Source organism: Glycine soja, chromosome 17 (assembly GCF_004193775.1).
Source record: "Glycine soja cultivar W05 chromosome 17, ASM419377v2, whole genome shotgun sequence".
NCBI classification, from domain to species: Eukaryota; Viridiplantae; Streptophyta; class Magnoliopsida; order Fabales; family Fabaceae; genus Glycine; species Glycine soja.
In genome coordinates this window covers 32628281-32700369 of record NC_041018.1, presented here as the reverse complement: position 1 = coordinate 32700369, position 72089 = coordinate 32628281, and the positions used below count along the sequence as shown (strand labels likewise).

The following is a 72089-nucleotide window of genomic DNA, read 5'->3' as shown; positions in this document are numbered from 1 at the left end:
AAGGTCTTAAGAATCGTCGTAAAAAGTCATTTTTTAGTAGTGTGTAGTCTTAGTTACTCTTGGTCCACAACATGCAAGATTATTACCATATACTAGCTTCAAAGAAATTGCCATCCTTACAAAATAAAAATCATAAATGAGACATAAAATTATTAATGATGCAACCTAGCATTGCTTTTTGGTTTATAATAGAAGTCGGAAGCTTGAAAATCCTGTGCTTTTTCCCTCTACCAAGAAAAATCGAATTCCCTATGACCTTGTGAAATGCTTATTCTTTATATTCTCAACTAAAGATATGAATATATTTCAGTTTACAACTTATTCATGTAACTTTTCTTTGATTCAGAATGCATCCAATGAGTGGTATGTCAAACCATCCTATAGACCAAGATGGATGACCTATATTTTTGGCATTGGTAAACTCCTTACATAGTCAACCTTTTACTAGTTGTATTAATCTCAAATGACCTTATATCCACTATTTATGCTTTATGTTTCTACAGGTGGATTGACTTTGCTTGTGTTTGAGGCCTTCAACTTTTTGAACCAACTTCAGTGTGCTCATGAAGATAGAGCAGGAGTTAGATTTGAGGGAACAACTCCTCAGAGAACCAATTTGCTTTCTCTCACAAAGATGATGATCTTTCAAGCTGGGGTTCATCATATGAGTCCTTGCCACAAGATGAGGAGGATCTTGACTTTTTTTCAAGATGCCCCATTGATGGGAAGATTTTAGGTGATGGTGAAACCAGTAATAATACACGGTGTCTTTGTGCTATTTGCTTTGATGCTCCAAGGGACAGCTTCTTCCTTCCAGGTGGACACTGTGTGGCTTGTGGAACTAGGTAATTCATTCTTATAACAATTAACAATCAACACTACTAAATTCCTAGAGCTACTTTGTTTACTAATAGATTCACATATAGCATAAGAGATGAATTGGGGACTCAAGTTATTTCCCCCTAATTTTTCTTATAGTATTTCACAACTATAAACAAGTAACACATTCCCAAGAATTCCCATGCAAATAATAATTATTAATCTTTTATTTATTTATTTATTTATTATTATCAATAGAAAAATAATGAAAATTTAGTTCCAAGTAAAATAATTTGGGGAGGGGAGGATATGTTTAGTGACAGACTAATCACAAGAGTGAGTTTATTTTGATTTGATTTGAAGATTACTTGCTTCACAGGTGTTGTATGCTAGATTGTAGTGTACTATTATTGTGGCTTGATTTTGTTAATAAATTTAAATTACTAATACTAATATAAATTTGTGTTTGTATAAATGTATGTATTGACATTTTCATTCTTTTCGTAACTACTAATATTGAAAAAGATTCATTCATGTATTTTGGTCCTTGATCTAACCATACATATAATTTTATTATAAAACAATTGTTTTCATCTGTGATCAATTTTGCAGCACCCAAACATTTCTAAACACGCTTCACAAAAGTTTATACTTATTTTCTTTTCTTGCATATAACACTTAATGTCCTGTTATTGTAGGGGCATCAGTATTGCTAATCATGATATGGTCAAGGCAAAGTAGGAGAACTCATCTCTTTCAATACACTATTACAAAAAACAGTTTTTAACATCGGCTTATTAACATCGGTTTTGTACACAACCGATGTTAAGTTAAACGCGGTGGCATATTTGTAAATAAAGTATCATTCTTAACATCGTTTTTCCAAAAAACCGATGTTAATGCATACACGTTAACATCGGTTTTTTAAAAACCGATGTTAACATATGATGTTAACATCGGTTTTTAAAAAACCGATGTTAACGTGTATGCATTAACATCGGTTTTTTAGAAAATCGATGTTAACATATCATACGTTAACATCAGTTTTTCAAAAACTGATGTTAACATCATTAGTTAACATCGGTTATTAAAAAATCGATGTTAACGTGTATGCATTAACATCGGTTTTTTGGAAAACCGATGTTAACATATTATACGTTAACATCGGTTTTTAAAAAACCGATGTTAACGTGTATGCATTAACATCGGTTAAAATCGATGTTAATGCAAACTTTTTTTTTAATTATTTATATATTTTTAAAAAAATCATATATTGCGTTATTAATTATATTTTAATTAAAAAAATATAATAATTAAGAAACAATTATAAATTCAAAAGTTAAACATTTAAAAATTAAACTAAATTTTTAAAATGAATTTCATAATTTTAATTTTATTATTATTTAATCAACCAAATTTGACCAGACTTCGCCATATTTTTTGTCATTTGATTAAGCAAAATTTTTTCTTCACTGCTTAAATGACCAACATACAAATGGAGGTGAAATTTAATATTTTGGTTATTACCAAATGCATTAATTGTGTTAAGAGTAAACAGTGGATGCTACTAAAAAAAAGAGTAAATAGTGTATGTTAATAATTTAATTTTTTACACTAATATTTAATAATAAATTATCATGTACAATTTTTTCTCATGTTAGTTATCCTAAAAATTGTAGTAATAATAAATTTTAACTAATGAATGATATAAAAAAATTATATGGTTTCTTTATAGAAATTTAAATCTTGCGTAACTTTTTTTTGTCAAAGATCGGTCTACCGCAAATTTCCAAATGTAGTGTGTGACTACTACCCAAGTAAGTGTAGGGTCGGATTGATTAATTTTTTTTATTCGTAAAAATTAAACATCAAAATATATAATAACTGTTCAACCAAGAAAAGACAAAAAAAATAATTCTTTAGTCAGATCTCTTTGACCGATAAAATAATTTATTTCAATGGACATATTTCAGAATAAATATAAAATCATTGTTATTTATAAAAAATTCTAAAAATTAATTTAAGATATGATTCTTGCATAATACTAAATACATGCCGTTAAAAAGATACATATTTTAAAAAATGTGATTATATCCCATGAAAATTAATCAACATTATAATGATTTACTCAATATTATTTTGTATTTTCAAAAAATATTTTGCAAAATAATAGTCTCAATAAATATCTTAATTTTTAAAATTTAATTAATTTATAAATAAAATAATTATAAATATAATTGGAGTGGGTCAGAGAGATTAAACGCTTATACTAAAAAAAGTAAAAATAAGTAATGGATATTATCAGGATCGCTTAAACAATAAAAAAAGTTGATACATTTGAAGATGTTTTCAGCTGTATCACACTTTCCAAAGCAATTATTATAACTTTCATTTTTGTTGGATTTAACTCTAAACACGCACTCTATGGCATTGAGAATAGAATTCAGCGGTCTCGAAAGTTCAAACTGGCACAGGCGCCAAAGACAGAGGCCACTACGTTTTTTTATTTTCTCATCCACGTCATCGATCCGCATGCAACTTTATCTCACATCTGAACCGTTCATTCACAATCCATCAATGCTCCAAAACGCTTCACCGAAATCCCTCTCACGGATCCACGCACTAGTCCCCCAACCCCAACACCACGTATATATAAATACAAACAAAATCTCCCTCTCATTCCACCAGTACAGAAAACGTAGTTCTCACCATTTCCCTCTCGGTAATTTCCAATTACTACTAATTTTGCCATGCTTTCTTCATCTTACTCTTAATCCTCTTTGGTTTAGTTTAATTGTTGTGTGTTTGAATTTACGGTGTAGATTGTGAGACTTGTTGTTGTTAGCTGAACTTTTCTGAGCAAGAATGTCTGGGCGTGGAAAGGGAGGCAAGGGTTTGGGAAAGGGAGGAGCGAAACGACACCGTAAGGTGTTGCGCGATAACATTCAGGGAATCACTAAGCCCGCGATTCGGCGTTTGGCTCGTAGGGGTGGTGTGAAGCGTATCAGTGGTCTCATCTACGAAGAGACACGTGGCGTGCTCATGATCTTTTTGGAGAACGTGATTTGTGACGTCGTTACCTACACTGAGCATGCTAGGAGAAAGACCGTTACGGCAATGGACGTGGTTTATGCTCTCAAGAGACAGGGAAGGACCCTCTACGGATTTGGGGGCTAGGTTTTTTATTTTATTGTTAGGTTCTTTTGTTTTGGAGGCTAATGTGGATATGAGAAACCCTTGTTGTTAGGGATATAGTATAAAGAAATGGCAAGGATTGGGTGTGGGAAGTTGCCAGTGATGTTGCAGTAACTTGTAATGCAGTCTTTAGCTGTTATTGCTAGCAAGTTTGCAATTGAATCACTATATGTTGCTAATGTTAGAATCTTGGTATTAGTCTTATTTTCGCGTTTGGTTATTCGTTACCTGAAATTGTGTTGTGGACTTGTGGGTAATGAGCTAGTGGATTGTTGTTTAGCGATTTAGCGTTTTCGAAATGGATTTAGTTGACATCGGTTCACATCGGTTAACGTGGGTTAACATCGGTTTTTTGAAAAAATCGATGTTAACTGTCAATAGTAACACATTCGTTAACATCGGTTTTTTATAAAAACCGATGTTAACGTGGATTAAAATCGGTTTTTTGAAAAAACCGATGTTAACTGTCAACATTAACAAATTCGTTAACATCGGTTTTTTAAAAAACCGATGTTAACTATCAATAGTAACACATTCTTTAACATCGGTTTTTTACAAACAACCGATGTTAACCCACGTTAACATCGGTTTTCTGAAAAAACCGATGTTAACTGTCAACATTAACACATTCGTTAACATCGACTTTTTGTAAAAACCGATGTTAACTTTCAACATTAATATACATTTTCTGGGTGTAATTCATATTAGCAACATCGGTTATTTATATAACCGATGTTGGTAATTTTACGTTAACATCGGTTTTTAAAAAACCGATGTTAACGATAATACTATCAACGTCGGTACTTTCAACATCGGTTCAAAAACCAATGTTGAAAGTCATAAATAACCGATGTAGAAAGCATATTTTCTAATAGTGATACCTTAGAGCTTTGCAAACAGACTCAATTGAATTCAGGTTATGTGATGTTCCATTAACTTCATGTTCCATGCCTAGTTTCCGTCACTTTTCTCCTCATGCATTCAAAGAACAGAAATCATGAAAGATTCTTTATACTTGGATTGGGCATGCATTTTGGCTTTTTGTTAAATTTGAATATTTCATAAGGGCTAATAGACATTGAAAATCTTCAAAGCATGATTATATAGCTGATATCAGTTTGTTTGGTATATGCAGATTGTATTTGCTATGCATTCACAGATTATTAATTTTGTCTGCAGTGTACAATTTTGAAGCTTACTTGTCTCCTAAAGAATGTGTTGCAGTATGTCAATTATCCTAGAACATGAGGTTTAGAGTTGAAAATTTGGGGTAATTTCTAACTGCCAAGTATATTAGCTCATATAAAATTGCATATGCAATTTTCCTTTACATTGTGTAAGAATTAATTTATATTTTTACTAATATGTGTTTTTATTGAGTTTTACATATTGTTTTCTTGGTAATGAACCTATGTTTTTATTAATTTACATTTCAAATTTTACTTTTTCTTTTTTCCTTTACTTTTTTAAAAAATAAAAACAAATCTGTTTTTTTTTTTTTGCACCCTAATGTTTGTTTGTCTAGTTCTTTTTTCCCCCTTTCCTTTTTGCATGTCTAGTTGAATTGGTTTCTATGTGGTTCCTCCAGATGTTGAAAAGTTCTACCAACAGTGTGATCTCGATAACATTTTTGTTTTGTAGAAAAGAAAAAGATTGTATTTTTATTATTTGTATTCGTTTATGTTTATATTTTATTTTTCCCCTATCTAGAACATTGAATTGAACTAATTTATGCAGCGGAGGGTTGAAATTGTGTTTTTCCATTTCAATTTGAAGGTTGGTCCTTTACCACCTTGCAGTTGCAGGACTTTACCAAATATTTCATGTAATTATTGCTCTGCAATGCAACTTATTTGTTTGCCCTCAAATTGTCCTTATTTGCGTCATAAACTAAGGATCTGTGTGTTTTCTTTTGTCTCCCCAATTTATTTTATTTTCTTCTTCTTTAAGTGTTTATTGAAAATTTTATTAAATGAACTCAATTTCTTGACATGAATCTCAACCATCATACCACAATAGTTGTATATTTCATGATTAAATGTATGATGTAATACAATCTAAGTTCATATTAGCAAAGAAAGGGAAAATAAGTTACTAATAATTCATTATTTTAAATTTTTATTTTATTATTATAATATATGGATACAATAGAATATGTTTATTTAAATGTACATCATACATCACTACTATAAAAGTGACAATTTTGTAAATATGAAGTTTTTGACCACGACGGTTTTGTGAAATCCGTCTTAGAAGGTTAATTCTAAGACAGTTTTCTAAACATCGTCTTAGAATTGAGTGTGTTTTTAATACTCTTTTCCAAAAACCCTAATTTGCCCACTCTTTTCTTCTCCCTCCTGTTTCTTTGTTTCACTTTCCCAGTGTTCCCAATCCCTCGTCATTAGGGTTCACGCCACCCGCACCATATAATGGGATTTGGAGCTCGTTTTGCTCTCTGTCTTCGTTCCAATTCGCATTTCAATAATTCAATTTCCTTCTTCTCCTTCTTCTGCTCCCAATCACTCACACTCTATGAATCTGATCCCCAATACCAGAATCACCTTCAAAAGGTTCAAAAACTCGAAATCTTACTAAACCACGGTCGCACGATCATAGCAAAGAAGGTTCCTCAGATCCCTTCTCACCAAAACTGCATTCTTTTCTATCTCTGAACTCCACGTGCACGTCTCCAAACCTCACTTTTTGGACACCCTCTTATGGCTCTATTTCGTCTCGAAAATGCTTGACAAAGCCACTGACTTTTACTCTTCCATGTAAAAAGAGGATTTTATCCCTTCCACGCGTTCCGTCAAATGCTTGCTCTGAACCCTGGTGGATTCTCGACACTTCAAGAAAACCCTCATTGTGTTTGTCGACGTTGTCGATTTTGGTATTCTACTCGATACTGTCACTTACGGAAAGGTTGTTCTGGCGGCAGTGATGTTGAAGGACCTCAACAAGGGTTTTGAGTTGACGAAATTCATGGAAAAGGATGGAATGGGACCTTCTGTATTAGCACTCACAAAGTCTACTAAAGGAGAACGAGTAAGTTTGTTGTGTTACAAGTTGAAAATATTTTTGGTGATTGTTTTGGTATGGTTGTGTTCTGGCTTAGTTGGGCTCCTTCATTAGATGAATTTTAAGAGCTTTACAAATTGACTACTTCCTATGTCTTTTGCAGGAAAGCCTCAAGTATAGATTATTGGTTCCGAGGGTGACATTGGTTCCTAGGGCCACGAGTATGCTAGGTGAGAATAATATGTTTTTGGGGCATCTTTTGTTGTTTTTTAATTGTTATAGAAGGTAATTGCTAGGAAAATTAGAATTTTGATGAAGTCTGATTGAGGAGTTATTCATCAATCTTAATCTTATTAGTTATGCTTTCATTTTTTTTGTTAGGAATCTAGCTGGCGAAATTGCTTAGGAATACACAAAATGATAGGTTGGTCATTGGCTAATTTAAATGTCAATATTGACCACTTCAAAGTGCTTAATTTTGTGTTCTATTTGCCCAATGAATAATAAAAAAATGGTTTATTCTTTGCTTTTGTTTAGTTTCCCAGTCTGTAGTAGTGTAATGTCTTACTTTATCTTCATTTGTGGCAAATTTTTTTGCAAGGAAAAGGATGTTCTTTCTGGATAATCTATGTTGTTCATTTATTCCTTTGAGTGCAGCACTCATGATTGCTAAACAGCCAATAACTGCTAAGTTTGGTTTAGCTTTATGAGAACTTCCATCAATGTGATCTAATTGGGATAAAGTGGATGGATGTATGTGAGTCAGAGCAAGCATTAAGGAAACACAAAACTAGAAGACAACCCTTGGTTCCTACTAAAAAAAACAATGCAATTACCACCACTAGACAACCAGAATGTCAAACTCTTCTGTTCTGGGAACTGATGTGTGTCCACTGTGAAGTTTGTCTTTACCGGGTAAAGCGAGGAGGCCCTTGTAGAAAGCTTCTAGTGATGGTGCAAGGCTAATGTTGCTTGTTGAAAGTGGTAGAATAGTATGTGAGGCAAAACTGGTTGATGACATTTTTCAAGTACTAAGACCTTATAAAGTTGTTCCAGCAATTGCATTGGATAAAACAGGATTAGCAGCTGTTGGAGTTAGATTTCAGTCCTTGTCAAATCTAGGATCACGGCTACCATCACCTAGTAAGACCTCAGTGATGTCCTCTTGTAGTTCAAGAGGTGTTAGTCCATCGCAGTCAAGGCCTTCAATTCCTCCTAGAAGGGCTAGTCCATCTCGAATGAGGCCATCCAATTCATCCAACCAATCTAACAATGCATTTTCAGTACTCAACAAGATGTTGGCCCTACATATTGAGAAGTTATGTTTAATTGTTTACGCTACTCTATCATGACATGTTATTCATAACTCATATTAATGATGGATATGATTATAAGTCATGTGATGCTATTTTCTTATTTAAATGATTAAACTTTCTTTTGATATTTAGTGATACTTCTTTTTTAAATTGTGGTACTTTTACAATTAATGACACAGATGGCCTACCTTAATGAATGGGTTGTACTTGAAAGTGATCATATTGATGGCTTATCCGGGGTTGTAGAAGACTTGGAGGCAAGTACTCTTCGTCATCCTCTAATTGGAGGGGCAAAGGTATGTGTGGTGGTTTTTGTGTCTTTTTGGCTTAATGCTTGCAAAGAGACACTAACATCATTACTATGTTTACACATTTACAGCCAGATATTGAACATTTGAAGCATGTTATCTATTCAGCTGCTGATGCCATACAAACAATGGGATCTGCTATCTACCCTTTTGTTGTCACAGGTGTGTTACTTATTTAGGAGTTCTAGTGGTTTGGGTTGACTCACATTAATTATCACACTGTATTTGCTATTTTATAGGCCAACACATTTAGTATCAAACTTTTTTTCTTCTATTGACTGTATGTTTTTTTTGTGTTTGAATAGGTGGAGGGCATGAATAAATTAATTTATGAAGTTGTTGTTGTATCATCTCGGGAAAAAGCCATGCTTGATGAATGGAAAGCGCTAATTGAATTTTGTGATAGATATGTAGGTAAGAGCCATGATATATGGCTTAAGAACTTGAATGGATCATCCAAGAAATTGGACAAAGATGCAACAACATTTCCAAGATATACAGGTGATTCCTCATTCTTGTGCAGTGTTTCTTACTCTTTTATATAACTCAAAATTATGCCACAACAAATGACATTAGATCTTAATGCTCATCAATACTTATATGTTGGAATTTTTTATTCCAATAATTAATGCGGGTTAATATTATAAGACAATTATATTACCTATTTATCATTAGTGAGTTTTATTTTATGTGATCAAATTAAGTGAGTCCGTTAGACTATCAAATCAGATGATATGGACTTAAATGAGCAGCTGTCAGTGTTGGCACATTAAGGGATAATGAGAATGTTATTATGTTAACACACTATAAAAAGACTATGGTCCCTAATATACCAAGTCGTCACATATAGTTTCTATTCTCCCCATCGAAGAGTTACGAATGCCGGTTATTCGTTCCGTAACAGATCCTAAGAAGAGTACATAGATCAAAAATCACCGACGGATTCAAATTCTGCTGTGTTTGTTTGATCAATCATTATGGATCCAGGTATTCCTAAAACTCTTCTTGATAATCTAATGTAATGTGTTCTTGGTGGTTATTGGTTTTTCATAAGGATCCCCTAAAATTCTAACAAGTGGTATTAGAGCCGTCATTACTATTATATTATTGGGATTTAAAGTTATTTGATTCCAATTATACCTGGATTGCTTTGGTTACATGAACCCAATTTTTTTTAACAACACATTAATTATTGGTAAATTGGATATTTGATTTAAATTCGGGTGTATTTTGTTTTTGGGCATCATTATTTGGATTTGTGAACGACTTTTCTTCATAGCTATTGTTCATAATATATATAAGGAAGTTTTTTTGCGCTTGCAGTTTTTGTTATTTTTTTTGTTGTAAAAAAAAAGGGAGAGGGGGAAAGTTATATAAGGGGGTACATAATGAAATGTCTAATTTGGTATCAAAACTAAAAGCACTTAAGCTAGAGCTTAGTGAAGACCTGCTCGTGCATTTAGTTTTTATCTCACTCCCTACACACTTTGGGCAATTGAAAGTGAGTTATAACACTCATACGGACAAATGGTTCATTAATGAGCTTATATCTCATTGCGTGCAAGAGGAAGAGAGGTTGCAGAAAGATAGATCTAAAAGTACTCATTTAAGTTTGACCTCTTATAATAATAAAAAAAAAGAAAACTAAAGATGCAATATTTACTTGGGGGTATTTTAAGTATAAATCAATGATATCATTTAATATAATTTAAGGATATTATATTTACTTGCCGTAATTAATGTTTTATATTATTTTTTACTATCATGATTGAAGTTAATGTAGCAGTAACAAATCCTTCTCATTTATTTGCATATTTAGTGATTTTTTTTAATTAAATTGATTGACACGAAATATTGTCAAAGCAATCCCTATTGTGAAAATTAATTTGATTAAAATTACAGATTTTTGTATAAAATTATTTATGCGAATCATGTTCCGCCCAAAGGAAGACACAATTTGGCCAAATAATATTTTGTACGTGTGATGATAAATGTGTAACAATTATAAGATGTTTTCATGTGAATAATAGTCGGTCCAAAGAAAAACTATTATTTGACAAAATTTATTGTCAATATTTGATCATTGTGTTAAAAGTACCAATTACAAATTAATTTCTCTAGGAATTAAATTTGTGCTAGGTATCTTGTGATGGGTCTGTTCCGCAAAATATTTGCATGTTCTGTTGTGTACATTTTTATATAACTAAATTATATGTGAAAGTTGTATAATTTTAAGACCTCCCATTTATTATATTAAATTGTCGTGTATTTTTTTGGTTAAATTAATTGAAACAACATGTTGCTAAACTAACCTTTGTTGTGTAAGTTGATTTGATTGAACTTACATGGATGTTGCATGGAATTATTCATGCGAATTGGGCTCGGCCCAAAGAAAGACACAATTTGTCAGAATAATTACATGTTTGCGATGGTAAACATGCGGTGATTATAAATAGTGATTTTCCATGTGAATAATGAAATGTTCAAAGACAATCATTATTTGACCAGAGTAATCATCATATAAGTTTTCTATGTGAGCAATTGAGTGTCCAAAGACAACCTTTGTTTGACAGGACTTATCACCAATGTTTGATCAATGCGTTGAAAGTACCACTTGTAGTTAGTCTTTTTCAATCTAAAGATTGAGGATTAATGGTGTGCTAGGTATCTTGTTTGAGTCTTGAAATTTACCATAAAGATTTTTTTTGCATTGTATGTTTATTTTTTCTTCTTTAATTGTTGTTGTTGGTACTACTATGGTTTAAATTACTCATATTATTTAAATCCCAAATATGCATGTATAAAATAATTTTTTGTGGGAGTCCTAAGGTGATATATGAGTAATCTTGGTATGCAACACTAGAAAGTAATAAAGCGCATTATGCGTTAATCGAAGAGAACAAGAAACTACATGTTTTCATATCGAAAGTCTAGAATTTTAGCGATCATTGGGTATTTTGACTTTGATTTTTTTGGAATGCCTTAATAGCAATCACTCCACATAAGGATCCACATTTAACCATGTTGGTGGAGTTAATATTTTGCTATGAGACATCATACTAGAATTTATTATTGCTAAATTGTAACATCCCATTTTTTTTCGTATATAAAATTTTAGAGAATAATGATGTTTTATAATTAAATAAATAAAGAAAATAGTTATAATCAAACAATGGTTTGAGAGAAAATAAGAAGAGTATTTTATTATTCATTTGATGGAGAATAAAATAGAGTTTTTTTTTTTTTTTATAAAATAATAAAAATAAATAAAGTAAATAATAGGTCGTGAATACCCCTAGTTATAAATAGCGACATGCTATGTCAGTTTTCAGACTGACTTCTCAGCCTCCTCTGCCTACCAATTTCGTTTTTTCTCTCTTCCTCTCCCAAAACCCTCTCTTCTTCCCGTATGCCATCAAACCTGTCTCAGAAAAATGACGATCTTGGACTCATTCACCGTTGGATCTTCGTGAAATTTAAACTGCATGTTCACAACCCATTTCCGAGTATTCTCACCATTGGGAATTTCGATATTCCGTCTAAGATAAGAGAAATACCCCTCGCATTGTAACATTTTAATTTCCCACAGAAACCCAAAACTGTCTTGATAAAACTACGATTCCGGTTTCATTAACAATTGGATTTTCATGAAATTTGGATATGTTGTTCGAAATTCAATTGCGCACACTTCCACCGTTGGGATTTTCGATATAACATTCGTGGAGGGAGAAAAAGGGATCGCATGAAGACAGTACAAGTGGAGGTTTCAATCCCTTCTCCGTCTCTCTGACGTTTGAGAATTCTATCGGATCAGTCGGAGGAATAACGGAAGGAATCTCAGGGAACCGCTAGAGATGTTACTATCGCTGGCTGAAGACACGTGAGTCCCCTCAGAGGTAAGGGATGAGTTTATCGCAATTGGGGGTTAGAATGAACATGTGTAGGGATCCTTAGAGAACTAAATTTGGGTTTATTTTTGGATGTTTATTGAATTATAATTTTTCCTTTATGATTATAAATACAATATTATTGTGTTCTATGTACCAATTGATGTCCTAGTGAGAATTGATTGATAAACTTGAGTGCTCTTGATGTCTTTGTGTTTAACCCATGATTTTGATTAATTGATTTTGATACAATTGTGAAAAACTATTTCAGAGGTTTTACACCCCATGTTGTGATAAAATCTTTTGTATAAATTGTTATGTTTAGGTTATGAAATGATGATTCAAACTGTGCGTATGTGATAAATTGAACATGTGACGGATAATGAAATACATGTGTATTGAGATGAGATGTATGTATTGAGTTGTGAATTATGAACAGTGCAATCACACAATTGTAAGACCTTTTAAGGGTGACGAGTATTGTGATGGGATCCACTGTGGGAACCCGACGAGTTAAAATAATTTTGAAAACAATTGAGTAAATGTGTGTATTGCATAGTTCATTAGTAAAGTGTATATGATTCATGAGATGTGATAACATGTTAAATTGAGATTATACCATGGTGATTGGGATTAAGTGTATGTGATAAATTGAGTATGTATATCATTGAGATATATATGTGCATTGAGGTGTTGTGTGCATTTAGTTGTGAACTATGAATTGTATAATCACATGACCATAAGTCCCTTTTAGGGCGATGAGTTAATGTTAAGTCCCTTTTAGGGCGACGAGTTAATGCTAAGTCCCTTTTAGGGCGACGAGTTGATGCTAAGTCCCTTTTTGGGCGACGAGTTGATGCTAAGTCCCTTTTTGGGCGACGGGTTAATGATAAGACCCTTAAAGGGCGACAAGTTAAAATTATTTTGAGAACAATTGAGGAGTTGTGTGTTTTGTACAGTTCATAGATAGAGTCTGTGTACTAAAATGTTTTCTGGGTTGGACCTGAATCAGGAGGGAGAGGCCCTGACGGACTCTTCGGAGTGTAGGCCTTGGGGGTCACACAGTTTGAGTGCTCCTTTAAGCCTATGTTGATCCCATATGGTTGGAGCATTCTCGCAAAACACTGTGACCCTGACTGGTCTCCCTATGATATTACCTAGTGAGACTGACTTGAATTACTATTGTGTGGTTTGTCTTGTCATGTACTCCTAGGCGCCCGACGAGATTTTTCACTGACATGGTACCACATTGCATATAGGCTTGAGTCTTAGCATAACTGTTGCATACGCTTGCTAATTGTTTATTATGAAATTGATGTGTTATTATGTCTTGATCGGAGTGTGTGATTCCTGTGTATTGTGATTGATGATTGAAAGGTGTGATTGATGGATGAAAAATGTGATTGATGAATGACAAAGTGATGAAATAATGTGAGATATGCTAAGTAAATTGTATTTGGCTACTATATGTTGTGTTGTTTCTCTCTAGTAGTTAGAAATGTGATAACTCACTCCCGGTCTGTTGTTTGTGTTTGGATCCTGTGATGATCTTGAACTTTGTGTTTGGGGGAGCAGATGAATAGGTGGATGACTATGAAGAACCTCATGCTAGAGGACACGAGAACACCACGTTCTGATAGGATGTGACATTAGGATATAAGTTCTATATTAATTGCATGAAACTTAGATGGCCTTCTTTGAACGAGATGACTTTATTATTTATTTGGACAAATTTGAATATGATGTAGAAGAAAGTGAATGTGAGCCTTTTACCCATTTGAAAGGCTTGTATTTAAAAATATTTTAAAAATACTTTTAATTAATATTTGAATTTTTATTCCTTTATTAATATATATGTGAGGGGTAGATGGTGTCACATAAATTATTGTAACTGGCTTGCCTGTTGTCACCAACATTAAGTAGCCATCGGGTATTTATTGGGACAATATCTTAGTGGTCTTATTAAGGATTCAACCAAGTATAAGTTTGTTGACAAAAAGTATTTGGTTGTTAAATAAAGAATCCAGAAAATATAGATTTGTATAGAACATATAGAGACTCATTCTATGCTAACTGATCCACTTACTAAAGGTATGACGCTTAAAGTTTTTCATGAGCACACTGCTCATATGGATGTAATTCCTGATAGTACCTTAGTTTAGTGGGAGTCTTACTTATGTTCTATATCTTATGGTTTACAAACATTTTGTTGTTTGGATTTTCTACAGAAATAAAGTTGAAGTTTATCATTTCATTATCAGCTTGTTTTGTTTGCAATATTTATGTTGTGTTTGGATAGATCTCCATAAAGAATAAAGTTTGGACCAGTTGGAAATAGGCATGACTCAGATCACATTGCATGTAATTTCCATGTTGCTTATCCATATTGATCTATGTCATTGAGTATATTGATGTGGTGGTCATTGTGGTCTAGTTACATTTGTTGTAGTGACGAAAGACGTAGTGATTCCATTATTGATACATGAGATGGACCAGGTTGTTAAGTTGGAAGTCTAAAGGTAAATAAAATATTGATGCGCGCTTAAAGATATTTTTTATATAATTGTTATAATATGTAGCCCAAGTGGGAGATTGTTGAAATTTTCTATTCCAATAATTAATGTGGGTTAATATTACAAGACAATTATATTAGCTATTTATCATTAGTGATTTTTATTTTATGTGATCAAATTAAGTGAGTCCACTAGACTACCAAATCAGATGATATGGACTTAAATAAATACATGTCAGTGTTGGACCATTAGGGGATAATGGGAACCCTATTATGTTAACACATTATAAGAAGGCTATGATCCCCAATATACTGAGCCGTCACATGTAATTTCTCTTCTACCCATCTGAAGAGTTACGAAGATCTTATTAAGGAATAAAGAGGTTCTAATTGAGGAACAATCATGAAGCCACCGGTCACGCTGTTAGCCGGTTATCCGTTCCATAACAGATCTTAAGAAGAGTACATAGATTAGAAATCATCAATGAATTTAGATTCCGCTGCGTTTGTTTGATCAATCATTATGGATCCAGGTATTCCTAAAACTCTTGTTGATAATCTAACATAATGTGTTCTTAGTGGTTATTGGTATTTTATAAGGATCCCCTAAAATTTCAACATTATGATCTTTAAATGCAGTTCTTATGTTTTTTATATATGTCCAGTTGTCCACAACTAGAGGGCAAAGGCTCTTGAGTGCTCAATTTTGTGTTCTTTTTCTTCTTGTTGTAATTAAGTAAAATTGGATTGGTTGTAATGTTAATTATTTGTAATATTTCATATGCAATTTATGTGATGCCTCCATCAACTTGTCTCCTGTGGTTGAGAAAATTTTATGTCAGAACTTAAATGCAATTTATTGATAAAGCAATGAGTTCCTACTCAATTCATGGGTAAACATTTTAGTGATCTTACTTTGTTTTTGTAACGTCCCATTCCCTTTGGTCTTTTTTTTAAAAAAAAGAATAAAAGTAAATAAATAAATAAATAAAATAAGAATAAGAATTAGGTCATCAGTCTTCTCACTATATAAAGGAACTTTTAACCCCAAAACAGTTTTACAAAACATTTCTATTCATTTTTCCTCTTACGCTCAAGAACCTAATAGAGCAACTGAGGAGGAGCTCTAGAGAGTACTAGAAATGACATCATTGCTAACGGAGAACACTTAAGCAACTACATCAAGGTAAGCGATGAGTTACTTACACTTGGGGATTATAATTAACATGTGTAGGGATCCATAGATGACCAATTTTGGGGTTATTTTATGAAATTCAATTGTTTTTATGCTTTTATTCAAGAATAGACTGTGTTTGACGGATCAATTGATGTCCCTATGTGAAATCATTTGCAATTTGATTTCAGGAGTATTTGGTTGTGATTTTGTGTTTTTACTTCTGTGTCATTTAAGGGTTTTGATTGATTTTAAAGGGTTGAATTATTTTATTTTTGTTGTTGCCTCTTGACCTTTTCTAATTTTTGTGATGGTGATTGCAAATTCTGTGTACGAAGCAATTGTGGTTTTGCAGATTGAGATTTCTTTCCGCAATAATGGATAAAGAAAGTCAAATAGATTTCTATGGTATTTTTGTTAGAAACGTGATGTTGTACATAGGAATTGCTGGCATATTCAGATACGAAAGCTTCTCTAATTGCACATGGTCCTTTCTACACGCGTATGAATGATTAATTATATATATGTATATTAGAGTTTAAAAGTTGATTCCCTGTATGTACATGCTTGTGAATTACAAAGGAAAAGTGACATTCCAATTTAATTGATTCACTGTATGTGGTTGTGGTCCTAGTTCTTTCCTTTCAGTTATACATATATACATATATATATATATATATATATATATATATATATATATATATATATATATATATATATATATATATATATATATATATAAGAAAATAATAATAATGATAAATTAAATACTGTTGTGAAATTATTTTTTAATATATATAGGTTTTGTGTCATGTAAATATTACTGTTGTGTGATGTGTATATGATTCATGAGGCATGATAAATTGTGTAAATGTATGAATACAAGTTTTGATGATGCCAAAGTATATTCAAACAAGATTGCTTCAAGAAACATTTAAGGTTAAGTAAATAGAGATAGCTTCAAGATTAATTCAAGGTCAAGCAAACAAGATCAAGAAAAAGATAAGGTCTTAGTTTATTTGTTAAAAGAATCTCAAAGGTTGATCAGTTTTGGCCTCAAACAAAACAACTCAAGGCACTAGTAATTGATTATCAAGTATTGTAATCGATTACCAGAGACAAGATTGCAAATGGGCTTTTCAAAAGGGTTTTGAAATTTGAATTTTAAATCTTGTAATCAATTACCAAATGTCAGTAATTGACTACCAGTAATGACACTTCAAAAAATACTTTGAAAAGTCATGACCCTTTAGAAATATAACTGTGTAATCGATTACCAAAATCCTGTAATCGATTACCAGTGAGAAAGCTTCAGAAAAACTTTTTGAAAAGACACATCTCTTTAAACCATTTTGAAAAGGTACAATGAGCCTATATATATGTGTGTCTAACTTTGAAAAGTACATAGAGAGATGTTCTAAGAGAACTTAATTGTCAAATGCTCTCTAAACAACTATTGGTCAAACACTTGCAAATCTATTGAGAATTCTTCTAGGATTTTCAATTTGTATCATCTACTCTAAAGGAGAGAAATCTTTCTGTTCATCTCATAAACTCAGTTGTAATCAAGAGACTGTTTGTCTCTTGGATTTTGAGAATATTGAACACAAGGGTGAAGAATCCCAAGGTGTGCCCAAAGTCTATAAAGGATTTACAGAGATAGTGGAAAATCTCAAGTGGGTTGCTTGAGGACTGGACGTAGGCATTGGAAGTGGCCGAACCAATATAAATTAAGTTTGCATTTATCTCTTCCCTTATCTCAGTTATTTTATTGCAGTTTACTTTGTCTTGCGCATTTACAAGAACATTGTTAAATTGATTGCTTCTTCTTCTTCTTCTGCATTTTGAGCCTATCATATATCATTTAAAATGGGGTTAAAATTTGTTAGTGGGAAATTTGTAAGACTTAATTCACCCCCCTCTTAAGTTATTGAGGTCACTTGTCCAACAAATTGTTGTATTAAGATTATCACATGGTGATTGAGATTGTGTGTAAGTGATAAGTTGAGTATGTAATGAATTGTGAGATACATGTGTAGTGAGATATTGTATGTATTGAGTTGTGAGCCATGAACTCTGCAATCACACAATTGTAAGACCCCTTAAGGGCGACGAGTTAATGTGCAACGACTTTGTGATGGGCTCCACTGTGGGAACCTGACGAGTTTAATCACTAGAGGCATGATGAGTTAAAACAATTTTGAAAATAGTTGAGATTTTGAAAACAATTGAGTAGTTGTATGTATTGCATAGTTTATAGGTAGAGTCTCTGTGTGCAAATATTTTTTGGATTGGACCTGAATCAAGAGGGAGAGATCTTGACGGACTTCTCGGAGTCTAGGTCTTGGGTGTAAATACACTCGGTTTGAATGCTCCTTTAAGTCTATGTTGATCTCACATGGTTGGAGCATTCTTGCAAAACAGAGTGACCTTGACTGGTCTTCCTATGATTTCACTTAGTAAGAGTGACCTGACTTACCCATTGTGAGACATGTCTTGTCATGTACTCTTAAGCGTCCGACGAGATTTTTCACTAAAAATGGTACTATATTGCATGTAGGCTTGAGTCTAGTATATCTGTTGCATAACGCTTATGCTTGACTTTCATTGAGTTAATGATTGAGGTTCTGGTGTTATTTTCTAGAGTGTGTGAACTTGAATAAGTGTGAATAATGTGCGGATTCTGTGAAATGATGTTGTTTATGTAAATTCAGCTCTAAGTATTATATATGAATGTGATAATAACTCATTCCCGGTGTGTGTTTGTGTTTGAGCTGAATGCCATTTTGTTTTAGGTGAGCCAGCTTATGATGAGTCTCATACTGGAGATGGAGAGGCTTAGCTTTTGCTAGGAAAATGCTCTGATAAATATGACATCGGGACATATGATTTTATTTCATATGTTACAATTTCGTGAATAATATATTTATTTTATGTTTTTCGCTATTAGTTTGACTTTTTTCATTCAGAATGAATGACCTTCTTTTAAGTCGAGATGATATTATAATTTATTTGGACAAATTATATTATGATGTTAGAAAAGTGAATGTGAACCTTTTACCATTTTGAAATGTTTTTATTTAAATGTGTTTTAAAACTTTTAATTAATTCTACATTCATATTCCTTTTATTATTAGTACATATACGTGGGATAGAAGGCGTTACAGTTTTTATCCAAAAAAGAACAAATAATTAAAAAATGGTTGGCTATGAAAATTTTACGTGTTTTCTCAACTTTTGCCATTGCTATAATTGCAGGAACCAGCGCTTCTTTATGTTTAATTATATTTTGCCCTTTCAGGCATTTCACCATAATACATCTATCTTAATTGATGCGGAAAGACCTATGGAAGGATTGAATGACTTCCTGAGTTTGGCTGATTATGTTGTATGTTCAGAAAAATTTCCACAGGCAAGTAACTCATACTATATCACAAAGTAAACTACTAAAATATCATAAGCACTTGGGACCTGTGAGTCCCCTATCAGGTTGCAGTTATATTGTGTTATTCTTAGATTCCAAGTTTCCACCATTTCATCAGTGAAATATGAAATGTACTTGGCAAATTCAAAATTGTAGCTTTGTCTTGTAGCCAGAAGAATGATCTGGGAAAACTATTTGCATCTTATAATAAAAATGAAAATATGTAATAATGAATTTGTGCTATCTAACATGTGAAAGGACCTCCTTCTAGAGTGGAGGGAGGGGACTTGCTTTAGGACACATCATACATGCATTGCATCATAAAGAATAAAAACAGGAGGATTCTGTCATATGCATGGTGTATGAATCTCATCACTTTTCCAGAGAGGACTACCCCTAAAGAAACCCACGCCTAGCTACTACTTCCCCAATCCACCCCACACATAAATTCTATGTTATACACATACATATTTTGAAGTTGTTTGGCACAATTTATAAAAATCAAGTTATTAATGAGATTTACGTTTGTTAGTAACTTAAATAATTTACATCATATTTATGAATCCAAAATTTCTAAAATGTACAAACATCATTTCATAAGCACCTAATTTCTCTAATAAAGCAATCCACATCGTGAGATTAAAGGATACTCATTAGTCATTGGGTCCATGTATGGCGAAAGTTGGCTATATACGTTGAAGCCTCGGCAATTGCTTGTGATTTGTGTCTTATGTCCTATATGTTATTTTGTCACTAATATATTATTAACTACCTTCAATTCCTTGGATTCTTAAAGGTGGAAAACATTGATGAGAAAGCTGGTTGCCGAAGAACATAAACACATCAAAAACAAAAATCATTCATACCTATTTTCGTGGAACTGTAGGTTCAAATCAGCTCTAAACCTTATTAAATTATTAAAGGTTAAAGTAATAGTTATAGTTTCTATAAAAAAAATTATATACATTACTTTTTATATTTATTAAAAGCGATGTAATTTCAATATTTATTATAGACTAAAAATGCATATTCTCGTAAAAATGTAAGGACTAAAAAGTGTATAAATTTTAATAAAAAAATTAAAAATCATTTCAAAATATTTTGAAAAAATAAAAACATATTTTATCCATTTTCCATTTCGACGTTAGTTAAAATAAAAAGAGGCGGTGGTGCGATGATTTGGAAAGAGATTTTAAAGCAATGAATAAGACTCTAAATTTTCTAGTCAGCTACAGTATATAAAACTTGCTAGCTTCTTATATTGACTATATTGGGATACTTTGATGCCTTTCTGTTTGGTGTGGCACATATGAACTTAGGAATTGTATGGAGTTATTTTAATGCTCATTTCTTTCGAAACTCACTGAATATAAGGTGTCCCACGTACTCTTCTGTCTGACCTGTGCAGTTATTATTATGCTATCCTTTTGGTGGTTGATTTAACTTATTTTTTATGTTGCTATCAGGTACCGTGCCACAGATGATTTTTCTTAACAGTCTATCTGGGTATCTTTCCCTTCTCATTGTTATTGTTGAAATGCTATAAATTTTTAGAATATTTTTAAATATAATATGTATGAAAATAGTAGAATATCCTAGAACTATAGAATATGGTAGAACAATCTAGAACTATAATTGTATGTATAAAATAGAAGAATCTAGAACTATCATGATACTAATCTATCATGAAAACTCTAGAAAGACCTAAAGTAATGTAGAAACATTCACCACCATTGAGAGGTTGGTGACTTAAGCCTATAAATAGGCAATTGGTATGTTGTAATTGATCAATCCAAGAAATCAATGACATAGTCTTCTTTCTAAAACAATTCTCTAAAACTATCAACTATCAACTATCATCTAACCAACTACCAACAGTGGCATCAAAGCTACGTTCGGTCATACATTGGGCGTAGTTATATTACCTACCTACCATTCCAAAATCCTCCCAACTACTTCAAAAATTTCCTTTGTACTATTAACCCACTCTAATAATATTTTTTCTAAGCTATGGATAACACTACTCAATCATCAACTATTTATGTCCCTATCTTCAATGGTGAAAATTATGATTTCTGGGGTGTTAAAATGGAAACATATTTTTCATCTCAAGATTTATGGGACATAGTAGAAGAAGGCTTCACCATTCCCGCGGATACTTCAGCTCTTAATGCATCTCAAGAGTTGAAGAAAAATAAATAGAAAAATTCAAAAGCGTTGTTCACCTTGCAACAAGCGGTGACTAATCCAATTTTCCCAAGAATTATGGGAACTAAGACTGCCAAAGAAGCGTGGAACACATTGCAGGAGGAGTTTCAAGGAAGTGTTAAGGTACGTGCTGTTAAACTTCAATATCTAAGAAGAGATTTTGAACTATTGAAGATGAAGGAGTTTGAGACAGTTAAAGATTACTATTTTAAAGTTAAAGGAATAGTTAATCAAATGAGAGCTTTTGGGGAAAATATTCTTGACAAGAAAATTGTTGAGAAAATTCTAATTACTATGCGTCCAAAAGTTTGACCCAATCGTGACAACGATTGAGGAAACCAAAGATCTGTCCACTCTATCAAAGACAAAACTTGTGGGCTCACTTGAAGCATATGAGCAAAGACTGTATAAGCATAAAGAAGATACAATTGAAAATGCCTTCCAGTCAAAGTTTAAATTTCAGCCCCAAAACAAAGAAAATGGAGGAAAGAAAAATTATGGAGAAACTTCCAGAAGAAGAGAAGGTTCTAGGAATTTCCTTAAGAACAAAACAGATAAAAATCCTCCATGCAATATATGCAAAAGGCAAGGCCACGCAGAGAAAAAATGTTGGTTCCGTAATATGCCACAATGCAACCATTGCAAGAAGTTTGGGCACGTAGAGAAAAATTGTCGCAACAAAAATAGGCATCAAGCCAATATCGCAGAGGAGCATGATCAAGAACAATGTACGTTCTACGTCACTCAAGACTCAATAAAAGAAAAGGAAGGAAACTGGTACTTGGATAGTGGATGTAGCAATCACATGGCCAAGGATGAGACTATTTTCAAAAGTATTGATGAGTATGTCAAAGTCAAAGTTCGACTGGGAAATGGAAGTGTAGTTGAATCAAAAAGCAAAGGCACTGTCATGGTGGAGACAGATAAAGGTACGCGACTCATCCATGTTGTCTTACTAGTTCCCAGCCTAAAAGAAAATCTTCTAAGCATTGGCCAAATGATGGAGAGAGGCTACACACTTCACTTTGAAGGAGGTGTATGCAAAATCTTAGACAACAAAGATAAAAGGTCTGAGATAGCCCAAGTAAAGATGAATAAGAGCAATAGAAGCTTCCCTCTAAATTTAAAATATGCAACAAACATTGCCATGAAGGTACAAGTTGATGATTCATGGCTATGGCATCGAAGATTTGGCCACTTCAACTCACATGCCTTGAAGTTGTTACATGAGAAGAACATGATGAGAGATCTTCCAAGCATAAAGGAGAACAATGAAGTGTGTGAAGGATGTCTTCTTGGTAAGCAACACCGATTTCCTTTCTCAACAAGCGGAGCATGGAGAGCGAAAGATCTATTGGAGCTGATACATAGGGACATTTGTGGACCAATGAGGACGCCATCACATGGGAACAACAGGTACTTCATACTCTTCATTGACGACTTCTCTAGAATGACATGGGTATATTTTCTAAAAGAAAAATCAGAAGTCTTTGGAGTATTCAAAAAGTTCAAGGCCCTTGCTGAAAATCAAAGTGGAAAACGGATAAAAGTTCTATGAAGTGATCGCGGCAAAGAGTACACCTTTCACGAGTTTGAAAGATTTTGTTAGGATGAAGGCGTTGAGAGACAACTTACAGTCGCATATTCTCCTCAACAAAATGGAGTGTCCGAGAGAAAGAATCGCACAGTTATGGAGATGGCTAGATCGATGCTCAAGGAGAAGGGACTACCTAACACATTATGGGCTGAAGCAGTCTACACTGCTGTTTACATACTCAACAGATGTCCAACTAAGTCTGTAAAAGACAAGACTCCAATTGAAGCTTGGAACGGGAAGAAGCCATCAGCAAAGCACCTAAGGGTCTTTGGATCTATATGCTGCATTCATATTCCAGACGTGAAGAGGCACAAGCTTGAAGACAAGACTATACGAGGTATCTTCCTTGGGTATAGCAATATCTCTAAGGGCTACCGTGTCTACAACTTGCAAACTAAGAAACTCGTCATCAGTCGAGATGTTGAAGTTGATGAATATGCTTCTTGGAATTGGGATGAAGAAAAAGTGGAGAAGAACGTTCTTATACCCGCTCAACTATCTCAAGAAGAAGCTGAAGAAGAAGACCCAGGTGAACCACCTTCACCTCCACCACAACAACAAGATAAAAAATTATCATCACCTCTACTCCAAGACGAGTAAGATCTTTGGTGGACATATATGAAACCTGTAACTTGGTCATACTTGAACCTGGAAGCTTTGAAGAAGCGTCAAAGCAGGAAGTATGGGTCAAGGCAATGGAAGAAGAGATATAGATGATCGAGAAAAACAACACATGGGAGTTAGTAAATCGTCCCCATGGAAAATATATCATTGGGGTTAAGTGGGTCTATAAGACAAAGCTCAACCCTGATGGCACCATACAGAAACACAAGGCGAGGCTAGTAGCTAAGGGTTACTCACAACAACCCGGAATTGACTACAATGAGACATTTGCACTAGTAGCTTGTCTTGATACCATAAGAGCTCTAATAGCTCTTGCGTCACAAAAAGGATGGAGTATCCATCAACTAGATGTCAAATTCACCTTCCTTAACGGCGTACTTGAAGAAGAGATCTATGTGGAGCAGCCACAAGGATTCGTGTCTGAAGGCAAAGAAAACAAAGTGTTAAGACTAAGAAAAGCACTCTACGGTTTTAAGCAAGCACCTCGAGCATAGTATAACAGAATCGATCAGTATTTCATGGATCGAGGATTCAAGAGGAGTAAGAGTGAGCCTACACTTTACATCAAGTCTCAAGGGCAATACACTCTCTTACTCTCTCTATATGTAGATGATCTTATCTACCCGGGAAACAATACTAAGATGATGATGGAGTTTAAAGAAGACATGATGAAGACCTTTGAGATGACCGACCTTGGATTGATGAGTTACTTCCTCGGCATAGAGGTAAGTCAGAGAAATGAAGGGATATTCATCTCGCAAAAGAAATACATAGAAGACTTACTTAAGAAATTCAAGATGTATGGTTGCAAACCTATTGCTACTCTACTCATAACAAATGAGAAACTACAGAAGAATGATGGAGCACCAGAAGCTGATGCATCCAAATACCGAAGTCTAATTGGAAGCCTCCTATATTTGACAGCTACACGGCCTGACATAATGTATGCTACAAGTCTTCTATCAAGATTCATGCAAAACCCAAGTCAAATACACTTTGGAGCAGGAAAAAGAATTTTGAGGTATCTACAAGGAACAAAAGAGTTCGGTATATGGTATACTACCGAAACCAACTCAGAATTACTTGGCTACACCTACAGTGATTGGGCAGGTTCGGCAGATGACATGAAGAGTACCTCTGGCTATGCTTTCTCACTAGGATCGGGAATGTTCTCTTGGGCGTCGAAGAAGCAAGCTACAGTAGCACAATCAACGGCAGAAGCAGAGTACGTGGCAGCTGTTGAAGCAACGAGTCAAGCTATATGGCTTCGTAGAATACTTGAAGACATGGGAGAAAAACAAGATGAGCCTACTAAAATCAACTGCAACAACAAATCAGCAATTGCAATGGCGAAGAATCCAGTTCATCATAGCAGAACAAAACACATAGCAATCAAGTATCACTTTATCAGAGAAGCTGAAGCAACTAAAGAGATCAAACTCGACTAGTGCAGAACAGAAGATCAAATTGCAGACATATTCACGAAGGCTTTGCCGAGACCAAGATTTGAAGAATTACGAGCTATGCTCGGAGTTACAGAAATTTGCATCAAGGAGGAGTGTTGAAATTGCTACAAATTTCTAGAATATTCTTAAATATAATATGTATGAAAATAGTAGAATATCCTAGAACTATAGAATATGGTAGAACAATCTAGAACTATAATTGTATGTATAAGATAGAAGAATCTAGAACTATCATGATACTAATCTATCATGAAAACTCTAGAAAGACCTAAAGTAATGTAGAAACATTCACCACCATTGAGAGGTTGGTGACTTGAGCCTATAAATAGGCAATTGGTATGTTGTAATTGATCAATCCAAGAAATCAATGACATAGCCTTCTTTCTAAAACAATTTTCTAAAACTATCAACAATCAACTATCATCTAACCAACTACCAACAGTTATCAAGTGGTGTACTGGCTTTCAAGCAGACCTTTATCATGTAATGATATACATGTTTTTAAGCCCCACAGACAATCTTTGCGAGAATCAATTGTTCTGGGACCAAAGACCTCTTCAAGTATGAATCTGGTTTTCTTTTATACATTGTTGCTTAATACTACAAATTATGTTTTTTAAAACCTTGCATCTGGGATCAAGTCCTTTTGAGGTGGGGATTAAGTCTTTTTTGAAGTGGCTTGGGATGCACAAATTGTTCAATTATATTGAAGGTTATCGAGGTTCCTAGTTAAATGAGTTTGGTGCTTATGTTGAAAGGGAAATGTGATTACTGCTGTTTCTGATTTTTATTCATTATGCTTCAGCTCTGTTTGTTCCTTAACTCTTTCGAACGTATGTGATCTTCAATGGGTTGTTGCTGCTGATCATATACACTAAGGAGAAAAATGCCATTCTGTTCACTTACCCTCCTGTTGTAAGTTTCAGTTAACTTAGCTGAGGCCCTTCACTTTAATGCTCGAGTTTTTATTTACGTGTGGAAAATAGATGTTGTGTTTCACTTGCGTAATTGCTTTGTTTTGGATGATTGATAATTGAATTTTTTATAAATTATTTAGACATCTTATGTGATATGTCACTTAAATAGTTATTAAAGTAATACATATGATTTGTTATATATTACATCATTTAATTAATAAATATTTTTTATCATGCAGAAAAAGTAGTATTTTTTTATAAAAAAAAATATTTTAAAATGATTTTTAAAAAAATTGTCTTAGTATTCTTAATTTTAATTTTAAAAAAAAACATTTTAATATGATTATTTGAAAAATCTTCTTAGAATTTTTATTTTTTTTAATTTTAAAAAAATCTAAGACAGTTATTTGTCTGAAAACAATTTAATGATAATTTTTTTAACATGATTTTTTAAAAACCTTTTGTGAAAAGTCTTAACTTTGAATATGTAAAAAAATCATCATGGAATTCCAGTAGTGCATTAATATCATGTCAAACTTTGATTTTGATGTCGAAATCTTTTCTACCATTATATTTAACTTTATCCACACACCATCAACCAAATTATAATACTTTAGAAGATTTTTCAAGCCATACATAAAATAACTTCGTAAATAATAATAAAAAGTTGTGTTACCATCCTTCTCATTCATTCATACACATTTCACATCATTCCATTAACAAACTTCAATTCTCTCTCTTCTTGTACTCACCTCATTTTTTTAGCACCAAATAACATCACTCACCTCAAACAGAATTCACTCTTCACCTTTTTCGTATGTCACCCACACTCACTCTAACACATTGTCACAACATTTCATTCTCCTTTCCAACAATTTTTAAATTATTGGAAGATTAAAAAACACTTAAGGTATATTTTCAAGTCTAAAAAAGAAGAGTAAATGTTTGTATTGGAAAATTAAAGGTTTGGCCATAAACATTTGTAACATGAAGCTAAGCACCTACCAGATAAAAAAATACAAAATTAAATAAGTAATTCCAAAAAACATTATCAACATTTACAACAAAAAATATTTACTTTTACAAAAATAATTCCGACAAATATTACAACATTTTAGTAAAATAATATATAATTCAACATAATCATTTATTATTCCAAACTATAATTAATATGTTTGGTATGAAATAATTTCCTTCGTACGGGTTTTGAATATACTAAAAGATAAATTGTACAAAAAAAATATATTAAAAGATTAAAATTTTAAATGCGATTGGTTAAGCTAAAAAAATAAGATTAAATGTTTTTATTGGAAGATTAAATGGTTAGATCATTATCCTTCTTAATATGAATCATGGTGTTTAAAAGATAACAAATAAATTAATCACTACAAAACATTTATGAAAATATATAAATATGAATTAAATGATTAAATTGTCTTAAATATTATTTAATCAAATGTTACTAAGCCTTGACTATAAATTTAATGATACAATTTAAATTAATTGACACAAATAAGAAGCAAACATTTTGGAAAAATAAATCATATTATTAATACAATTAATATTGATAAAAGGACAAAAAAAAACGTAACTCCTCTTATTTGGTTTAAAATTAATAGATTTTAGAAAAAAAGTTGTAACCTAATAAAACTAATTTAATGATATAATCGCATACTATTTTTCCAAACAAATGCATTTAATTCATAAATGAATGTTATCTAATGTTAATGAGCAGAAAACATAAATCTTAAACTAACAATGATTAAATAGTAATTAAAAAAAATTTAATCATTTAATTTTGGCTAAATTATAATTTTGATCCTCTTAGTTTATGAAATCCATGATTTTGGTTCGTTGAATATTAATTGTAACATTTGGTCCTTCTAATCTTATAAATTGATAATTTTGATCCTCCCGATAGATTATTAACAAATAATTTCGATTGATTATCAAGTTAATTATAAATTAATCAAAATCATTAATTATTAAAAAGTTGAATAAAAAATTATTAATCATAATTTCCTACACCACTTTGTTCTTCCTCTTCTTTGCAAATACTTCTTCAACCTCCAATGTCACATGCTACTCCACCAATAGTAACATTATATTAGGGTTAATAGTCTTTTATTAAAGTTTTTTAATGATTAATAATTTTTATTTAATTTATAATTAATTTAATATATATAATAATCACAATTATTAATTAATAATCCATCCGAGAGACCAAAATCACAAATTTATAAAATTAAGAGGATCAAATGTTACAATTAAAAATCAAGAAGACCAAAATAATGAATTTGAAAAAATAGGGATCAAAATTACAATTCATCCTTTAATTTTTATTAATCATGTTTTCATAACTGTTAAATTATTTATCAATTTCAAAACTGATTGTTCAGAATGCTATTAAATTAAAATTTTATTTGCAAATTATCTTTAACTAATTAATGGTATTCAATTTTCAAATATTATGAACATTTCCTTATAAGTTTTCAAAGTATATTATACGTTAAATTAATTTTTTTAATGAAATATTAAAAAATTGAAATTTTTCATAAAAAATTATACACCTAATCTTATTAATAAGAACATTATATGGAAATGAAAGGAATAATTTTAGTTTTCCTCAATCTATATCTAAACTGGGAGCTAGGGGGACAAAATATTTGATCATTTTATTATTTAAATTTATTGGCGAGTAAATTTTATCTTAAACTTCTGATAGATAATAAAAGCTAAGGAAATGAAAAGGAGAAGAAAGAGACAATAAATTTGAATAGCAAAAAAATTAAAAAGAAAAGAAAAGAAAAGAAAAACTGAGGAGTTTAGTGTACAAAATGTTATGCAAAAGCCATTGTGAATCCATGTATATACATTTTTGTACTTCAATAGTTGCAGCCGTATTTTTTCCTGTACAACACATAGCTGCCTCCTTTTCATTTTTTTTTCCTCAACAACATAGCGATAGAGAAAACAGATTCATTATTTAGGGATACATATTCTAGGATAGTTCATTTCTCTTTTGAACATGAGTTATAAAGATAAATTAAAATTGAACATATTCCATCAGCAACATAAAATAATTTAACATTAGAATAAGCAAGGAAAATCTCATAATATGATTAAATTATTATAAAATTAAAAATTAAATTTATTATATAAAAAATATATTTGTGCAACAATTTTATTGTCGTTTTAAAATTATAATTATTTTGTACCAGAAAATTTTAATAGCGTTGTTATTTTATCAAATAAAAAAGTCACCTTTAAGAGACAAAAGTTAGTAGATTTTTTGTAATCAAATTTGACCTTTGATTATAGTAATTATATTGTTATCTCTTTTAATTCATGACCGAGATCATCACTTTACCTCACTTTGAATAACAATAATAATAATAAATATAAATACTGTTTAATTTTTAAGTAGGTATATAGATAAATTTTCAACGTTAAAAAGTTGAAAAGAATTAAAATTAGAAAACAAAAGTCAGAAAGTATAAAAAAAAAACTACACAAATTAAAATACAGGTATTAAAGATGACTTTGCATAACAAAATAAAAAAGGTATTAAAATTCATTGTGCATAAATCTTCCTTAAAACTTAATCCGGGAGGGGTAGAGAGTGAATTAGGGAAAACAAAACAACTCAAGAATATAAAATATCGATAGTAGCTCTTCTCATACTTTTGATCATTGTTGTTTTTCAATATGCATATTATTGTCTTGATCACAAATATAATTATTTAGTTATAAAATAAAAATATAAGAATATATATGAAAAACTTGTACAATGATCAGAATAAAAAATAACATACCAGTAAAATGAAAAACATAAAAATGCACAACATGATACCTACACAGATATCACGAAAGAAATAATAAAAGACAGAATGTTAAATTATTGGTGGGTACTGACATGATCAAAAGACAAAGCACTAACTCATCTATACTAGTGTTAGACTCCTAATCCTAATCAAATAAGGAAATAAACCAGAAAGGAAGATGAAATCTGCAAATAACTCTTAAAAGATCATATAAGGCAGTGTTAATGGCGGATGGCGGTTCATGGCGGAAAGTCAAAAATCTACCATAAAAATATGGCGGATGGCGCAACGGAAAATGGCAGATGTCATGACGGACAAAAAAAAATACATATATATATAATTATAAATAACCAAGTACCAACACCAAATAAACTCATTGAAATTGAAAAAAAACAATGGATTGCATTCAAATAAACTAAAAAAGTTAAAAAAGTTTCGTGAGTTCATACAATAAAAGAGGACTGAACAGAAAAAAAAAACATGGTGTCAAATAAAAAATAAAAAAAATGGGACTATCAAAAATAAAAAAGGTGTCAAATAGAAAAACAAAAAAAAAGATGCAGACATCAAAAACGGGTGTCAAACAGCAAAGAAAAAGAGAAAAAAAAAACAAAAAAAAGGCACCATTGACCGTCGTCCACAGCGTTCGTCTTCGCCATCGTGCTGCTGTTCGCGCTGTTGTTCGTCACCGCCGTTCGTGGTGCTGCTGGTGGCTACGACGCTGCTGGGTGTGGGTGCTGGTCGCTACTTCGCGGGGTCGTGCTGCTGCCGGTCGTCACTGCTGGTAGTGGTGGCTGCTGGGTGTGGGTGCTGGTTCGCTGCTGTTCTGTTTCTGTTCGTGGCTGCTGCGCTTTTCAAAATATATTATCGGGTAGGGTTAGGTCGGGTCAGACCAACACCTACCGCGAAAAAAACAAAAAAGGCCGCTATTCCGCCTTTCCCGCTATTCCGTCATGACCCGCCATGGCTATGACGGCCGCCATGGTGTCGTCATTAGCAACCTGCCACGCCACCGTTATTCGATGGCGTTTTTACAAAATTCCGCCACGCTTTTCCGCCATGGCGCCGCCATAGCCGCCATTTGATAACACTGATATAAGGTACTCTAAAATATAAGACTCAAGAAGGTTATTATTAGATATTTTCTATATATACTAACAGAAGACAGACCTCTTTGTCTCAATAAAAAAAGATGGTTTCAATCAAAAGAAATTATCTAATTAAAAGAAATAAACCTTCACATAAAAGGTAATTCAAAATGGTAACTTACATTTTAGAGTTCATTGAAGGTTGGATGTAATTGTATGTTTCATCATAAACAAAACTGTTAGGAAGCAGGCAACAAACCAACAACACACCACTAAGGACACGAACCAACGACCCAAACGCAGGAGCAATCCACCCAAGCACCTGGTGGATTATGTTTAACAAAAACTGTTAGAAATCGCTGAGCTGGAAGATTCTTATTCGCTGAAGGAAATATGTTGTGGCCTGCTTGTCTCTAACCGTCCTGTTGCGCCATGCACCACCATGCATTCTATTATTTCATGTCCATGCTTTCTGTTACTCCATTTCGTGTTGTTTCTGTCATAGCATCCTTGTATGATGCCTATATATAACGCTTACTATGTAATGAAGGTAGCAGATCAATAAAAATCACTTTTCCTCTTCTTTTTTCTCTAGGAGGTCCCTAGTCCTTGAACTATAGGGTTGTTCTCGGATCATAACATATTTGGTGTTTTCACTGAGAGACTCACCATGGCTGAGTCTACCCGCTCAAAATCGAACATGGAGCGCATCAAAGAAGCTATTACCAAGCTGACTTCGAACCAGCTCAACTACACAGCTGCTTAAAGCCACGTCACAGCCAAGCTTGATGAGCTTCTTCAATGGATATCCGCTATTGAAAATGACCAGCACTCACCTGTTTCCTCTTCGTCCGCGAACCCTCACTCAATTGTGTCACCTTCTCCACATTCCCATTGGATGAAACTTGAGGTCCCGCGCTTTGATGGAACAAACCCATCAGGTTGGATCTTCAAATTAATGCAGTTCTTCAAATACCATGCTACACCAGACCATGAAGACTCACCATCGCCTCCTTCTACATGGAGGGTCCGACATTGGCTTGGTTCCAATGGATGACTCGAAATGGCCAACTCGTCGTGGCCAGGGCTTCTCTAGGCTCTAGAAGCCTGATTTTCTCCTTTTCCGTACAAGGATCCAACCAGAACCTTGTTTAAATTGACACAACGAGGTATAGTTCATGACTATTTGTTCCAATTTGAATCACTGACAAATCGCATTATCGGTCTTCCGACACCATTTTTGCTTAGTTGTGTTTGTCTCTGGTTTGATTCGGAAGATCCACCGCGTGGTTCAGGCACTTTAGCCTCTCACTCTGGTTCAGGCGGCGACCCTCGCAAGGCTGCCAGAAGAAAAACTTAATGACCACCATCATTTCTTTCGTAGCAAGCCTACCAGTCCTTCCCTTCCTTTACCACATTACTCTGTTTCCCCTAACTCCGCACCAGTTCCTCCTCTGTTGCCTTCCCCACCAAAATCACCTCCAGTACCTCTCAAATGTTTGTCACCCGAGGAGATTGCTAGTCACAGGGAGAAGGGACTATGTTTTAATTGCGACGAGAAGTTCAATCACAAGCACAAGTGCTCTTCAAAGTTCTTCCTCCTCATTGTCGATAATGACGGTCACCAGGAGGGCGACCTGGTCATGGATTCTTTTTCAGACGTGTTGGTCTCTACAGACCCCTCGTAGGCCCAAATCAGCCTACATGCCTTGTCTGGCCATCTGGCACCTAAGACCTTGCACTTGTTAGGTCGTATCTCTGATCAGAATGTGGTTATTTTGATTGATGGAGGGAGTACCCACAATTTTGTGCAGGATCACTTGGTTCGCTCCCTGGGTCTCCACAGAAGACCTACATTTCCCCTACGAGTTATGGTGGGTAATGGTAACGAAATTGAATATCATCAACTTTGCGAGGGAGTCACTATTCAGGTGTAAAACCAAACCTTCACAGTTGATTTTCACGTATTACCACTTTGCGGAGCAGATGTAGTACTGGGTGTTCAGTGGCTCAAATCTCTTGGGCCGGTGCTCATCGATTACAATGACCTTACGATGAAATTTATGCACACTGGAAGGATCATTGAATTGAAGGGAAACCGTGACGCCAGCCTCCACCTCATTACACCTTCACAACTCCGTCGACTGGTTCAAACAAAAGGAGCTAGTGCTTTTTTCACATACAAGTCCTACCACTGGAGCTCTCTTCAACCAAAACTCCACACCAATACTCAGACATATCTTCCCTATCCAGTAAATTTGCTGCCCTGTTTCAAAATCCGACTTCTCTACCTCCTTCATGAAACACCAATCACGCCATTCACCTTCTTCCGAATTCGGAACTGGTCAATGTACGCCCTTATCGCTACCCAAACTTCCAGAAACAAGAAATTGAGAACCAAGTAGAATCGATGTTACAAAATGGCATAATCCGTCCAAGCACAAGTCCTTTTCCACCTCCTGTTCTCCTGGTTAAGAAACGAGATAGCTCATGGCGGTTCTACGTTGATTACTGGGCTCTAAATGCCATTACAGTGAATGATCGATTCCCAATTCCGATGATCAATGAGTTATTGGATGAATTAGGAGGCGCCTACTAGTTCTCCAAACTGGACTTGTTACAAGGATATCATTAGATTCTGATGAAGGAGGAAGATGTGAGCAAAACCACCTTCAGAACCCATCACGACCACTATGAGTTTCACAGGATGCCCTTTGGCTTGTGCAACGCCCCATCATCCTTACAGGCCACCAAGAACAGTGTCTTTCAACCTTACTTGTGCAAATTTATAATTGTTTTTTTCGACGACATTGTGATTTATAGCAGAACATATGAGGAACACCTATTTCATTTGGAGCAAACTTTTCAGACGTTACTGGCGGGCCAATTCTTCTTAAAGCAATCCAAATGCTCCTTTGCTCAAACTCAAGTGGAATACTTAGGTCACAAGGTATCCAAGTTTGGTGTGGAACCCTTACATGAGAAGGTCTAGGCTATTCAACAATGGCCCATTTCTCGTTCCGTCAAGGCTCTGCAAGGATTTCTGGGGTTGTCGGGATTTTATTGACGATTCATTAAAGGGTATGCAACAATTGCTACACCCTTAACACAACTCTTGGCAAAGGACCAGTTTACATGGACTACAGAGGCCCATAATGCATTCGAGCAATTGAAGAATGCTATTAGCAAGGCACCAGTCCTGTTATTACCAAATTTTGCTTTTCCCTTTGTGGTCGAAATAGACGTGTCAAGAGTGGGGATGGGAGTTGTGCTCTCACAACAAGGACACCCTATTGCATTTTTTAGCAAATGCTTCTTCCCCAAGCTTCTAAGCTCATCCACATATGTCCGGGAATTTGCGGCCATAACTGCAGCAGTTAAAAAGTGGAGACAATGTTTACTAGGTCATCCTGAGCTAAGGCTTGAAGGGCATCAGCTATCGCACAATCATTCCGTCCAGCCATCACTCCCTATACACACCAGGGAGTTAAACATGGAAGGAATACACACAAACAAAGAACCACACAACAATCACAACCATCCCAAATTCCTACTCAATTACTCTTGAGAGTTGATGTCTCAAGACATTAACACTCTCTTTCCATCATTTGTATTTTCTGACCACTTGTCATATCATCCCATTGCCCTTCACAAATTATACAGATGGCCAGTCTGATAACCCGTGACCCAGCATTGAAACTCATGGTATAGCAGACATCAGAAAAACAAATCCAATATGGCTATAACAATCAAATCTCTATAGCTCATTGAAACACAACTAGTGAGTAAGCGCTAATAGCAAACAACGAACATCAAACATCAGCAAACAACCACATCAAGCATTCAACAAAGCAACCAGAGAATGCACAAAAAAACATAGCAGACTCACAACTCACTAGCCGAAAGGTTCGACTTACTCTGATACCACTAAATGTAACGACCCGCCTCGTCGCTACGATATTCACACTCTAATATACGCTAATTTCAATTTTTATAAAAAGAACTCCCTTAATTTTGCTTATAAAAACCGAAGTAATTTTGTCACAACATACATCCATCCAACAACACTCCATTACTTAAGTGAATATACATAATTATATAGAACAGTAACTCGGTACACGTCATACACATAAACGAAAATTAAATATGTTCATAAGTATAATTAAAATCCAAGTTTTACATTTTTGATTCAATAAAATAAAACTTCAAAACCAACTACAGAGGAGTTGATCACAAAACACAACTCCCTCCCAAAATAATGCCAACGTCATCACGTCGGCTCGGCGGCTCCTCACCAGAATCTCACTTCCTACACCCTGTTGTTGTCATTATGCTCCCACAAACAATGTTCATGATCATCACAGGTATCAATCACACGATACAAAATTGCAAGGGTGAGTTCATTATAAAAAGAACCAATACCAATTCCAAATAACCACAATTAGCAAGAAACATAGGCAAACATTATGAGCTTACACAATTTTCATTATTCAACACTCACATCCAACAATTATTCATCATCCACATTCATCAATTACTCATCATCCATATTCAAAAATTTCTCATCATCCATCCATGGATCCAATCAAGACTATACAGAATGATGCATGCACCTGACTCAATACTCAGATGCAATGTGGTATGTACCAACAACCAAATCTCAGGAAATAGCCTAAGCGTGTCCACACGACACTCTCACTTAGGAAACCATGCAGAGTTCGTCGAGACCACCCGGTTGTGCACGTAACTGCCCCCCTCCCATAGGTGACCAGCCTGGGAGCCCAAAGGAGTTCCCTACCAGGTGACAAGCCCCCTTATTACAAAGTACACTCTGCCACAGTTACTCTATTTCCTATGTCCTATGAGCTATGAACATTGCCAAAAGTAAGTGCCAAAGACCATGGACCAATTAAAGCGCCTAAGCATCCCCTCAGAAATGCTTAGATTCTCTAACCACGCTTGTCACCCACGTCTGGGCCATCCGACAAGGTCAGTGCACTCTACTCCCCATGACATACACTGCATACGATGTATGAATGTGGCCCAAAGCAAGTGCCAAAGACCTTGGAAGGTCAGTGCACTTCGCCCCCCACGAACATACACAACATCCAACGTATGAATGTGGCCCAAAGCAAGTGCCAAAGACCCTGGAAGGTCAGTGCACTTCGCCCTCCACGAGCATACACAACATGCACATGCCAATGCATTTCCAACATCAATCAACATTCCATTTCCATGTCATTCTCAACATAAATATCATCTCGTCTCAATGACGTTATCAACAACAACAATTCATGTTGACATGGTCTTTATTAACAACGTCATCTCAAATCAATATCATTATAATTATCATTATCATCACGTATCAATTAAAATCCTCAATAGTGACATCAACAACAAATCGCATTCCGCACACACACACACACACACACACACACACACACACACACACACACACACACACACACACACACACACACACACATATATATATATATATATATCGCATCCCATTCGTCAAAACATAGTTTTTCCTGAAAAAACAGCATGCATATCAATAACAATTTCATCACATCCAATTAGTTAAAAACATCATTTTCTATAAAAGAAAAATCAGCATGCAACAGGGACATGCAGTTATCCTCATAGTTAGGTTCCCTGACCCTAACTATGGTGTTAAAACGGTAAATATTTTATAATAAACTCCCCTCACCTATCGTGAGCTACCCGCGGGTTCCTCGACACGTCACTTGGAGATTTCTTTTTCGTCTCCACTCGTCGGTTCCATGTAATCCTCTCGAAGGAAAATGAAAGGTCAGATTAGGGTTTCGTTCTCTACCGAAACCGCAAGCCAAGTTGGAAGATTTCGCTTTGGTTGAAGGGTTCCTCTCGGTGTGGGGTTTCAATGGAGAACAACAGCGGTTTGTGGTGGCTAATGGTGGCTGTGGGTGATGGAGAAAGAGCTTGGAACCTTGGAAATGGTTTTGGAAGAAAGAAAGGAGAAGAAATGGCGTTTTTCCTAAGCTACACGAAAGCAAAGGCTGAAACGCTCAAGTGAGCAATGCTCTCGGAAACGGAAATGTCGCACGCACTCCAGGCATCTTCTCAAAGATCCCAATAGTCATATCGTGGACAAGTGTCTTGTGAAGCTGCAAACCAAAATTCGAAAAGCTCCAACGGTTAAGGAAGGCTGGGCAGCATTTTTACCGAGGCAACTTCATGTAGATTCCTTGAGAAGCTTCATTAAGAGGCTTCCTCAAGAAGCTTCCTCATGGCTTCTTTGAGAAGCTTTCTCAAGAGGCTTCTTTGAGAAACTAAATCCTTATCTACCCACATCCATTTATTAACTAAATTAACCTCCTTAAAAATAATTACGGATAAAAATAACGCAACGAATATAATCAAACATAATTACTAATAATATATAAATATATATTAGGGTGTTACATAAAGTACTCTATAATATTGTATTCTTAAGTTTATACAAATGAAGTGGAGTGTAATATTTAAAGTCAAATGTTAACCAATGCCCTTAGGACAGTGGTTAAAAAATTAAAAGGAGAAGGATTTTTATTGGGAAGCATAAAATTACGTTGTTCATGACTTTTTTTATGCTCTCCTATGATTTTCAAAGTAAATACTTTCTCCTTTTAAATCTATAAGCAATGCCTTTAGGGCATTGATTAGCAAGACTCATATTTAAATAAGTTTGGAGTTTGATGTCATTAAAATAAACTTGAAGGTAGTATAATATAATTTACTCTAAATAAAAAGAGTGCATTAAATGAGCTAGTTTTGTTGTTATCGTTGTTATTCACATCTCAATCCAATTTAGAATTTAAAGAACGCACATCGAATAACAAATGGATACCATATAATGACATCTTATTGACTGGTTTGGAAAGACACAGATTACCAAAACAAATCATTGTGAGCCGTTGATAACATCAAATCAAACAGTTCACATTTCTTTGTGTTAGTCTAGCTGGATCCTTGTAAAGGCTTCCAAAGCTTTACCATCTACGTGTTACCATCATTCTCAAACTTGTGATTATTCCTATCACATGATATCTACACTATAAAGTCCATCACCTCCTCTTGTTATCACCAATTAGACTATTAGACTTATAGGTCCAAGACTAACCTTCTCCACACTTTATAATTACATTTTATTGTGTTGACATCTTTTCTTGTTTGTAAAAATTTTGCGCTCTTTTTATTTATGCTAGATTTATGAGTCAGTCAACAGAACCCCATTCATGGACCTTCGTTATAGATCTACTTAGATGGAAGTTGTTGACCATGTCTTATATTTCTTCGCCCTCTCTTTTATGCTTTGCCCTATTCTTCCTTCTAAACATGGACAATAAACATCTTCAACGACTATGATTTCCTGGATTAATTAAATATGGTAAGAGTCCTAACTTGTTAGTTATGGTAAATTAACTTTTTTAATAGTTAGAATTACATGATTAATATACATCCTCTATAAATTTGCAAATATAATTTATTTAATAATCACCCTTGCTTTTTATTCTCTATTAACAAATGAAATAGGCTTAATTATATTTTTAATTTTTCAAATTAAGGAGTTTTTTTATTTTAGTCCTTTGAATAAAGCACCATTAATATATATATGCATAACTTTATTTATTGTGTCATCTACACCCATTTATGTGGTTCAACTAATAATTCGTTGGTTCGACTAATGATCCATTAATCCAATGTCTCAATGGAATCAATGATCAAACTAATTCTTCAGAAACTGCAACCAACCCTACATGGCCAAGTAAAAAAGTATATTTATTTTACAAATGTCTAGCATCTTAATTGATTGTTGCGTGTGTATAAGTACAAGTATACAAGCATTGAGAAAAGGTCAATTATACGAACCTTGCTCCATTTATGTGCTTTGCTAGAAATTATAAAATATACATCTATATCACATTGCTATTATGGTGATTTGTAATTGCATATACATATTACAACCTCTCATTTGTGATAGGGAATATAGATATGGGTATAGTCTTTCATGTAATTATTAGTGCTAGGTGGTTTATTATGGCTTGGGTTGTTTTCTTTTATTGTTTATGCATGTGCATGTTTGTTGTATATGTTTTTTCATGCCTAGAGTTATTCCCACTATGCAAAGTTGTCATAGTGATACTTGCTCTAACGTTGGGCATGAAGGGTAGAGTACTAGTGGTTATGGCCAAATAGGTTAGAGATGTTCTTAAGAGAATATTTGTTTTATCTCCCATCTCCAACACAATGTCGACAAATATGGTATTGTTATTATGTCTATGCTTCTAGACTTGTTATTTGCATTTGTGTGACAATTATATTCACCTGATTTATTAGCCACTTATATCCTGTCACATTCAAATAGTATACATACCAAGTTGTCCATTATAACACTACTTTTGGATTATAGATGGGAGGACAAAACATCAAGTAATTTATGTGTGGCCCTAAAGTTTTATTCTACCTTCTATGTTTTCTTTATCCATATAGTTACATATTTCTTGTCTCAGCTTCTGAGGACTACCTTCTATGTTTGCTTTATCCATATATTTATATCTTAAACCTTACTAGATAAGTTTTAATAATATACTTCAAAAAGTGCAATTTCTATTAGTTACATATGTCTCAGCTTCTAAGCTTAAATCCTAGATGGCAAAATAATCTAGTGTTGAGTTATTTTGGTGGAGTATTTGAACCATAGAGAGAAATGCCTATTGTCATTAAAGATGTGGATTCCACATTTAAAATTGCCGGAGCAAACACATATCCTTACAATCATTTTCTTTCAAATTGTTTTATAGTTTGTTAGTTTGTTTAATAGTAGTTGTTTTTGCATTCAGTTTTTTTCATGCTAAAAAAAATAAATTTGGTATTAATTTCTAATGACAAAGGCACCAAAACCAATAGCTAGTTAACTTGCATTCTCCCATTCATTCTATCAAATCCTTTTATCCATAACACCCTATTTTTTGGTGTATTGTGGATATGAAAATTGAGTGTTGGCAATCAAGTCTCACAATAGAACCATCAATAGGATAGAGGGTCTACCTAATTTGGATATCACTCCATTCACTGTCAAGATCATTGCTGATCACATTTGGTTAAATTTTATTTTCTTGCCTTTCCACTTTTGGAAGCCGAGAAGAATGAGTTATCTTAGAATGTAAATTTTGGCCTAATTCAACCCTAAAAACTAGCTGATAGGGTGAGGATTACCTCCACTTATATACTCTATTTTGGTCTAATCTCTAGCCAAATTAGAACTTGGGTAATTGCTCATTGCAATGTTCATTCCTTTTAACTCCTTTTACGACAATTTAATTTTAAGAAGATAAAAAAGAACAATGATTATTAATTAATAGAGTTTCATTCACAATCAGGTTGACCTATAACATTTTTTAAAGAAAAAGATTTTCCATTACTGTAGTGTGAAAGCAACGTTCGCTTCGTGAGATGGTCTGATGGCAGCCTGCAACTATTAATAGGAAATGAAGTTCTTGACATATCAATGCAAGATGCACAACATGATCAAGCACATCTTTTCCTTAGACATGATAAGGTGAATTTCTTTATTCTCATGGATTTCTTGATGAATTATTGTTTCCCCTCAATGGTCTATGTTTACATGCTTACAGGGAATCCTCCAATCACAAGGAAGGTTATTAAGGAAAATGAGGTATATACCATCTTCCTTGTCATAAAATTCTCACCGACTGTTTTCTACTCGTGTTGACGTACTCAAGGGCATTAGAAGGTTTTTAAGGTTAAAAACTGCATTACTGACATCGATCCTAATAGGGAAAAGGAGGAAAAGGAGAAGGTATAATCAATAATTCAAGTTACATGCTTATAGTGTCTCTTGGGTACCATCATCTAATTTCTCTATATTTTTAACAAGCTGAAAGTCAAAATATCTGGGCTAACGTTCCTTTTAACTGAAAGCGTAAGAAGGTGAACCAAAAGTATACTCCAGTTGTGGAAAGGAGGCATCAACTTTCTCCTGGGTTTTTAGAGGATGCCTTGGATGAGGTATAATTATAGGATTTTTTCCTCCCTAGATGTCTATTTCTTTTTCGCTTATGTATCTACTGCAATTTTCTGTAAGCATATTTGCATACTTCAAAGAATGTCAGTTCCATTATTTATCCATGTTTTTTTCCTTCTAGAGGACGAAGCAAATATTATGATAAGCATCATTCTTAGCCGCATTGAGGATGATTTGGAAGCGGAAGCCCGTGCCCATAAGTCATAAATATTATTTATGTAAGCATATTGCTAAGTTGTTCACTTTCTAATTGTTGTGTGCTCTGAATCAAGATATCTTTCTCCTGGATAAGAAGACTAAAAGGAAGAAAGAGTAATAAGACTAAAAGTAAGATGAAAACAAGAACAAAAGTACTTTGTAAAAAGTCTGAGTGATAAAAAGAGGAAACGAGATGGACATGGAATACAATTGAATCCTCTCTGCTCCTTTTCTTTAATGTTATGTACCATTGCATTTTATGTTTTAGATATGGGAAACCATAACTTACTTACACTATGTTTCCACTCGCGTTTCTAATTAATTAAAGGCTTGGGAATGATTTTGTATCTAGCATTTGCATAATTTTAATTTTATGGAATCATTACTACGAATTCTATCAACATGTGGTCTACATGGAAACTACTCTTAAGGTCATGTTTAGGCTGGGGAGGATAAGGGAATATAACATTTTTTTTTTATATAAATGTCCCATTAATTTAACAAAATTTTAAAAATGTTACAAAATGCTAGGTTGGTAACATTTTTAAAATGTTGATATTAATATGTAAAAAATGTTACAAAATGTTAAATTAGTAACATTTTTTAAAAATGTTACCTTTTAGTGTATAAAAATGTTGCCAAAAGTCTTTAGCGATGTAGGCCTAATACAACATTTGATAAAATATCGCGAAAAGATATTGGTAACATTTTTCAAAATGTTACTAAAAACACATTTTATTGTAATGACATGTTAATGTCCCTGTCACACCCTAATTTTGTCTGGGTCTAAAAGAAAAAAAAAAAGAAAAAAAAAAACATATAAAAGTAATAATAATAATAAAGAGAAGAAAAGAAAAGAAAAAAACAAAAAATATGAATAAGCAAAAAACAAAGAGAAAGAAAGAAAACGTGAAAAAAGGAAACGAAAAAAAAGAAAAAAAAAAAGAAGAGAAAACGTGAAGAAAAATATGAATGACAAAAAAAAGAGAAAAAAACAAAAAAAAAGAAGAAGAATACTAAAAGTAAAATAAAAAAAATGGTTGTGTGATCTATTGGGCTCTTAAGGAGAGCTCATTAGGTCAAGAAGAGGATAACACTCTACATAAAAAAAAAAGGAAAGAAGGAAAGTATGACAATTAATGCACAAAGCAACGCGGATTCTGAGGAAGACAAACACACCAGTTACATTGCGCCATTTGGCCACAATGTCAGAGAAGAGAGAGGGGTCACCAGATAATCCCTCATTCCCTCACTCTCTCATTTCTTCTCCCTCTTTCCCTTTTCTTCTTCCTCTTCTCTGTTTTTCTTTTTTTTTTCTCCTACAAAGCCTCGCAGTTCGTCTCGCCAGTGAGCTCCATGGTCACCAGCGAGATTTGTACATGATGATATCATTCTTTTCTTGGTGTTTTCGCATTCTGTCATCCTTCTCTTCTATTTTTTTTCTTCTTCCTTCTTCTAATTTTTGATGAAGCTAGCATGGCACCACCGTGGGCCACCTCCGTGCCACTGTCGTCGCCATCATCCCCGTGACTGCCTCGCGTCGTGATGCCATGCACCAGTGGTGCCGGGGAGGCGCGCCATTTTGGGGCTAGGTCATCTAGGATTGTTTCAACCCTATTGCCTAAATGCGGGTTGGGTCGGGTCGCCCTGACCATTTCCAACTCAACTGATGAGGACATGACCAAGAGCAAGGGCAAGGATCCACTTGAAGGACTTGGAGGGCCTATGACAAGGGCTAGAGCAAGGAAAGCCAAGGAAGCTCTTCAACAAGTGTTTTCCATACTATTTGAATACAAGCCCAAGTTTCAAGGAGAAAAGTCCAAGGTTGTGAGTTGTATCATGGCCCAAATGGAGGAGGACTAAATGTCACCACTTTGTCTCAATTTTAGAGTGTTTAGTTTGTCTAAATAATGGTCCAATCCTTGTAAAGTTGGCTGACCAAAAATATGCTTTGGGTTAATCAACTAAAAGGGCTTTAGTAGGTTTAGTTCAAGTTGTAATAAGGGCCCAATTGGCAACCTAGGCATCAGCCTTTTGGGAGACCAAATGGTGGCTGACTTGTTGGCTGTTGGGGGTGACTTTTGGTTGCCACAATTTCAGTTACACTCAGCCATTAATTTTTTTTTTAATTCCCTAGATTAATGGCATTAAGTTATTTTAATTCTAGCTTAGTGGGTCATTACTAAAATCTGTTGTAAAGCTTCTATATAAGCTGAACCATTTTATCAATAAACACAAGTTGAGTTTTATTCAAAAAATTAGAGTTTATCTCTTTTATCTTAGTGAGAGTGATTCTCCTAAATTCTTGAGTGATTCAAGAACACCCTGGCTGTATCAAAGGACTTTCACAACCTTTGTGTGTTGCCCTCGCTGGAAAGAGTGAGTATTTCCTTCCTTTCATCTTCACCCTTGTTCTTTCAAACCACAATTCCAGAAAATCCACCTCTGCCCAGAATTATCTCGTGGCGATAACTCACATTTTACCCACTCAAATTAAGTGATTCTTGATCCTAAATTGACTTTCAAAACGAGACCTTTCACCTCGTTTTGGAATCACCTCATTTGGAGCCCTGTAGCTTCAGTTATTGCCAGTTCTATATTTCTGTCCAGCCACCACTTAACCTACATTTTACCATCCCATTCATCCATTTTATGCCAAGAACCACCTTATTAAGACCCACGAAATTAACCAACTTATTTTCCATCCTTTCCTTAATCAATTTCCGCATTTTCCATCAAGGTTTAATCCTAGACGATCCTAAGTCAGCCCTTGTGCCACGAGGGTTCATATCACCAATCCTAAAAAACGTACAAAAAACAACAACAATTGTTGTTTACACCACATTTTTATACATGCTCCCTTTTTCGTTTTGGGCCTAGCCCATTTTTGTAAAGTCTGAAATAAAATGAACAACTACTATTTACACTTATTTTCTTGACGTATGCACCTTTTCCATTTTGGGCCCAGCCCTTTTTTTGTAAAGTCCATAACAAAATAAAACTGATGGTTACACTACCTTCTTTATATGTGCTTAGGATGGTGACTAGCCCGCCATGTCAGCACTCCGTCAGTGTTGACTAAGTTCAAGTCAACCTTTTGACTTTAATATAAAAAAAGGAAAATAAAAATAATTATAAATACTAGTGGATAGCTCTTTTTTCTATTTTATTTCTTTATGGTCTCTATCACTTATTTTATTCTTCAATGTGTTTTTTTAATCATTGTCTGACTAGTTAGTTTAATTAATAATACACTATAAATATTTCGTTATTCATTTTATTTCTCCTCATGTTTTAATCTCACATCTTTAATTACTAAATGTACTCCTCACTTCTATTCTATCACTTTCTATTCTCATTATGTTTATTTGATTTCCTATCACTATGTCAATTATTTATTTATTTTTGCAAATCCGCATTAGCATTCTTCATTACACGCTTACGCTCTGTGCACTCCATGCTAGGTCTTTGACTTGCTTGGCGGTGTTTCAATAGCGTGTGAGTAAATTTTGTGAATGACATGTTGGGTCTCCGACTTGCTTGAGTTCACAAATTTTACCATAAACTAAGGTCTTTTCTAAAAAAGATAAAAATTCTCAAATAAATGATCACTCAATTGTCCTTTTTTCATGCACTTCATGTTGGGTCTCCGACTTGCTTGACAGTGTTTGGATAAAGTGTGAGTAAATTTTGTGAATGTCATGATGGGTCTCCGACTTGCTTGACTTTACAAAGTTTACCAAAAAATCAAAACCTTTCAAAATAAAATAAAAGCAACTCAACACACAACCTCTTTTTCTACAAAGAACTACATAAGTATGATTTTCTCATTGCACTTGAGGATACGTAGGAGCGAGGACAAATTCCTTGTCGACCCAAAAAAAAATCCTTTTTTTTGAAAAAATAAAAATAAAAATTTGATTTCCTTTTCTAAATAAAAAAATATAACAAAATATAATGCATGTTTTCAATGGAAGATAAGTAATTAAAAGTCACTTTATTTTTAATGCACTCGATTAAAGACAGTCATTTTCATGACGGACAGGTGAGGTGTTAACACCTTCCTCGCGCGTAAACGACTCCCAAATCCCTTTTCTCAAACTGTAGACCATTTCTTATCCTTTTTGGTTTTTCATTGTTTTCCTTAAACAAACGTTGGTGGCGACTCCTCAAATTTTCCATTTTTTGAAAAACAATTCATTTATCTAAATAATTTTTATTTTGCCATCTCGTTGTGGCCTATGTTGCGACAGTCCCAAGCCAGAAAATGAATAACATGGAAAACAAGAAAAGGAAGCTTGGTTGAAGTCTACACAACTTGTATTCTCAACAAATAGAAGCATCAACCTCTTTAGGAAGTTGCATCCAATAAAAGTCTCTACTTTTGTCTTGTCATGAATAAAATCTCCCTTAAATTCAATCAATTGCTTTTTATTGTCAATAATTCCATTTATCCGAAGAAGCAATTTTTCCTCAAACTGTCTAGTTTCATGCATACAAGCAAACAAGCAAATAAGTGATTCCACACATTTGATATAAGTTGACTCTCATTTTTCTATTCAAAAGACCCTCCAAGACCTTGCCATCGACAAGAGGAATAGGCTTACTAGTAGCCAACTTTGTTCACCAATCGACAATGTAATTACCTGGTATTTCATTTAAGCCAATTGACAACTTTGTTCACCAATTGATAAGGGAATATAACATTGAAATTAATAAAATTACTGTAGAAGGAATTTTGACTATATGATATAGATGTTGTTATCAATATCCCAAACAAAAATGTCTTTGAAGTAAGTCGGGATCCACATGCTTCTGCGTATGAGAGAGTCGATCATTCTTTTGCAAATCAAACTTAATCATGATGAAATTCCATGTTGCTTCAAATTCATCTGTCGTCTTTGAACTTGAAACACATGATTTGAAACTTTCTTTAAACTCATCATTGGAATTCAAATAAACACCCACCTTTTCATAAACTTTTTTCATAATATGCCACATGCAAAATCTATGAGAAGATCACTACTAAAAAAAAGGCCTTCTACATCGATTCTAATGGACTTTCTACATCGGTTATGACGCGTGGTGGTAACACAGTGTCGTTGAATACCGACATCGGTTCAAGAACCATCTTTGAAGGATGACCTTTCTACATCGGTTGTGTAGCTCAACCGATGTAGAATGTGAGCTTTCTACATCGGTTCTAAGACTGAAACCGATGTTGAATGATAGGGTTTCTACATCGATTATCAATCAACCGATGTAGAATGGGTAATAATGGCAAGGTTTCTACATCGGTTATAAGTTAATCGATGTAGAATTTGAAGGATTTCTACATCGTTTATTACTGAACCGATGTAGAATGGGTAGAAATGGCAAGGTTTCTACATCAGTTATAAGTCAACCGATGTAGAATTTGAAGGGTTTCTACATCGTTTATCACTCAACCGATGTAGAATAATGAAAAAACTGGAAACTCTATTACTATTAACTATGTGTATACATAATACAGTTTTATAATCCTTTTAGGCAATTAAACAGTGTTAAAGAATGCTCCGAAAACAAATTATAGGTACTTTCTTCTGTTTCTTGAGACCATCGGTATTTTCCTGTGTATCTTGCATATGAAAGAACATTTAAATGAAGTCCAACATCTTGATTTAAAGAACTATAATATAGGTACTATTTTCCAAATTTGTCTTTTAAACATGTTGAGATAAAGCAATGTCAAACTATCCAGTAAATCAAGAATGAAATGTCAGGCAGGTAAAGCAAAATCATTTAGGCCTATTTGCATAAGTTTTTCGATAGAGAGGAAAATAAGAAGAAAAAATGAAATAAACTTCTCCCATAAGCTAATTTTAGATTGTAGGAGAAGACAAATGCCAGCCAGTGTCCAAAGGATATTATTGGTTAAGGAACTAAAAATAGAAATATTTTTATTGGGAGGCATAAAATTACAATACCCATGATATTTTTTGCACTCTCCTATGATTCTTCATAATAAATACTTTCTCTTTTTAATTTCTTAACCAATGCCCTTAGCAATATTCGTAGGAGAAAAAACTTATTTAAACTTCTTATTTCCATCCCCTGTAAGTTCTTAAAGAAGAATTTATCCAAACAAGAACCTAGGTCCTCTTTGGACTTAAGAAACACTTGTGAGAAAAAAAAAAGATAAAATGAATTGAAGGTCTCTAATAAGTTAAAATTAGCTTATGTATCCGTTAAAATCAGGTTTAGGAGAAGCTAAATGGGATATCCTTCTTTCTATAAGTTAGCATATGCATAACCTAATTTTTAACTTATAGGAAATTTATTCATTTTATCCTTTTATTTTCTTCTCTTTTAAGTAGCTAATGAGAAGTTTATCCAAACAAGGTTTTAATATGAGATATTTTCTTGTGTTGGTGGAACTCAAAAAGTATCAATATTATTACATGCATTAAAAAGAAAAAACAGTTCTAGAGAGAATTACCATTTCATCAAACAATTCATTCAGGAGTTCAAAATTGACTTTAGATTTGAGACCCTGCAAATTCTACAAGCAAACAAGTATTGTCAGTAATTTATTAACAATTTCAGAAGATCTTATGTGAATAATTAAAATGAATCTAAAAAATTTGACCAACAAAGCTGCACACACATAAAAAAACCCTAAATCACAAAAAATCTAAGATCATCTTTATCTAAAAAGATGTCAACAAAGAAGCCTTAAACCTGAATTCTCAAGGATTTGAAATTAGAGTTCCAAATGATAGTTCTATCGCCCATATGGACCCTAGGGAGCAACAGTTCACTTTTGAGTTCCTTTTCTACTCGTCTGTTCTGGACAGTTACAAACCACCCACCTAACAGTGGATTGGGCTAAATCGTGCTGATCAAACATACCATCAACTCTAATAGGCCAAGTCACCCAAGCACCCACCCAGCAACAATCCAGCCAATCACACATCAACATCCCCTATCAACTAGGAAAATATGCATTAAAAGAGAACAAACTCCAGAAAAATTTAATAATCAGATCCTACTAGAAAATACAAAAACAAATATTCTCTTAATAATTACAAATGTATCATAACCTAGTAATTTTTGGATTTACCTAATCCCTTGATCCTGGGGTTTTACAAAGGAATCCCATGGGATTTTTAGACTATGTATACACACACAAGCATGACTGATTCAAAGATGAGTTATGCATAATGCATTGAACATAAGTAGAAGAAAGCTTTAGCAACCCCCAATAACATAGGAAGTAGAAGTAAGGAGATGACAGATGACGGACCAATAAAAAGAAAAGGGAGGAAGAAAAATAAGGAACATGACTCATGACTTATTGGAGCATGTATGCTTACGAACATTTCCTTCCTTCCTTCCTAAAGTAGGTCCCAAAAATTGCAGACTCAATCGAACAAGTTTAAGTCAAACTCTCAAGCAGCAACTATCCGAAGAGTTTAAGCTAGTGCAGTGCTATTGTGTCAGGAACAATTTATACCTCAGATTCCCCCTCACGTGTAAAATCTTTAGGCTTGAAGCCAGGAAACCTCTAACCTATTGGCCATAAGCACTTCGATATACCATGTTGAGGACCAACTCTTCTAAAATCTTATGCTACTAGGTACTAGCCAAAAAATGGTCTATAACTATAAATCGAACATGAACACCATAACCTCTAACATGAACACCTCTAACCTTTCTGGATTTTGCCACAGCTTCAGTAGAAGATGCAGCAAGCTCTTTTGAGTGAGATCCGTGCATATTAGCCTCCCAAATAAGCATAAAATTAAACAGAAAACTAGGAACAAACAAAAGTACAAGCACCCAGTTTTTAATCTAATATTAATATTATTCTCTTTTATTTATTTATTAATTTTTATATGTGTAAAATAACCTAAAAAAATATTTATTTTAGAATAAAAAGATTACCTCCTAATTGATATTTGAGTCTACAGGTTTTCCTTTGCTTTGAATTGGACATCATTCCTTCCCTTTATATTATATTTAAATTAAATAAATAAGACTCATAATTCGGCTTGTAAGAAGGAGGGAAGAAATAAGGGAGTAAAAAAAAAAGATAAGCACATTGCATAGTCACAATTAATGTTCCGTAATTTAATCAATTTAATATGCTTAAGGGAATGCAGTTTTATTTTGCATTTAATATTGTAATTTATTGTGCCACAATTCATTCATACCATTTATTTCTAAGTTGCACACTTATATATACAATTTTATATTCTTTTTCAAAAAGGAGGCTCATAATGTCTTGCAAAGGAAAGAATGAAGGGAATCAGAAAGAATAAGGAAATATAGCACCAGAAAAAGGAATAAGTGAATAAAAAAAGACAAAACACGTACTTACAATTTATGTTCTATAATTTAATCAACTAACTTGATTTAAAGGAATATAATTCAATACTTTTATTATGAAGGATCATATAAGCTCAATGTATATTAAATGTAGACGTAGAAATAAATTTTCTCACGATAAGTTTTAACATAATAATTAAGGTCTTACTCAAATCTTATATTTATCATTATCTTAACCAAATATAATTTATGAAATAGAACTTTGTTACAATAATTTAGTTATAAAGGGTAGGAGTGACAAAATAGATCAACTTAACTTTATTCCTCATTTCAAAAGACTGCACATAACGTCAATATATAGACTAAACTACATCAATGTTAAAATCTCCTAAAAAAAGAAACTAGGAGTTTAAAAAATACATACAACCAAGCAGAATATACAGGACATTTTACAAATATACAATGTATTGGGCTACAAGAATATCTAAAGAAAATGTATGTTTCTTGTTGAATAAATACCCTTTTTTTATTAGACATTTGGCCAAAGGCCTCTGCAGCAGATTGAGCTGGCCTTGTATTTTTTGCCTCATAAGCTCGTTTCTGTCTCATTTCCTGCAATAGTGTATTTAACAAACAAAAAAAATTATACGCTTGAAGTCTTGCAGTAGTTTATGCAGCATAAATGATACTATGTAAACAAAAAAAAAAAAACAGTGCATAACTATTGGATCCACTCTACGAAAGCACAACCATTGAAAAGTATATCGAGGAGTATAATCAATTTGAAAATAAAGCAGTTAAAAAAAATTCTGTCAATCACAAATATATTTTTCAGTGGTAATTAGCACTTTCTACTTGCACTGGCCATGAAGTCCCAATTTTTTATTTCATAGCAACTAATTCCAAACTAATGCCCATGTTAGTAAAACATGAACGACATTATAAAGAATTGAAACACTTCGACAATTGAGTAACTTATTTTATGTGATCTTCATCAATCTTACCATTGAATTGTGAGAAATATAGTGTTCGTGAATATCAAATTTCAAATAAATTGGTTATTGATAAGCCAAAATCTAGTAGTCAGTTTTATAAATTATGGAAATCATATTTATGTTAATTAAATGATGTACTAATAAAGGATTAAAATCAAGTTGACATGACACTTCTTGACATAATTTATGTAATGAGAGATAAAAATCTAACAGTGGATTTAATGAAATATTTATCTTAAGTTACTTGTGGTCTAATTTCACACGAAGAACCTCACAAGATTCAGAAAGTACCTTTTTGGATTTTGCCACAGCTTCAGTAGAAGATGCAGCAAGCTCTCTTGCCGCTAGTATATCCTCCGAACAGTTTTCAAATTTTGCCTCAAAAGCTTTCTTGCTAGCTGCTGCAGCTGCTTCCTTGGCTGCCTGCTCCTGAAAAAAAAAAAAGGAAGATTGAGTGAGATCCGTGCAGATTAACCTCCCAAATAAGCCTAAAATTAAACAGAAAACCAGGAACAAACAAAAGTACAAGCACCCAGTTCTGAATTTGAACTTCTAATCACGATAGATAGTAGGAAAAAAAAACTTAACAGACAACTTGATCTAGCACTATTAAAAAGAAAATAGTAGATAAAGTTATCTGTACCTCAAGATGCTCCCTATTTGCTGTTTCCCACAGTATCTTCTTGATATGCTTCCCCTCCTCATCATGAATGTACAAATCAACTTCTTCATCATCAATATCAGATAAAGTTTCTGATTCATCATGAACGTACTAAATATATTAAGAGATTAAACTCATTAGGATAGGTTAGTGTTAGTGGTGAAGGTTTAGACAGTCTGCATGTAATTCTAAGTTCAAACTTATAGCTATTATTATATGTTCGTTAGCATGTTATTTAATTGAGTCAAATAAGAATTATTTAATTGAATCAAATTCGTTAACATGTTTGATTTTGGCAGGTAATGATGCTCTCCAAAACTGATAAGCTACATATATGTCAATAGAAGAAATGGAAAACAGAAAAGGACAAGTTAGATAGATATATATTGTCTATTTCCTGTCCCCAAATCTGCAACTGGCAAAAGTTTGAGATTAGCAAACCAGAAAGAATGGCAGAAATCAGCAAAACATATTATCGATACCATTTAAAAAATACAGATATTTTAATTTAGTATTTAAAAATAATTTTCATCAAGGATAATGGCAGATAATTAAAGACTACAAAGTTCTTGTGGCAATAAGCTATTATTAGATTCCTAGATACAGTCATGTAACAAAACTATAATGCACCAGACAACATTGCTTTGGATCTACCTATTCAAGCAACAGGTTGAATCATTAGCAGTAGTCATGCTTATAATCATCAATCAAAGCCAATTATTGTGACATCTAAATATACAGGACTTCAGCCTATATACTATCTCCAAACAAAGAGTTCCATAATTTTCCTATAATTATCAAATGAAAGCATAAACAAAGTGTTGAACACCTATTTCTATAGCCATTAACATATTGATCCATATGTTGCAATAAAGGAGCACCAAGTTAAAAACTACCCAATTTATATTTTAGAACTCCCCCTCACCCCCACCAAAACACCCACACACACACCAAAGAAAAAAAAAAGAAAAATATAGTTCATTGAATAAAAGGTACTTTGAGAGACATAGCAAAAAATAGAACCTCAGCAGCCAGGGAATTCTCCAACAACTGAGCTTTTTGAAGACTCATATTATCAATAGCAACAACAATGTAGAATCTTGGATTAAACCTACCTTTCTGTAACACTGCCAGTAGATTAAGCATCTCAGCAATATGACCACCTACAGCAGATAAAACTATAAATTTGTGGAATTCTCATGAAATGTTTTGATATGAATGGAAAAGAAGGAAAAGAAAGTGCAAACCTGATCCTAAAATAATAAGGGTACTAAAAGGTTTTGAAGCCCTTTTGCTCAAGGGCTTGCTGCTACAGTATAAGACATAAAGGAGACGAACAAAAATCAAGGAGACAACAAAAACAACACTTGAAAAGACAGCAATTGAAGATATGCTAGAGAAGCTGCAACCATTGCTTTTATCCATTAGAGGTAGCTTCAAGATATCAGTCAGAGCTACAATTACATCTTCACTGCAGAATTCAGGAGAAAATAAATGTTGTAGATAATATTAGTTTCATAAGCATCTTTTTATACTTACAAGTAAATAACTACATATATGGAAAAGAGAGACGCACTGCTAGAACAGACACTGCATACAAGACTAGATTTTGCATATACAAGTGTACTAGACTAGACAAAGGGCAGAAACAAAAATACAATTAAGTGTACATACACAAACACCACTGTTCTCCGTCTTCATCGCCGTGTCGTGTCTTTCTCATGAAGAGCATACACAGCAGAATAAGAAAAGGTGGAAGCATAGCTGGAGGTAATAGGAATTGCCGACATCGAAATTGGCAGAAGCAAAACGAAGAAGAAGAAGAACAAAAAAAGTGAAGATGAAGCACGTTACATGTATGGTATGATGGCGTCAGCGATGACGGCTAAGGAACCCTAGAGGAGGAAGAGCATCGAGGAGGGCACCAGCGATGACGGCGGAACCCTAGAAGCGGAGTTGAAGAATGAGAGGGAAGTTGAAGAGTGAGAACGCGAGAGGCTGGAGGGAGAAAATGAAATATTAAAAAATGTAGTCATATTCTAACGCGGTTTTTATAAAAACCGTCTTAGAATTACGGTCTTTTAAAGGTGTTTTTTCCGAAAACCGTAATAGAGGTGTTGCATTTATTTACCAAAATGCCATTATGTTCTTTCTAAGCCGGTTTTCCATCAACCGACGTAAAATGGCTGTCGTAAAATCCCACTTTTCTAGTAGTGGATGAACAAACTTTTTTCTTTATTGCAATTTTCATGGCAAGACCTTGATCTATCACTATAAAATTTGGTTTATGTCCCATCATCGGTTAAAAAGGCAACTCCAAAAATAACTCATTGTCTATGGTGGTTTGATATGGTAAATGGTGTAAAAATCATTGAATACTTATTTGTTTCATATCTGGTATCAAATGAAATCACATCCTCGAACAAAGACTTTTTTCCCACAAATATCATTTTCCCAAAACATGTTTCAGTCGATCTTCATCGTCTACCTAGTATGCATATTAAAATGAGAAATCTGCTTCTTGCTTTCTCTTCAAGTTATCAAAAAAGACATATGCATTGGAATCTTTAATCAAGGTCTTCAAATCTCCCAAACAATTTTGGAAATCCTTTTGTGTGCACCCAACATTTTGATAATCAAGGTGTGTTTTTGAAGGTCCAATATTTGCTCTACTACGCATGTATATAATAAGCTAATGTAGGTGAAGAAAGTGCACGCACGTGGCCTTTAGTGGCAAGCTTATATTTGCCTTCGTGTACCATTGAGAAACCAACCTTTGCATTACATCTTTCTAGTGATTTTTCTAGCCTTGATGGTTAATCCACCTTGTTCTTTAAATACTTTGTAACCTTCTTTTGAGCAAACAAAATTCATTTGATGGACGCATGCTAAATTCAACACCGTGTGAATATGCTGTGTAAAAAATTTCACCATCTTCATGTATCATATAATTGCCCCACATTTGGCTTTAATTTTTCATCACTATATGACACCCATTCATCTACCTATAAGAAACAAACAACGTAAGGTATTAAAATGTTTCATTCACTTACAACAAGTAACAAGTAAAAAAAAAAACGTAAACTTAATAGTCAAAGTACATAATTCACTTACTTGTGGCCTGGAAATGTCTTCTATGGTACTGAATCCAAATTCATCTTGATTATCACTCAAACTTCAATATTGATCAAAATACAACACGAAATTGAGAATTGAAATAAAGTAATTAAAATAAGAAAATACAAACCTTGCTATATTTTTGTGAACAAGGGTTACGCTGTGAGAGACCAAAACGACTGAGAAAGAGAACAGGAATGGTGCGGCGTGAGGAAGAAAATATGAATTACTTTCAGATGTCTTTTTCTTCCTATTCTCTCGCGTGCGACGTGAAGAGAATAGAAAAGAGTGTGCAAAACTGCAACGTGATGTATAAAGAAGGGTGTGCATAACTATGATTGTTACGTGAGGAAGAGAATAGCAATTACGTTCAGCTGCCTCCCCTTCCTGCGCACACGACCTGAAGAACAGAGAAGGGTGTGCAAACTGCAACGTGCGTGCGACGTGATAAAGAGAAGGGTTTTAAACGTGAGGAAAATAAAAGGGGAATGTGAATTATGAGTCACGTGCCTTTTTTTAAATTGAGGTTTTAATTTTTTTGACCATAAGATTTAATCCGATGGTTAAGTGAAATCGTGTCACTTTCATATTTACCCCTTCTTCAGCACTTGCGCAAATTAAAGTCACTTCCGATCTCCCCTTCTTCCTCATTCATTCACGTCGTACTAGGGAGTGCTTTGTTCGTGTAAATCATAACACTTGATGAGATTTATAAATTGACTAGAAAAGGGGTTTATACAAAATAAAATAAACGCAAGACTGCAATCAAACCCATTGAAAACGAAAATTAACTACGAGATGAAATTATAATGTGGGTGCCAGAACAAAGATGTCATCTCGATTTCTGCCATAAATTAAATATCTGAAGTGTATAAAACACTTATTATATTAACCTGTGTAACAGATTAATGATGAAACACTGAATGGCTCCACGCAAACGCTGACTGGGGGTAGATTTGAAGGTTACATGATTTTACTTAAACAGGTTTTAATCTCAATCGTTAATCTTTTATAATTATGATCTAAGAGTTATGTTCTCATTTTCTCATGCATTATAAAAGTTTTCTCATTTATATATATAGATATACGTATATCCAACTCTTCTTACGTCTTTGAAATTACTTATTATTTATTTGTTCTCGTATATGTCATTTTGTTACCTATGACCTCTTATAGTCCCAATTATTTTAAATAATAGTTTATTTTATATGATGAATGTATTTTAACAATTGTCTCATGAGTGCGTATTTTACACAATTGTCCCAGTTTCGTAAAAATTAATCTTTATCTTCAAAATATGGTGTAGATGTAGGAAAGGCGGGGTGCAAAATTAATGTGTTGGAGAGGGAAGCTGACCCGATGCTTTGTAACAAAATACTAATTAGCATCTCCTAACTCCTTCAATTAATATCTCATTTTGGATGCCCTTTCCTTCTGATTTTGACTCTAATACTACTACAAAAAACACAAACAAAGACGGTGAAAAATAATATACAAAGATGGTGGAGCATCGTCTTTGAATCTAACGTCGTCGAAAGTTTACAACGGGCCTATAAAACCTATCTTAAAAAAACGTTGCCTTTTAAGATGGTCGTTAGTTAACCACCGTCTTAGAAAATACCTTTCTAAGATGTTGCTTAACTAACCACCGTTTTAGAAATGTAACTTTCTAAGACGGTCATTAATTAATCACCGTCTTAGAATGTTATTTTGACAAAAAAAATATTAAATTTAAAAAATAATAAAAGCATTATTTGCTATCAGTAGTTTCCATGATTTGGGACTTAGTAACATAAGAATTTATTTTTTACAACTATCTCAAACAAACTCTAAATTTATTTCTATTAGACCTTTAAGACAAATAACAATAAGAATGGTCCAAAAACATAGTACTGGGAGCTATGATTAAATAAAGAGAGAGAACTCTCATGATCAAGAAAAATTACTAAAATATAATTACCTTATTAAATTTACTATCCTACAGAGTAAAAAAGAGGGAAACTTACAATTTTGCCATCCCTCCTTGCTTCTTCCAAATATTGGTCCCACACTTCTTTGGTGGTAATAAGTTTCACATTCCCAACAACAAAATCCACATTATCGTCAAAATTATTATCCTTAGCTTTGTTCTACAAGCATTAGAAACATGAAACTTCTCAGTCAACTTGTTTATCAATGTCTACAAAGTTAAGCATTGAAGATTTCCAACTAGCACATGACCTAATTAACACTCTGATTTTTTTTTCAAGACCTAATTAAGAATTAAGAAATTAATAATAATTTAATTGGTAACAGTAAATTTATTTTAAATTTATATTTTTTTTCTAAAATTATTCTTAATAGTAATAAAAACATATTTTTATTAATTTTAATTAGTTCTTTTATCCTCTTTTATGATTTTATCATTAATATATTCATTGCTTTAATTTTTATTTACTATGTGTATGAATTGTCAAAATAAGGTTCTAAGATTTTTTTTATACAAGATATACTTCTGAATAATCAAGAAAATATATTATATTTATTTTCAATAATATTTTAACCTTTTTTTTAATAAAGTTAATTTTGTATTAAACACATAATATTTTCAGCTAGATGTTTTCAAGTTGAGATAATAATCCAATGTACTCAAGCTAACCAACAACACAAGTATTTTGGTCAGATGAATAAAAAGCATTTAGGTGCATAAGAAAGTTACCTCTACAATAGGATTGTGCTGAAGGAAGTCGTGAACCGCTATTTCCTCTGAATAAAACAATGAAGGTATGGCACATGCAGAAGAGGGAGAAAATGCAAATTTAAAAACCAGATGTGGGGTGGACATAGACATGATGCACAAATGTATATTTCCTGCTGCAATTAACTTTCGACAGATTTTCGCAATATATTTTTACTTTATGAAATCTAGAGTTAAACTATTATTTATTTATTTTTCTGTGATATATTTACAGTAAATTTTTTAATTTTCTTACTCAAAATGGTGCAATTTTTTAAATTAATTACCAAATGATTAGATTTTAAAAAATTGAAGAAATGAATAATTACCAAATGGAGTTTGCTTTCAGCCACATAATCAAATAATATTTTTTTAATACTTTATCAAATAATATTTTTTTAATACTTAAAACTTATATGATAGATAAATATTATATGATAATTCTATGAAACTTTCCACGGACTCATATAACGCTCATTTCGATGTACAAGACAGTAAAATCAGCACCATAGATCAAATGCAACATTGAATTTGCCTCAAAACCAATTTTAAACGTAATTCTAGCTTGCTATTTGCTAGTGCACCAAATTGGGAATAGTACAGTATTGAGACAGCACTTTAACAGTTAAATTGGTCTATTCTTTTACTTTTTAATTACATCAGACAGTTCGAAGAACATTATGTTCACATATTTTACAAGTGGAAGGAAATTCTCCAACTAAAGTGCAGCAGTCTACAAGAGAACGATGGCTATGCAAGAGAATGTCAAATTCAAGGTGAATTTCAGAAAAGAAAAATAGTCTAAGCTAGAGGGTATCACATATGAAAGAACATATCTCATACCGCAATTCTTTGCTGATTTAGACCACCTTCAGCATGGATGAATATATAGCCATTTGTTTCATTTTCAGGAGGAAGTTCTACATGGAGGTATAAAAATAATATCAATAATTGCAGTGGTACTCCCTTGTTACAACATACACAACAATAATCCCCAATTACATATATTACAGAAGAAAGAAACAGAACAAAAAAATTGTAGATCACTTTTACAGAACTCCCTAGTTACAACTAAAAATCTTCAAACCTAAGGATTTTGCAGAGTACTTTTTTAATGAAGATGAAGGTGATAAAAAAGTTAAAGGGTCCACTCGCTCCATAAACAAGAATTGAATTGCAGTCACGGATTTGTTGAGATACCACTTATAATTGCTCTAAGTGGATGCTACTGACAAATGCAAAATATGTTAATTTGTCACAACTTCTAGGTTAAGATATTCTTATTACTTTATTTGTTAATTCCCTATTTTAGCATGGCTTGCAATGCTAATGAGGTCTTAAATATCTATTAAGGAACAGAAGAAGAAAAAAAAAGGAAACCTGGTAAAACACCATCCTGGCGCTAAGCATCCAAGATGTTGTGGAAGAGAAAGGATTTTCCCAAAGTGATGGTGATTCTTTAACCTAAAAATAATACCAAAGAGTCCATGTGAATGGGAAAAGAACACCATTGGCATTGAACAATATAGAAGGAGAAACGAAACTCCAAAACACTGGTCCTTTAGAGAACTTACATGCGGGCAGTGAAGAACAATCCCATCTTTTTTACACAAGTAAGGCGCATTCTACAAAAAAATAGAACACAAATTCAATTATAAGAACTAGCTAAAAATAATAGTAAGAAATATAACTGCAACTGAATTGTTTCTTCGGTATCCAAAAAAAATAAATTACATGCATTACTTGCACATCTACTCATTACTGAAGTTATACAATAGCTTAGCATTACCAAATCAAAATCAAAACAATAGGTAGTTTAATTCAATTTAAGATAAACAGAATAACACTACACATTACAGATAAGGAATTTCGTTTTCCACACACCCAAAGGCAAAGAAGGATGCAATGCATTAGTGATTTAGTAGTGAATCTGAAAATGCAGCCAGAGAGATGAGGACTAACGAGATTATTGAAGATGGTGAAATGGGAGACTAAACCAACAAGAAGAAGAAGTAATGTGAAAACAAGAGAGATCCAGGAGTTGTGAGGCGAAACCCTAGGGTCGTCGGTGAAGAAGAAGCACATGTGCCGGTCGCGGTCCTTGGACGAGTGTCGATCGTGCTCGTTGTCGTCGGCGAGGTGGTTGTCGGGAATGAGAGGGGAGGAATCGCCGGCGCCAGTGTCTCACTTCATCGGAGAATTAGAGGCTCGACTGCCAAAGGAGCAAGACACGCTCAGTGAAATCAAGGAGGCCAAGCTCACCGGAGACACGCCGCAGCCGATCTCCACCGACGCCGAGATCAGTGGCTACCTCTTCGACTTCCTCTTTGCGGCGCAGGACGCGTCCACTTCGTCGCTTCTGTGGGCGGTGGCATTGCTCGAATTGCACCTAGAGCTGCTCGCAAAGGTGAGGGAGATGACACTCAGGCAGTGGCACGTGAGGTGGTGAGGTCATTGGAGTGAAGCTCGTGGTCCACATCCACCCATGCCGTCCAGAGAGAGAAAATGATAAAGAGAAAGGGAAATACAAGGCAACAATGAGAGAGGAAAATGAAGGGTCAACAGAAAATGAAGGGTCAGTAGTGTATCCGAGAAGATAAGATAAGAGAGAGAGAAAAATATAACAATTCAAAGACGGGTTTTCAAAATAACCTTCCTTGAACTTCCAATCTAAAGATTCTACGCCGTTTTCTGTGGACCGTCCTTGTTAGTATGTCGTAGTATATGGCTTTTGTAGTAGTGTAAACTTTTTTTTATGCGGCACAGAAAGTTTAGTGTGAGTGGCTATCTATGACAAGTTTTTGGTCATGGAGGTTCTCTCCAATGTCAGCGTGGATCCGAAAACAACCGTGTTGGAAACAAGGTTCAACATTGTCACGAATGCGAGTTCTTTAATTTCAACACGAGATGCACTTTGCACTCAAATTTTAAGACAAAAAAATCATATTATCTTTTATTTAATTATTTTATTTTAAGGTTATTACCGTATTTTGGTTTTTTAAAAAATTTCACTCTTCTCTCTCCTCTCTTATCAACAACGACCTGAAGGATGTTTTCGGTTGAATAGCCCATTTCCCTCCATGACTACGTCTTCAACCTCTGAGTTTCCTTACATCAATTTCATTCATTCAATGAAGGGAAATATTGGCAGTTGTTCAATCCAATTTATGAGATTTTTTTAAACTTTGCCTTTGGTAAAAATGGAAGCTGAGCTACATTTGTATTTTGATTATAAAAAACACAAGGTTAGAAAAACAAAGGAGGTGTGTACTGCAGAGGGGATGTGGTGTTTCAATACAATAAAAAAACTATATAGGACAACTCTTTGTCTTTAATTTGCAATGTAAAATAAGCAAATAACTACTTTGTTTGGGTTTACCTCTCTTTAAAAGCAAAAACAATGTAATTTCAAAAATTATTGTATGGTACGGAGTGGTACATAAGGATAAAGACAGGTAGAGAGGTGACTCCAAGATTAAGGGTGTGGATGTGGTGGTGACACTACTACAAAATTACCTTTTTACATCGCTTAAAAGCACCTTTCTACATCGATTATCATGCGTCATTGTAGCCGGCGTCATTGAAACACCCGCGTCTTTCTACATCGGTTGAACGACCGTCTTAGAATGGTGCGGTTCAAAGACAGGTCTCGAGCCACACCCGTCTTAAAATTCTAATCATTCTACATCGGTTATGGTGTCGAACCGATGTAGAATGTGTCCATTCTAAGATGGGTTGGTCTCTAAACCCGTCTTAAAATGCCGGATTTCTACATCAGTTGTCCTAACACTACTAGAAAAGGCAGTTTCAACATCTGTGGAAAAACACATTTTACATCGGTGGTCAATCGATGTTGAATATGATGTTGTTAAAAGTTAAAAATTTCAACATTGGTCCTCTAACCACCGTTGTAGAAAGACAACATTTTTTCACATCGGTGCTTACTTAAGAAACGATGTAGAAGTTAGACCTTCTACATCGATGTTATCATAGAAAACGATGTAAAATAACACTTTTCCACATCGGTGCTTAGTTAAGAAACGATGTAGAAGTTAGACCTTCTACATCAGTGTTATCAAAGAAAACGATGTAAAATAGCGCTTTTCCACATCGGTGCTCAGTTAAGAAATGATGTAGAAGTTAGACCTTCTACATCAGTGCTCAGTTAAGAAATGATGTAAAAGTTAGACCTTCTACATCGGTGTTATCATAAGAAATGATGTAAAATAGCGATTTCCACATCGGTGCTCAGTTAAGAAACGATGTTAAATATTTAATAACCTGCAATTAAAAATTCATTGGTTGTACCACTTTTTTCTACATAAAAGAATCACGACATCATCTAATATTGTCGTACCACTCCATCATTGGTCATCAAATTTCCCATGATATTTTGTTAACCACAAACTATCTAACTTTCATCTAAAAAAGCTATAAAAATAAATTAAAAACATGAAACGGGCTTGCTTTGCTTTGCATACATAATCCAAAGTTAAATTAAAAATAGGAGATCAAACTACAAGTGTAAAATACAATCAGCAGTTCACAATAAATTCAATTCAAGGTGGAGCAAATGATCAAAACTACCATGGGTAACACAACAACCAGAACCATTAGTGAGATACATTAACTAGACAACCAGAACCATCAAAGAGACATATACACACATCAATTTAGCTAGAATTCCTTGGAAATTTTAATTTGTCACATGTTAAAAAAAGTATGGCTCTACTTGGATATTTCATACTATGTTTGGTTTTAGTCTACGTGATTCTTTTATGCCCTTACATACATTAATCTCACTCTCTTGATTACCTTTTTTTTTCTCCCTAGCTTTCACTATCTAAGTGTCTCTATAACACATGTCGATACACCAACTCAGGGACAGGGCAGTGTTTGATTCCTTTATTGTTCCCAACGAGCAGAAATAAATAAGATCTTGAATGAGAGTGTTGAGGAAGAGCATTATCTAGTAGGATAGGGGAGCGTGGGCTGATGATGACAACGTAAACCCTTAATACTAACTTTTTTAACACCAAAGAACAAAAGCCAGAGAACACCAGGGAGCACAAATGTCTGTCCTCAACCTGGCCTAATGGATTTGCTTATTGCAGTACGAAGTCAATGGTTTTAGGCTCGAGACATGGACAAGATTAAAACCAAACCAAACTAGGGAGCATAAACACAAAAACTAAGGGAATCTTTCATAGGAGGTCATCCTTACTTCAAATCATGATTTTCGTTTCCTACAGGTATCTTTCATAGGATTCCATCCTTACTTCAAACTAAGGGAATAAAAAGAAACCAAAACAACAAGTTAACCCATATCGCCAAAAGAACAAAATTAGATAGAGTAGAAAAAGGAAAGAAAATAGCAGGATCTGTGAAACACCTTGTGTTGCCTTTCATTTCTATACCTCTATTATTCTTGAATTCTAGAATTAATTCAATGTCCATTATTGTATAAAATGATCAATATCCGGAGAACATTCAATAAAGAAGTCGTACCTTTGAATACTCTCTGATTCGGATGTAGAACACTAGTCTGAATTGAGGAAGAAAGGTATAGTGCAAATCCTTGGGTGGGAATCCCTGAAGGCCTAAATCAGCACTGTAATTTCAATAATTATTTTGTCAACCATAAATATGTCAAATAGTCAACCAATTAGGCATGCATGAAAACTCAATCAGCCAAAAAAAAAGAGTACAACATATACCATAGTGTGTCTATTTGAAGATTAAATAAAAGGGCTGGTATTCATGTAGCAAACTTCTCCTGCAAAATCCAAGTAATAAAATTAGAATATATACGTCAAACTAAAATAGCTAGGTGAAGCAACAGTACAAATAAATTCTTTCCAATTGTAGATAATTACATAAATATATATATATATATATATATATATATATATATATATATAAAATTAATTAAGAATGACTCCCATTGGCAAGAAGTATGTTGCAAAAGTTTGCTTACTGCCCCAAAATTAAATGAAAAAACTCAAATAAACATATATTGTTGCATATTATTTATGACCAATGAAAAAAAAATTATTTTTGACTAAACAATCCAAGACCAACCAAATACAGATAAGAGTGAAATTTAATTAGCACAACGAGCTGTCGTACAACATCACATGTAAGAGGAAAATCTCTTTCTTCTCAGCCAACAAAAGAAGTCGTACAACACTAACGACGACATTCAAATGAGTAATCTTATCCGCACATTAGAAGTCATAAATACAACTTTGCTTGCATATCATTGATATTATATGATACAACTTTAACCAATGAATCAACCTGTTTCTTTGGTTAGGCTGGAGATAACACTAACGACATCAAGTTGGAAAAGATGAGTGGAAAAATAGAGTTAAAGAATGTTGACTTTGCTTATCCAAAGATACTATTGAATATGGAGAAAGGGGAATGCAGCTATCAGGAGGACAAAAGCAGAGAATTGCAATTGCAAGGGTCATAATTCGCAACCCAAAGATACTACTTCTTGATGAGGCAACAAGTGCCCTGGATGTGCAATCAGAACAAGTTCTGCAAGAAGCACTTGATAGGACTATGGTAGGAAGAACCACCATTGTTGTGGTACATAGGCTTTTAAGATATAAAAGCTCTGTTATCAATGACACCCAAACCAAGTTATATTATATAACCTTGATTTACTTACAAAGCCTTTTCAAAACACAACAAACCTACAATTACTTTGTTGTTCTGGTACATATTGAAGCTTTGATTCTCATGTTTAATTTGAAGAAAACAAATAAAGAAAAAACTTATTTAGAGTTAGAAGGAATAAGCCTCATATGCATAAACTCAAGGAATGAGTAATTTAGATGAAGTTAGGCATAATGAGATTGTTGTCGCAACAAATTTTGTATCAGCAAGAAGACTATTTTGTAGACAATAATAATACATGCTTTATAAAAATATAATACTAAATCCTGTAACAGCAACAATATTAGTGTAAATTCCAAGAGGGATAAATGTATTTTTAATTAATCTAAATTCTAAAAAGGAAAGAATTTCTCATCACTGGTGTAGAGGCTTTATAGCAAAGGAGAACACCTTTAAAACAGAGATGTCTCTCTCTGTTCTCACAGAAAATGTTACAAGGTTTTTAGATTATTTTTTTAAAATTAAAAGCTACATCCTTTTTAATTTATTAAAGAAATTAGGTAAACTACATCCCCTCTTTCATTCCTTTCACCTCTTTTTAAATCCAAATAAATTTCAGTCAACAATAATTTTTTTATACATGTGCCAATAGCTGTTAGTGCAGGTCCTACTCTCATTTTCATGAATTGAAACAAGAATAGGACGTTGAATCCAACGTAAACATAAAGACAGAGGACATTGAGTCCTATGAAAAATAAAGGCGAGGACATTGAGTCCTATGGAAACATAAAGGCGAGGACGTTGGGTCCTATAAAAGCATAAAGACAGAGGACACTAAGTCATATGAAACATGCCAATAGGTACTAGTACCCAAGGACTCAACCGTATAAGAAAGCAAGAGGTTGACTCTTTAAAAGGGTCACTCATCCCAAACTCAAAAGATAAGACATTGGATTTTGGAAACTAGCATATAAAGAGAAATCTATGCACTTATAGCCTAATATGGAGCATGAGTTATGGAATGCAGAGGCATGCAAATTTCATCCTGAAATGCATTAAATGTAGGCTTTGTATCTATCAATGCAAAAGGTTTTGAATCATGAAAATTGTGCAATGCTCATGACATTCTTTCCCTCTTTTGTGATTTTTTTTGTTTGTGTTTTTTTTTGTGAAGAACACAGATTGGCCACCTCTTTCTCAAATACGTGATAATTCATGCAATCTCATCCTATCTTTTGTAGATCCCTACGAAGACTCCCTCAGAGTGTATATATTGTTTGACTTAATCGCTTGACAATTTTGGATGATGGCAGTGGAACCATTTTACATTTTAATCAATCAACTAAAATATTGATCCTAAAGTTCATCCCTTTTTGTTTAAAAACTTTGATTATTCTGCACATCAAGAAAATATAAGGCTTTGGGACCGATCGCATGCACCATTGAAGGATGACAATACACTTTGGTATATGACCAAGTGAAACTTTCCTAATTTAAGGTCATAGAGTGATGTCAAGGGTTTGTCGATCCCGCTGAAACTTGATGACATGGGTTGACCATGCAAGAATTTATATAACAAAGGCTACCCTTGGATTCGAAAGGAATCCTAAGGAGTTTACATGAGAGACTAACATCAGATGTACCCTACTATCACAATGGTCTTTGGGCATTTCCTATGAGCTCCTGGTCAAATGAGTTTTCTTCTCAAACGTGCAAGTGCAAACCTCAAGGTTTTTTGGCAATCATAAGAGTGTGCGGGTTCTATTCCAAAATCCTAACTCAAAAGCAACATTAGTCTTTCCTTGATCCACATGGACTTTATTGAGCTTGTAACATGGTCAGGGGTAAGAAGGCTATGAAAGAAAGGATTAGAGAGGCTCAAAGAGTGTTTAAGGGTTATATTGAGTAAGAACCTTAAGAACCTTGTTTGTACTTTCATTCATTCCAACTTTTTTGGGTTGGGCTCTACTCCTTTTGTCTTATTCATTAACCTTTATTGCACATTTGTGCCTTCCTTGTAAAATTTGGAGATCTTTTGTCTCCTTTTGCCTTGCTCGCCTTTGGCGGAGTTGCCTCCTTTTTTTCTTAACATCATTGTTGCTCAACCTAGAGCTTGGTAAACCTCATGCATGTGTTGTTTGCATTGCTCTTTCCGCCAGTTTAGCTATGGTTCCTACTTAGGGTTTTTTGTTGTTGTTTTTTTGTTTTTGTTTTTTTAAAGAAAAATAAATATGCTTTGGCTCGAAAGGGGTAACAAGGGATAAATTAGTGTTTGGGATGATGAAACACGGCTATGTGTCATTTCAAATCTTGACTATAGACTTTTACAGTTTGGATTTTGGGACAAAACCTTTGATAACACGTCCCTGATTGTTTTTCCCTTTTTGATTTCCCTAACTTTTGCCTAGGCCACCCTTTTCGGTTTTCAACCTAACGGGTGAGGACTTCTTGTCTGCCCCTAGGTTCGCTTGAAGCTCATGCATGGTGCCTGTCATTGCCCCATTGTAGGGTTCGGAGGTATATGTTGTTGTCGATTGTCATGACCTTGTAGCAAGAAGAAATGAAAGAAATTGTGCAAGTTCTTGAAAAAGAATTTTCAAGGACAAGAAATATTTGAAGGATTTTCAATTGACAGATTAAATCAAATGATTCTTGTTCTTCACAAATCATTTTTTTTCTCGAGAAAGACAACTTTTAAGAATGATAAGATGAGGTCACATAAATGTCTATAGTTCTTATTTTTCGATTTGGAAACACAGTTAACCAAATGTTTATTCAACTTTACTCGTCACTAATGGCACCCCACCAAACGTGTAGAACGTGCAATTTCTGATTGGGCGGACTTGGATATCAACTCAGGAGTGCAAGTCACTTGAGCAAACAAACCAACGATGTACATTCACATTCCAGTGAAAGTTAAATAAGCAAAGATGTAATTGTGAGAGAATGAGAGATAACAACATCAAATTCATCCATATTATTAACATTGCGATTGTTGTTTACAGTAAAAGCCTAAACCTGAAAATCCTAATGAGTCATTGGAAACATTTAACAACAACCTTCAAATTGCCCCAAGCATCATGCATAGTATTGCTTGACGACATCATAATTCACAAGCAACTCTCCTCCTCAAATCTCAGCCAGCCTAGATTCATTAGACTTTGCACCTTATATTTCAGGGTCATAAAATGCTCAATGGAATGCCCAGAACTCCCCCATGATAAGCACATGTCACATTGGAGTTGTATCCTCTGCAAAATGGAGGTTGAGGAATCTTTGATGGGCTCACGACTACCATTGCATTATTGAGCAGATACGGGAGTAAGTCAGCATACAACATTGGAATTGGGGTGAATTCTATAGGCTTATTTTCTGGAAAGTTCCTTCCCTGGTTGGTATTTTGATTGGTATTCAGGGTGGTGTTTGGTCTTGTATGTTCAGCAATTGGATTTTGTGGCTGATTTAGGGGTGGCCTTTGTGGATGATTGGGCATTCTTGGTTGGTAGGGTGGTGAGTAATGGGAAAGATTGATATTGGCTAAGTATTGATATTGTTGGGAAGGATATTGGTACATGGGATTTAAAGGGGGCTAGTGGGAAATTTGGCCATGTAGGAACGACAGTCACAACATGGGTTTCTCCCTCCTTCTTATTCCCTCCATTCATCCCAAGTCTTCTATTACTAGAACTCGCAATAGCAGCATAATCAAATTTCCCTCTTCTCAGACCCATTTCGATCCTTTCGCCAGCAAACACTAAATATGCAAAACTTGAAGGCATGTAATCTATCATCTTCTCATAGCAAAACACTGGCATTGTGTCCACTATCATTGTTATCATCTCTCTCTCCATCATCGGGGGCGCTACTTGAGCTACTAGATCTCTCCACTTTTGAGCGTATTCTTTGAAAGATTCATTGCCTTCTTGCACATATTTTGTAGTTGCATTCTATCTAGAGCCATCCATATCAGAGTTATACTAATACTGCCTAATGAAAGCAGCCATTAGGTTCTTCCAGGAATGGACCTGGGAAGGTTCCAGGTTAGTATATCAGGTAATAGCTGCCCCAGCAAAACTCTCTTGGAAGAAATGCATCAACAACTTTTCATCTTTTGCATACGCCCCCATCTTCCTACAATACATTTTTAGGTGATTCTTTGGGCAAGTGGTTCCCTTGTACTTATCAAAATCTGGCACCTTGAACTTTGGAGGAATAACCATGTCGAGTACCAAGCACGACTCTGCCATGTTAGCAAAGGCATAATTTCCTCCTCCTTCAATGGCGCATAGCATCTCCTCCATATGCTCAATCCTTTCCTTCTCAAGTACTGTGGAAGGCCCCTCTCCCCTTACAAAATGCAAGGGTTATGATAACGGTCGACATTGAGATGTTCCAAGAGCGTTCATCACAGGGATGCCAAAAAAAGCCTGCCCTTCTGTGGTATATCCTGGATAAACCCTGAACTCGACCAGAGTATGGTCTTGGGGAACTTCATGTGTTTCCCCCATGGGTTGAGAGACATGTGCATGATCAGATTGGGGTTGTTGATTCTCAATGAGTACGGGTTCAAAATTGTTGATATTCTCACCATAAGCATATATAATGTAGAAGCAAAGCTTCATGGTGAATCAAAGGTGATTCAAAGGTGTTTTGATGATAACAATGATGATAACAAAAGATGATGACAAAGGTGATGACAAAAAGCTCAAAGACCAATCAAAGAACAACTCAAGTGAATCAAGAACAATTCAAGAGTTCAAGATAGAATCAAGAAGAATTCAAGACTCAAGAAGAAAGTTAAGAGTCAAGAATCAAGATTCAAGGTTCAAGATCTCAAGAATCAAGATCAAGATTCAAGACTCAAGATTCAAGAATCAAAAGAAGGCTTAATCAAGATAAGTATGAAAAGTTTTTCTCAAAAATTGAGTAGCACGTGATTTTTCTCAAAACCTGTTTACCAAAGAGTTTTTACTCTCTGGTAATTGATTACCAGATTGGTGTAATCGATTACCAGTAACAAAATTGTTTTGAAAAGTTTTCAAACTGAATTTACAACGTTCCAATTAATTTCAAAAAGTTGTAATCGATTACAATGTTTTGGTAATCGATTACCAGCGCCTTTGAACGTTGAAATTCAAATTCAAAAGTGAAAAGTCACATCCTTTCACATAAAAGCTTTGTGTAATCGATTACACTAATTTGGTAATCGATTACCAGTGATTGTTTCTGAATAAAATCAAAAGATGTAACTCTTCAAATAGTTTTTCGACTTTTCAAATTGGTTTTTAAGTTTTTCTAAAAGTCATAACTCTTCTAATGGTTGTCTTGACCAGACATGAAGAGTCTATAAAAGCAAGACTTTGTTTTGCATTTCAATAATCTTGAATACTTTTCCAATCAATTTCTTACAATCCTTTACAAGCCTTGAATCTCTTTGAACTTCTTCTTCTTCTTTGTACCAAAAGCTTTCTGAAGTTTTCTGGTTTTCCAAACCTTGAAAACTTGTGCTATTCATCTTTTCATTCTCTTCTCCCTTTGCCAAAAAGAATTCGCCAAGGACTAACCGCCTGAATTCTTTTTGTGTCTCTCTTCTCCCTTTTCCAAAAGAACAAAGGACTAACCGCCTGAATTCTTTTGTATCTCCCTTCTCCCTTGTCAAAGAATTCAAAACGACACAGTTTGAGAATTCTTTTGATTCTTCCCTTTCCCTAATACAAAAGTGTTCAAAGGACTAACCGCCTGAGAATTCTTTTGTATCCCCATTCATAAAGTATCAAAGGTTTAACAGCCTGAGATCTTTGTCTTAACACATTGGAGGGTACATCCTTTGTGGTACAAGTAGAGGGTACATCTACTTGGGTTTAACTGAGAACAAGAGAGGGTACATCTCTTGTGGATCAATTCTAGTGGAGGGTACATCCACTAGGGTTTCAAAGAGAACAAGGGAGGGTACATCCCTTGTGGATCTTTGCTTGTAAAAGGATTTTTTACAAGGTTGAAAGAAATCTCAAGGACCGCAGGTCGCTTGGGGACTGGATATAGGCACGGGTTGTTGTCGAACCAGTATAAAAACTCTTGTGTGTTTGTTTCCTTCTTCCCTACTCTTTTACTTTCCGATGTGCATTTAATTCCCGCTTTTATTTTCTGTTAAGTTTCTCTTCTACTCCTCATTCTCTTAAAAATTTAGTAAAAGCCTTAGAAGAGTAATTTTTTAATTAGTAAAGGTTTAGGAATAATTAATTCAACCCCCCTTCTTAATTATTCTGAGGCCACTTGATCCAACATATAATAGTGGGCGGTGTATAATTAGGAGGCAACCCATATGGTGGGAAGAAATGCTTGCTCTGAACCTGAACATGATGAGGCCCATATGCATTTTTCACTACCTCACCTTCTTGACCTACTACATCTGAGACTGGATGATTCACTTGATTGAAACCAGCTGGGTGAATCGGGTCCATCTCAGTAGCAGTACTCGCAGCAATAACTATAGCAGTGTTATCCTCCATCATCTTCCTCATGCTCATCATTGCTTCCATCATTGTTGTCATTTGTTCCTTCATGGCCTCCATATCGACCTTTATTTGTTCCTGTACTTCTTCGATTTCACTTATTATTCTGGCCTTAGCATGCGTCTGGTAAGGGTGTCATAAAGCGTGACCTTTCTCTTTGGTTACAATTATTACGATTTTGATTTCAAGGAAAGAATGTAATGAGCAATGCAACCAAAGTGGAAAGACAAACAAGCATGAATGCATGTGAATGGTACGTTGCTGAAGTATTGCGAATTTTACATAGAACATTCAGTAGAACATAGGGTCGAATTAAATCTCGTTAGAGTCAAAGTGAAACTGGAAATAAAACATGGACACATGAATAGTTCCTAATTTTGTAAGTTATTAGCTCAATCATGTGTTGGCAGTAGTTAAAAAAGCTATGTAAATTCGACCCATCTTCTGTCCTAACTTTCGCAAGCTGGTTACTTCCATACTTTGACCTTGCCTTGATAAAATCCTTTTCTTAAAAGATTGCGCTTGGTTCGACCCTATGTTCGTAGGAATAGAAATTTTGATCGCCAATATTTCAACAACCTATCATAGAGGAGATATGATGAATGATCACGGCATAGTTATGTTATGCATGACACATCAATGGTTCCTAATTTATTAAGTTATTAGCTCAATCATGTGTTGGCAATAGTCAAAGAAGCTATGTAAATTCGACCCATCTTCTGCCCCAACTTTCACAAGCTGGTTACTTCCATACTTTGACCTTGACTTGATAAAATCCTTTTCTTAAAAGACTGCGCTTAGTTCGACCCTATGTTCATAGGAATAGAAATTTTGATCGCCAATATTTCAACAACCTATCATGATCCGGGCATAGTTATGCTATGCATGACAAATGTATTTATCAAATCGACATAAGACGCCCGAAAGACTACCCTTTTCTTGTTAACAATGCATTGGGTACCATGTTCATGAGATTTCAATCATTTTTGGGAGAAAGGATTGAAAAACCCTACATGGTTTATTTATAGCTATTACCATGGTACCCAACACATGAAACTAAAAACGCGGTGTAAACTTTCACTCTTTACTGTGACTTTTGGCGACGAAGAAGGGAATGCAAGGCATGAACAACTATACAACAGGATTATGCATAACATGCGAATCATGATAACAGAATGTATGCAATTGGCTGAACAAAAACATGCTAAATGAATATGTATGACAATGCAATGACTTATGAAAATGCAATGCATGAATATGATAAATGATAAATGCAGGAATGATATGTCCATTATGATGCCATGAAAAGATGCATGATGTGATCAAGGAAACCAGACATGGTGAGTTTGCTCCGTGTCCTTAATTCAGGAACTTAATGGAAAAGATCCAAAAGTCCACTATCTAGTGACAACTCCCAAGGGTATTTTCATGTAACCTTACCGGCCTCTAGAGATATCATCCTCTTAGGTAATACACTATGGTGATAGGGATTATCAGTGACAATGCA

General features: G+C 34.1%; 2 protein-coding genes, 1 long non-coding RNA gene and 1 pseudogene across 3 annotated transcripts; 1 reads left to right on the top strand and 3 right to left on the bottom strand.

Moving 5' to 3' along the window:
* The window catches only part of LOC114391658, a 3803-nt pseudogene extending 2949 nt beyond the window's left edge, over nucleotides 1–854 (bottom strand).
* Nucleotides 855–3506: 2652 nt separating this feature from the next.
* Nucleotides 3507–4317, top strand: LOC114393009 (histone H4-like). The gene is made up of 2 exons (XM_028354266.1): nucleotides 3507–3541; nucleotides 3642–4317. The coding sequence occupies exon 2, from the start codon at nucleotides 3685–3687 to the stop codon at nucleotides 3994–3996; it is 312 nt and encodes a 103-aa protein (XP_028210067.1). The 5' UTR covers nucleotides 3507–3541; nucleotides 3642–3684; the 3' UTR covers nucleotides 3997–4317.
* Nucleotides 4318–47220: 42903 nt separating this feature from the next.
* On the bottom strand, nucleotides 47221–51377 carry LOC114391965. Its single transcript, XR_003662217.1, has 4 exons — nucleotides 51241–51377; nucleotides 50474–50566; nucleotides 48123–48185; nucleotides 47221–47253 (listed from the first exon to the last, which is right to left on the bottom strand). It is a non-coding gene; the product is annotated as an uncharacterized LOC114391965 (long non-coding RNA).
* A 6886-nt stretch (nucleotides 51378–58263) lies between these two features.
* LOC114391657 lies at nucleotides 58264–70642 on the bottom strand. Its single transcript, XM_028352635.1, has 6 exons — nucleotides 70421–70642; nucleotides 59706–59832; nucleotides 59406–59626; nucleotides 59018–59068; nucleotides 58824–58907; nucleotides 58264–58363 (listed from the first exon to the last, which is right to left on the bottom strand). Exons 1-6 carry the CDS (start codon nucleotides 70640–70642, stop codon nucleotides 58304–58306), a joined length of 765 nt encoding a protein of 254 aa, XP_028208436.1. The 3' UTR covers nucleotides 58264–58303.
* Between the last annotated feature and the right edge of the window lie 1447 nt (nucleotides 70643–72089).

What these genes read in the sequence shown, in the direction of transcription:
- LOC114393009 (XM_028354266.1), top strand. Translation starts at nt 3,685, where the DNA reads ATGTCTGGGCGTGGAAAGGGAGGCAAGGGTTTGGGAAAGGGAGGAGCG.
- LOC114391657 (XM_028352635.1), bottom strand. Translation starts at nt 70,642, where the DNA reads ATGGAGGCCATGAAGGAACAAATGACAACAATGATGGAAGCAATGATG. An exon ending in TCGGCTGCGGCGTGTCTCCG is followed by an intron (nt 59,627 to 59,705) that starts GTGAGCTTGGCC and finishes CGATGAAGTGAG; the next exon opens with ACACTGGCGCCGGCGATTCC. An exon ending in TTGTTCTTCACTGCCCGCAT is followed by an intron (nt 58,908 to 59,017) that starts GTAAGTTCTCTA and finishes TATTATTTTTAG; the next exon opens with GTTAAAGAATCACCATCACT.